Raw genomic sequence first — 72,089 nt, 5'->3', positions numbered from 1 at the left:
CGTTTTGATTATGTAAGCTTATAATTGTTATTTAAACAAAATCCTAGGTGTTTTAAATTAAAAAGAAGGATTACGACTTCATTTACTGAACTGATTTGTGTTCAGCAAACACGTATTCCAGACTCGCACCGTCCGAAGGATGGTGTGGCCAAAAATATTAGCTGAAAATTAACATTAATCATTTATACATTTAAAAATAAGTGAATTATGTAATACACGAGATACTTAAATTTATAATTGGCCAGAATACTTAACATTATATATTCTATCCAATATACTCAACGGACGCTCAATATTATTTTTTTTGTTACACAATTAGGCGCAATATGTTAAAATTACATTTAAAACAACTAAATTGAAAAATATAATTAGTTTAATAAGTCATAAAGTACAGTATTCGCCTTCTTTCATTAACTAGTAATTTTTTTATAAAATTGTATTGATTAAAATTTAATTTATTATTTATAAATTATTGTAAACACCAAGTTTATCGTAAGAAAAAATTATTCAAAAGGGTGATTAAGGGTAAATTTCCAATGTAAAATGGGAACCTATAGTTATTTTTTTATATTAAATGGAGAATAAAATCTTAATTGGTCGATAATCAGTTTTGTAATATTACTTTTAAAGATATCGAACATTTGATGATTTAGAAAATATCAGGAGCGACACTATTTTTACTATAACACACAGATAAGATCTTATATGTTGCGTATCCCGTTTGCCTATAACTATAAATTATTATTTTAATTATTTGCAATAATATAACCAATTACTTATTGACTAGCCTGTTCTTGTTTTTTTCGTCCCAAGCGTTATCTATTGGAGGAGCTTTTCAGTTACTACGACTTTAACAGGTAGCCAAAATAATATTCGTATGAGTAATTGAATAGCGCCATCTTTCTCACCACGCACTCGTGATGATATTGGTATAAGAAGTGCCGGTATATAATAAAAAATAATTACATTATTATTAATAATGTAAATTAGCAGGGTAACTTGGTCAATATTTGTGGTTATTTCACATATAAATATAATAATTTTTGTCTTATACTTTTCTGTTTTACTATGTCTGAAAAATTTGATGGACATATATGAGATATTCGCAATTATTTTATCATTAAAATTTAAGATTATTTGACAAATATTATAATATTTATATTATTTTGTGAGTTTAAAACATTAAATAATACAAGTTTTATACGTGTAATATGTTAACATTATATTTTGATGAAAAATATATTTTAAATATTGATTAAAACAAAATAGACCTTTTAAAAATCAATTGTTTAAAAAACATGTTTTAATAACTCTGTTAAATATTTAAAAAAAAAAATATTTTGATTACTTGTTAAAATCTATTCTATTGTATGGAATTTTGTATTTCAAAACATAAAATACTTTTCATAAATATTAAACAATTTTTTTTCATTTCGCTATTTATATTTATCATACTTAATCACTTGAAAGCCACTACCATAGTACTATTTATATCATGTCTATGGGAACAACTTAATCACCTGTATAAGATGTAGTATTATAATATTTGTCTTTGATAATGTTATGCCGATTAAGAAATGATAGCGATGGGAAACACGTTTGATACTTAATGATAGTCATGAAATTCTTTGGTTTCATCATCACAAATATATTTCTGTGATTTGTTGATGGAATATATTATATTTTAGTTTAAAATTATAGATATTATATAAACTATAAATATTATTTTGGTGGCCACAATTTACCACCTAGTTACTGGATTTAAATATCAAAATTTTGATAAATAATTTGGTTTGAGTTATATTAGATTAGTAATCATATGTAGTCATAAATTAATTGTTTCAATTAATGTCTATATCGTAGACATTTATTTTCAGGACATTATTATAATTTTTAAATAATTAAATTTTTATTGATAATTTAATGAAAGTATACATTTATTTATTTTAAGAAATAAATTATCTAACGCAAATTTCTTTGATTTTTTTATTTTTCATTTAGTTACCTAGCCTAAAATGTCAGTTATATCTGCCACCAACAACCAAAATTTTCATTTTCATTAGTCACATTCATTATGACATCATTAAATACTATATACACGAAAAACTGTCTAATATAACTCATGTTTACTCTTAAAATAAACACTACTACTATAAATTATTTTTGTTATTATTACTCAAACAACAAAAATCAACTTGATGACCTCAAAAATAATTGTATTCAATTGTATCATAAAAAATATTATAGTAAAGTTTTTTTTTATTAATTGCTCATTATTTTTTTTTAACTTTGAAGTTTAATGACTATGTATAAATACTCAGTTATTATTATTGTTTTATTCTTATTTATTTAGTGCTGAATATGAAAAACAATACAAATGATATGAACTGAACTAGAAATTTACAATTTAAAAAATTATGACCAGATAATTGTAGTTTTGTTTATATATAAGACATGTTTTGTATTAAAATTAAGTTAACTTGGAGAGATTATTTATTTAAGGGTTAATTTTACTTGGGAAGATCAAATTACTGGATATTCTATATATTAACACGATAGCGTTACAAGGTTGAGTGCTATAAAAATCTAGTATCACATTTTCATTTAACTATTGAAAACATAATTATCTCAGCTTATGTTTACGTTGATCTTAAAGTGTTTTTATTTATATTATTACGTAGCAGTTAAAAGTGCTGACAATGATTATTAATACTGCTGTGTCTTTAAACGAATTATGCACTGTTGTTCTTGATACATGAATGTAAATTAAAAAAAATATAACTATATCATGTTACAGATTTAACAGCAAAGAAATGTCGGCTTCATCTTACACGAAACATCTTATTAAACCTCGACGCTGGCCAGTAACTATTGAGCCAATGCTGTTCCTATATTTTTTAACGCACGTTTTATCAAGCATAGTAACCACCAATATGATTTATCGGAAAGGTTGTGATCCGTTTGCTACTTCAGAACCAGACTTGCGTAACTACACATGTTTGCGGGTGGATAGTGCTCAACAGGACGTAGCCATTATCAATTCTTGGAAGTTGGGCATTCAAGAATTTATAGCTCTAGTGTTCATCATATTTGCTGGCCCGTGGAGTGATAACCACGGTTGTAGAAGGCGACCATTAATGTTTATACCCGTGGTCGGCCAAATCGTGGGCGACGCTGCGAATTTGCTTTTCGCCGTGTATTGGCAAGAAATATCGCCGGCTGTTACTGGGATAACATATACATTATTGACGGCCGTCTCTGGTTCAACGTCATGCTTTTTCATTGGAATGTATTCTTATCTATCGGATATCACTGATAACACTAATAGGACTATGCGACTAGGATTCGCTGGAGCTATAGTACCGTTTGCTTCGACTTTAGCTCCAATATTATCTGGTTACTTAAATGTGGCAATTGGATTTAAGAATTTATTCATATTGAATGTCATTCTTAACATCATTGGATTGTTTTTAGGCAGCCTTCTGATTTATGAGTCATCAGAAAATAAAAGACAAATCAAGTCGAATTACAAAAATACGTTCAGTCTAAAAGTCGTAATGAAAAGTGTCGGAACTATTTTTACCGAGAGAAAAAGTAACAAAAAACTTGTTCTCATTTTGATGATCATTACATCACCACTAACAATTGCTCCATTTTTGGGTAAGCTGAGCATTATTTTTATGCTAAACGTCTATACTTTAAAATTATTTACGCACAAAATATTTTATATATGGAATAATTGGGTATCATATCGGAGGCTCATTGAGAATTTTTTTTTGAAATTGTTGAAATATTTTTTTTTATTAAACTAAACCTCCATAATTACGCCTCTATATCAAGTATTTGATGGGTTATTTAATCATTTTAAATAGAATGTATGTTTTATACTACAATTAAGTAAAAAGAATGTATATTATATAATATATTATTAGAATCAGGGCTAGAAACCGAAATATCAAAAAATTCGACTCATATTGAATTTTTTAAAAGAATTTAAGGTTCCTAATTGTAGAAATCAAATGTAATATGAAATCGATTTTAAAACCTTTAACCATACCAAAAAATTGACCTTATAAAGTTTCTTCTTCTTTTTTTTCGCCTTTATCCCAACTACTTGGGGTCGACCACCCTAAACTTCCACTTGACTGACACGATCTCTTACATCATATAAGCAACATCATAAACCCAATCCAACCTTTTAAAGTAAAATTTTTAGTTCAATTAAGGCTTTAAAGATGTTCTCATAACAATTTCAGTTTATGTAATCATTTTTTCAACAAATACTTAAAAAAAATATGATTAAGATGAACTGATTTATTAGATGTAAAAAAAACTGCCAAAAACCGAAATTATTTTGATATTGATATTTGTAAAATACATTAATATAGCATTAGCAATCTTTTAAACATGGTATTCAGGGTAGTATTTACTAAGGCAGAAAATTCAACATGAAAAAACTCTGATGACTGAAAAAAAGGTCATTGGAGTAGTATTTTTTAATAATATACAAATCTCGTTATTCAACATTTCTGTAGCTACTGTGCACGAGTACTAAATAATAATTATTTTAAATGTAAAGTACATATACAACTGTAATAATATCGTACTGGGTGGGAGTATATTAGTGTAAATCATAATTTTAAAGTTTACAGTATCTTAAAATACCAATTAAAATGAAAGTATGTTAAACAACTTTTTGAAATTTTGATAATATATTATTAGAAATGTTAGCTACAAATTTATGAAAACAAAAAAAAATTATCGTTTCCTGTTATTGATGGAAAATATAATCTCATTACAATTTTATAGATTCGACATCATACACTATTGCATTTTAAAGGACGTCATTTTTACCGTAAGAAATCATGTATAATTCAAAAATGACAATGCTTATTACACTAATATACTCATAGTACGATATGTGTCTTGTATGATTGTATGGATATAACCATACTACTTTTTAAATATATAATTTTTGAAGGTAATATTGTAAAATTGCATTAAATTTTTATGTTTTGTTACTACTGCAGGTGAAATGTCGTTAATGTATTTGTTTTTATCAAAAAAATTTAATTTCAATGAAGTTTCCTTTAGTTTGTTCTATTCGTATAAGATGAGCATAATTGTACTTGGTAAGGTTTACATTTTAAGTATTCCATTCTTTCACCGAAACATGTATCATTTTTTTATTATAATAATTTTTTTTCGTGACTAAATAGTGGTAATGAAAAAAAAATCTCTTGACTTGTATAATTTTGTAACTGGACGATTCATGTATTGGTACTTTAATTTTAATTTTTAACCTTATTGATTTTAAATATTTATTTGATATATCGTCAGCTTATGTTAACCNAATTTTTAACCTTATTAATTTTAAATATTTATTTGATATATCGTCAGCTTATGTTAACCTTTGTTATATTTTATAACTTTGTTTAAAATTAAACTGAGAANTAACCTTATTGATTTTAAATATTTATTTGATATATCGTCAGCTTATGTTAACCTTTGTTATATTTTATAACTTTGTTTAAAATTAAACTGAGAAATCCCTACTGATACTGGGGCCAGATGGGATGGGGTTGAAGTGGGTTAGATCGTCTCAGTAAAAATTATTTATGTTAAGATATTTTTTTTTCGTTTGGAAGGGGTAATAATATTTTTTATGAACAAAACCCGTAAAAATGAAACCCTAACTACACCACTGTAATGTATGGGGCACCTTAAAGCGCGGGGGCCGGGCCACGTGCCCCGCCCTTGCGCCAGTACTGTCCAGATCCGGATTTAGGGGAGAGCTGAATGGGCTGCAGCCCAGGGGTCCACACAAATTTGTTATACATTGGTATCACAAACATGATAATAATTGTTATTTAATAAGTAAAAAAATATATTTCCTTATTTATGTATAAGGGGCCCCCACAATGCATTCCGCCCAGGGGCCACCACATACCTAAGTCCGCCCCTGGTACTGTCTATCAGTGTAACTAAAAGATACAACGTTTTAATTCTATAATAAAGTCGAGTGTTTCTTGTTTAGGAACGTTAATTTCTTTGGGACTCTTTAGTCGTCTTCTCCGCATGAATGATGCCATGATTGCTGTAATCGCTACGGTTTTTGAAATAGTAGCGTCCACCGCCTTTTTGTTAGTTAATCAAAACTGGCAGTTAATGTATAGTGAGTTTTCAATATAATTAAAAATGTACAAATAAAATATATTAAAAAAAATAAATGTATTAATTTTGTTTTATTAATTGAAATATAAATATACATTTTTTTAGTACCATTGTTGGAACTGTTCAGAGGTGCATCATTAGCTATTACTGGTTCTATTGCGTCGAAATGTGTGGAATCTCACGAATTAGGTATAATTAACAATTGTCTATTAATTATCACAAATTTATGTTTTCGCAAAAAAATTGTTATAATTTTACTATATTATTGTTTCAGCTTCTGTAAACTCGATCAAATATACTAGCGATAGCTTAATTAAAATCATAATACTGCCATTGTATAATATTGTATATCACAACACATTGGATCAGTGGCCAAGTGCCTTCTTTCTTATAAGCATAGTGATGAATGTTCCTTGTCTGTTCCTGTTTTTGTAAGTATTCTGTAGCTTGAAAAGAAAAATAAGTATGTAGAATATAAATTTTTTTTTAATCCGTTTAAAATAATTTTACTGTATTATTATTATTATTCTTCACTCTCAATTAAAAATTGACAATATGATCAGTTGACACATTTCCTAAATAATCATTTTAATTTAATTAAAAAATAAATAAATAACGAGATTTTTGTAAATCAATGTATTCATATTAACAAGATACTTACATTTTCTAGGTGTATTTCATTATTTATTTATTTATACTTTTCAGGTATACATATTTTTTGACCCGAAAAGTAGCAGATCCAGCTCCTAGAGAAGAAGAAATTCGTAAACTGAATGAATTAGAAGACAAGTAAAAAAGTGAACTGAAAATATGTGATCAAATCAATGAAATTTTGAAAATTTTTATTAAAGGGCTATTTTGCCCTTGTTTCCTAGAAATCTCTAATTATTCTATTCTACTTGATTTTTTGTTAAATTTTTTGTAATTTCAAGCTTCTATATGTTTGATTTTTTACACCAATATAGACATTATGAATTTTATTAACATTTAAGTACTATTATAGTTTTCTTTTTTAAAAATAATGTTATTAAATGCTATTTTACAGTAATTTGTTATTTTCGAAAGTTTTAGTTATACATAATTATATATATTTTTTAGTTAAAATATGTTGTTTATATTATAAGCCAAAAATCAACTTAAAAAGTTGCATGTTATAGAAATTAGTACCCTAAAATTAGTTTATTAAATTTTTTTGTCGTCAAAATTAGAAATTAAAATGTGAAAAATTATTATGTTTTAATTATATTTTTAACTGTTTAAAAACTATTAGTATAAGTAACTAATTATTGATTAATAAATTTCTTATCAATAATTGACAATCAGCTTTTATTATTTATAAGGAATTGTAATTTTTTTTAAATAATATCACTATAAAATTTGCATTACTTTTAGTTCAAAACAATTAATTAGTTAGTAAGTTTAATTACTGTTCATCAATTTGGTGTTAAATACATTTTATTAAAATTTTTATTAAATAAATTTACAATTAACGTTTGAATTTTAAAATGAAAGAAATGAACATCTTTTTGATCGATATTCTATTAATAAATTTTCCATTTATTCTAAATTAAAATGTTCGTAAATAATTTTTAAAATTGGTGTAAAATAGCATTTAAACTATGTAAAATTACTGATTATTACCATTTGCATAATTTTAATCATTAAATTTACATTATCATAATCAAATAATTAACAATTTTTTCTAAAAAAGAAAACTGAAATTAGTATTAAAGACCAAAATATTTTTTTACTGAATATTATATTATAATATTAAAATAAGTCTTACTAGTGATTTTAAGTGGACATTTTTATGTAAGCAAATTTCAAGTAATGTTATGTTTTCCTATTAAATATTTTTAAAATTATTTAAGTTAATTACGTAATGTATATAATCAAAAAACTATTGAATTATTATTGTTTATTTTGGTTTGTATAAAATATTACTAGTTTTTGTATTGTAAAATTTTTGTAATTATTTATTTTGTTTTGTATTTTGAAATACATTATACTGTTGTTTTTATCATTTGATAATTCGCTCTTTTATTATTTGAAGATGTTTATTGAAGTGGTTATATCGGAATTTCTACTTTTGTAGCTTTTTAACTAGATCCTGCTATTCAGAATTTTTTAAAAAATTTACTGATTTTACTATTTTGACGAATTCAACGTTATTAGTATTTCGTTTGTGTCTAGTTCTAGTACATTTAGTTATAATTTGATTTTTTTTTTCTTTGAAATCTTAAAAAAAAAAAAACACTTTATGACCTAGATTGTTTTTAAATTAATATATCCAGTAGTCTTATTGTCATGATGTAGTTATATGATTATAAAAACTTTCTATTCAAAATTCATAAAGATATAAACAATTTTTATTAAAAAATAGTTTAGAATTGAGTTAATATTTTAGACTAAGTGTTATTGAAAAAAACATAATAAAATCTATTAACATTCATTCGCGAGATCATTTAATGTATTTGATGTATTTACGGTATTTACGAGGATTAAATTAATTTTTAAAACACGTTTTTGATTTTGTTCATTTACTCACTACATTTCTATTGTAAATTAGTTTGCTTAAAGTACGATATCGACGTTGTAAATATTATTTAATTGATGATTGACAGGTCAAATATTTCTAATATACTGAATGTAAAATGGTAATATAGAATAATTCAGACCATTGATATTTTATGAATTGTGAGCAATTAAGTCATAATTGTTACCTAAATTGGCGCGGATGGGATATCTTCAATGAGATATATTGTGTATAAAGCCTACTGAAACTTAAAAATAGTTTTTTGAAACGTGTTGCTTTTCAAATAACATTGAGACTTTATATATATGTAGTGGTAGAGTATCGCTTATTTTTTAGTTTCTCTGAACTCCGGTAAGATTAAAAAAATATCTTTATAGTACATAAATGATACCTGCACATTTTGAGTCTAATCAGTTATGGTTAGCACGTACCTATTTGAACTTTTGCTTTTGATTTCGATGAAACGTTTGCGTTAGTTTTGCAGGTGACTCAATTAGCAGCGATCTTATATCATTGAGTACTGATTAACAAACATTTATTTTGTAAATGGGTAGATATTAAATTGATTAAAAATTAATTTTTAACCATTTTAAAATTTTATAATTGTCAAATATTTTTTCTTTTTTATAATTCTCAAAGTACAAAAAATAGTATAAAAATTATATATAATTTTATAGCGTATTAAATATACAGAAATGTTTATACTGAATAACTTCATTATTACATATAAAAATTATGTGTGTGTTTTAAACACACTAAAGTATTGAATAAGCTATAAAATTTACAAATCTCATTGTAAGCGAATTTTGTCGGTATTTTCATTATATCTGTTACTTAGTTAAATTTTTTCCTTGTATTTTTACCTTATTATGAAGGTTAAAAGTTCTAAATCTAATTTATAACTTAAAAAATTTTGAGATTCATTAAAATTTATTTAAATGAACAGTGAAAAACTCTTCTAGTCGTTTCATACTTTTTACAATTTGTAATGGATTAAAATGATTTATGTATATACGAAAATTTAGTATTTATATGAATATATTAAAATTGCTATAAAAGAAGTAAATATTTATTAGAGAAAATCTAATATTTCTATTCAAAAAGTAACAAAATGTTGTTTCAAACTAAAAAAACCCAGAATAGTGAGGTCGTAGCATAGTTGGGTCCAGTATAGATTTAATCTGACAGTAATTAAAGTCACTATTAGGGTGGTCCTTAATGTATAGATGCGGAATTTTTTTTTTCAAAATTTGATCGGGCTACCCCCGGAATTTGTTCAAAACTATAAAAAAATAATTTGTGTCAAATTTCATTAATTTTGGTCAACCCTAAGCCGTGCCTCAAGAGAGTTGAAAATTTAATCATGAGGGTAGTTTTTCAATAATTGTAGTTTATCTCAAAATTTATGATTTTTTTACATAAAAGTTTATAAGAAAAAAATCGTAGATATGAATATTTTACATAAAAAAGTTATTACTAAAAAAGTCATAAGTCAAATAGTTACCTCGCAAAAGTTAAAATTTCAACCAAATATATGTTTAAGAGTAAAATTCTGAAATTTTCACAATTTTAATATATACGATGAAGCGTTTGCGTTATAAAAAAAATGCTTGAGAAAAAGTTGTTTTAAATTAAATATTTTATATTTTTTGTAAAAAAAAACAGTTATGAATTTTTTAATTTATAAGTATAAGTTAAACTTAAACTTAAATAATAAGTTTCGTTCTAAAATATTTGTAAAAAGACAAATCGATCAAAAAAATTTAAAGTTTTACTTGTCACAAAATCTTCTATTTTTTTATTTTTTATAAAGTTTGATACTTCATTGAAGTCCAAATATATGCGTTTATTTTTTATGACATAATATTCTTCCCCATCGAAATTTTCAGTATCAATTCTTTTAATGTTAAATGCCATTTTAGTTTTTGTCTCATGTGGAATATGTTTATCGAAAAATGCTAAAGCAATGTTGTCTGAAGTTAAATACCATAAATGGTTAACAAATTTTTTCAAATTATTTTTAGGTAATTCTTCATCTATGGTTTTGTATTGGAAAATATTTTTTAAAAATTCTAAATCTTGTCGAGGCGAAAAAGCAGCAATTGGTGCATTAAACCAAACTTTGATGTACAAATTAACCAAGAAAATGCATATACTCGAGATTGAATTATAATCTTTTTGTGTCAACTTGAATTCTTCACGAAAAATAAATATTTTAAGAGTATAAAGCGCTTTTGACATCCATCGAGCATGGTGAATCGCTCCTGGAGCTCTAAATAATACACCTCTAGGCGGAACTCCATTTAAAAAAATTACTGTTAGCTCAAGAAATTCTCTATAATCTTCTCTAAAGTGGGATAGTTTTAATTGATTTAAACAAAACTCTAAAATATGATCAATAGAATTTTGCAATTTTTCAAAAATAAATCGATCATCGATACCGGACTTGTAATTTTCAGTATTAATTTTTGGCCAAGACTTTTGAAAACGAAGAAATAAGGAGACATTCGGTCCTGAAGTTATATCAAATTTTGTGTCAAATGTACATTTTAAAATATGATGATGACACGGAAAGTACAAAATGTTTTTTTCTAACCATTGTTCTAACAAAGCACACGTACCTCCAATCCTGCCTAAACGATAATTAATATTACTATTTTTATTTTCAATTAAATTTTGAAGGATACAAAATTATAAATAACAGTTAATATAGTTTTAAGTAAAAGTAACAACACGAAAAACGGTGATTTTTTACACAAAAATAATAATTTTCGTTTAACTTCAACTGAATAAAATAAACAATTGTTTTATTTACCTGTGTTAGTGACTGTAGTATTAAAACACATAGCTTTTACGTGGTTTGTTAAACCCCAATCGACCAACGTTTGATATATAGCCTCAGCCTGTGATTTAGAAGTTCCGTTTAACATCTTTAGTACTGCTAATAGTTGGTCATTTCCATTATTTGAAATAATTATAGGTAGTCTATCAACTAATTGTTTACTACATAAATCATTTAATAATTTGCCGTCCCAATGTAAAACTAAGGAATTGAGATTAGTCACAGAAAATTTGTCGCGAATTTCTGTAGCTAAATTCCAACGTATTTTTTCACGATGTCGTTTATTTGATGACCTATTAACTATGATATCATTGACATTATGCCCTAATGATTCAGCCACTGCAATTATAATATGCACTGCGTCTCGGTCGCTTATTTTGCACCTATTTAATGCTGAAGATAACTTTACAGTCATTATGTCTATTGTACCTTTTTGTTTTATGGAGCTTGATATTGGCAAAACATTAGTTTTATTAGACGGAACCGGTGAAAAATTAATATCTTCTAAATTTGATATTTGATCTTTAGTTTTTTTGACATTGCCATCAAACAAATTACTGAAGTCATCATTGTTTACAACTATAAAACAATATCAATTAATCAATATAATGATGTATAAATCGTCGTAGATAATTTATAGATCGTAATATTTTAATCTAACTCACAATCATCAGGCAAACTTTCTTCTGTGTCGTCGCTTGTAGAACAGAATTCCACAGTTTTAGCTAAAATTTAAATAAAAAATGCATATGACTGAACAATACTATACTATTCATTGTTTATTTATAACTCGAAATACTTACTAGTTAATTTGAATTCATCTTCATTAAGTTTTTTTTTTTTCTAATTCTTTTAATTTTTTAAATTGCTTAAATTTTTTTTTTGTTAAGTTACATCAACGCCAATAAGTGATCCTGGACGACCTTTTTGTTTTTGACTTATTAAAAACTGCTTGTCTATATCAATAGTCCTCATGTCTAATGCATCTGCATTAGCAATATCAAATAGCTCATCAAAACATTGTACAAATTTATTTTCTTTATCTACCTTAGTATTTGTACGCCGACTTGAATTTTTGTGCAAATTACGCCATGTATTGTACAATTCCTTTAATTTTGGTAAACAATTACGAACTTCTTTAGTAGGTATTCGAGCTTTTTGCCAGAATATCAATGTTTCATCGATCACTAAACGCGCACTATCACGAACACTCAAATTAACTTCTCGAATATTAAAAAATAATACCGATAAAACTTGTTTATTTGATGGTAATTTACATCCAACGAGTTGATGTGAACTACTACCAATTAAATAAATACTTTTTCGTAAATTTCTTTTAGTCTCCATTAAATAAAAAAGTAATAATTGAGTTTAAAAAATCATAAAATACACAGACTACAGATTATCTCGATGAAACCTCAATGTTAAACTTAACGTTTATTATTGATGTAAAGATATGAACTAAAATGCTGTAGTTTATGATATCGCATGTAATCAACACAGTTAATAATAATAGGTATTTTTAAGTAGGTAATGTCCAATCTGACCATACTATTTCGATAATATTTATACCTTGTAGAAATCAACAAACAAAAATAATCTATTAGTTTGTCAATATAAACGTATGATACTATAATAAAAAACTCTAGAAATGAAATTTTATTTTGTGATCGAATGAGCCGTTTTATGGAAAAAGTACTAAAGACAAATCTTATTGAAAATTTAATTCAAAAAATATTTTATCATAAGATATATTTTCCTATCGTTAATACTTTAGGATATAATCGCAAAAATCTACGCAAAAATAAATACGCCCATTTTTTTCATTTTGTTACCAAATTTCATTAAGTATTGATTATTACTTAATAATAAAGATCTTTAAATTAAATAATATATCTATATATATATATTTAATTTTTTATTACTTTTTAGATTTCTTTTCTACATTAATTATGATGTAGTATAATATAATAAACAAAATATTATTTGTATAATATAAAAATAAAAACATATTTGTTCTTATTAAATATATTTTAGCAAAATGTTATCTTATCGCTATTTATTTAAATAATTACAAATTTCAAATAAGTACAAAAATATATTAAAAAATTAAATTGAATTACATAATTGAAAAAGAACAATTAAAAATATTTATAGCACAAAAAATCTTTAAATAAAAAAAATATATGCACCGTGTAATCATTGAACATCCAATGACAAAAATATTTATTAGATCTTAAATAAAAAAAAAATTCAAAAAAACAATTTTTATGATTAGAACAACATAAAAAATATAATAGAAAAAATAATGTACAAAATGAGTGATAGAAACGAAACTATTCATTAAATTGAAAATTCTTGAACGAAAGTTCACAAAAATTATTACCAACTTGAAAGTTGTTTATAATACAACACTGTTGATTTTTCAACAATTATAAGTCATCCTTAGAGTATAGTTCAATAAAAATTTGTTTAAATTAAATCTATAGTCTCTGCGGCAAAAAATGTAACAGTTATAAGGTAAATTGCTTGGTCATGATTTATCAAAAATAAATGTTTAGATGAGTTAATCAATTGAATCTAGATCTTTTTGATCGTTTTTTTTTTGAAACTTTCTTTGTGGAGCTATTCGTATTTAACTTTTTATTTTTTGTAGAATTATCAGTTGGTGTATCAAAATTATTTATGCCATCAACATTGTTAGATAGTTCTAAATTATTTACTAATTTTTCTAGTTCGATTGTATTAATTGTTTTATTAAATACATAGGAGTCTATAATTTCTTGCGGAATTCTTTTGAGCAACACAAAAGGATCTATAAATACCAAAATTATAAATTAATTTTCTGATAACAATTTTAAACAAAATAAATCATTTTTATATTAAAAAGTAATTATATTATTATAAAATGACAAAATATTTTTTATAAACACCATTGGAACTTTAAAAAAGAATATATAAAAATAAATATTACTATGATAATTTCATAAGAATTCGTATGTTATTTTCAAAACAAAAATGAAAAATATGTTTAAAGTAACGTGGTTTTGCTATTCGCTTAATAGACTTAGTGTAGAAGGGTTTCCGAGGAACTCCTTTAGGGTTTCTTGTTATAAACACAACTAGGAAACAAGAAGGTGCTAAGCCCCTCAATTGACAAAATTACCCCCAACATTTTTTTAATTTACGTATGTTTTGATATGACTTATAACTTATAATACAACAATAATTTTGTTGAAATTTTATTGTCTTCAAAATTAAAAAATAGCCATTATTCAGCCTTATCTTACAAAAAAATTTGTGGGTCGATGATAATATTAGGACAAGTACATATTAAGTTATTATTTCAACGAAATTATTATTTGATCAAAAATAATAAAATATGTCTAACCTAGTTGGACATCCCGTATAATTGTTTGGGGTAAGATGAAAATCCAATTAGCACCCTCCAAAATGTTAGTTAAATGTTAGATTATTTTATGATTTAAGTGTTATATGAATAATTAAGTGACTTAATTAGACTAAATTTAATTACTTGAAACATTAAAACAAAATACAACTCTAAAATACACTAATACAAAATTTAAAAATATATTATTTATATATTTTTAATAATAGTATAAAATGAATGATTGATTAGCTGTTACTATCAAACTATTATATATATTCTAACAATGGAATTTGATTTTTTTTTATAAGAAAAACAAAGGCGACATTTGGGTGGAGACAACTAGGCTTTTTCCCCAGTCTAAATTTTCAATACATATTGAGGCCGTATAGTGTTTTAAATTGCAATATTAACAAGACACAAAATATCAAGAATGTGATGCAGCTGACATACTTTACCCACTCATTCTATGCACATGTGTATATTATTATAAAAAAAATGACACTTACTCATATGATTGACTTTGTCAGATGATATTTCCGCATTAATTGGATTTGATTTGTTTTCATTAGATATCTCGACGTTTGACACGTCAGGAGTTTTATTCTTACGATTTGAATTAAGAGTATAAGAATTATTTACTTTGTCTTCATATTTATTTGTTAGTCTAAATTTTTTACGTGAATCGTTAACGTCGTCGAGATGAGTTCTCTTCTTTGATTGATAAGTCTTAAAAGTTTCAGGCTTTTGAATCCTCGAATCCTCGTCTTCATCAAATGTTAAAAGATCTTTATAAAATTTTATAATTTTACGTTTATTTGGACGTTTGCCAACATAATGAGGATTTGTACGTATGTTGATGTTGATGACAGGAGTTCTATTCTTTTTTCGATACGTCTTGTGGGTTTCAGAATTGTTAATTCTTACATTTTCTTGTTCACCAGAATTATTTACTATTTCGTCTGCATTAGTTTTTTTACTAGACATATAATAGTCTATAATGTCTTGTGGAATTCTTTCGATCAATACAATCGGATCTATAAGTTCAAAAATTATAAATAATTTTTTGATAAATATTTCATGTAAAATATATAAATTGTAAATTAAAAACAAAATATATTAATATAAAATAAATTAAGCTTACTTACAAGAATTGTTAATTCTTACATTTTCTTGTTCGCCAAAATTATTTACTATTTCGTCTGCATTAGTTTTTTTACTGGACATATAATAGTCTATAATGTCTTGTGGAATTCTTTCGATCAATACAATCGGATCTATTGATTCAAAAATTATAAATATTTTATGTAAAATATATAAATTGTATATTAAAATATATTAATATAAAATAAATTAATCTTACTCATATGTTTGACATCTTCGGATGGTATTTCCATATTAATTGAATTTGATTTGTTTTTAGTAGATATCTTAGCGTTTGACTTATTGCGAGTTTGATTGTTACGTTTCAAAATTAACGCATCAGAATTTTTTACTTGTCTTTTATTGACAGTTGTTTGTTTTTTAGTAATTTTCTTAACATGGCCAACATTAAGTGTCTTTTTTGATTGAAACGTCTTGGAAGTTTCAGGCTTTTGAATCGTTGTATCCTCGTCTTCATAAAATGTTAAAAGATCTTTATAAAATTTTATAATTTTACGTTTACTTGGACGTTTGCCAATATAATGAGGATTTAAACGTATGTTGATGTCGATGACAGGAGTTCTATTCTTTTTTCGATACATCTTGTGGGTTTCAGAATTGTTAATTCTTACATTTTCTTGTTCACCAGAATTATTTACTATTTCGTCTGCATTAGTTTTTTTACTAGACATATAATAGTCTATAATGTCTTGTGGAATTCTTTCGATCAATACAATCGGATCTATTGATTCAAAAATTATAAATATTTTATGTAAAATATATAAATTGTATATTAAAATATATTAATATAAAATAAATTAATCTTACTCATATGTTTGACAGCTTCGGATGGTATTTCCACATTAATTGAATTTGATTTGTTTTTAGTAGATATCTTAGCGTTTGACTTATTGCGAGTTTGATTTTTACGTTTCAAAATTAACGCATCAGAATTTTTTACTTGTCTTTTATTGACAGTTGTTTGTTTTTTAGTAATTTTCTTAACATGGCCAACATTAAGTGTCTTTTTTGATTGAAACGTCTTGGAAGTTTCAGGCTTTTGAATCGTTGTATCCTCGTCTTCATAAAATGTTAAAAGATCTTTATAAAATTTTATAATTTTACGTTTATTTGGACGTTTGCCAATATAATGAGGATTTGAACGTATGTTGACGAGAATGGAATTTGATTTTCTATGTCCAGTTTTTAGATGACTTATAATCTTTTTGGTTTTGTTTTTCATGTTTAACTTTTCGTGCAAAGATATAAATTAAATATCTGACTACAAAAAATCAAATATTAAAGAGGTTTTGGGCAACTTTTGTGAGTTTTTCGGGCTTAAGAAAATTTCCGTGTCACACCTAAATCGCCCGTGACTGTTAAAAAATATTAACTTAAACAATATAAATTTGTAGTCATGGAAACAAGAAGAAAAATTTATATAAAAACAAATAAATTGGAATAGACAATCGCTTTTGCATTATGTAAAACGAAAAATACATTGGCCATTAAAACTTTTAGCCAGAAAAATTAAAATTAAAATTATATTTATTGTTGTAAAAGTTTGTAAAATTTCCATTTTCTTCATATAAATTTTTTTTTATTGTTGCATATTATATATTTATAATTGTATTTGAGATATTGAAATACAAAAATGTGTAAATCGACATAAATAAGTTTCAAAAATTTTAAGGTAGACAAATTAGTTATAAACTCACGTGAAATTAACAAAATATAAAAGAATGACATATTTATTATACGAATATTTTTCTTATAAATAATGATTAATTATCAGTCTTATCAGTCATTCTAATTTGATCAGATATTGATTCTTGTTCTAAACCATTTAATTTCTTGTAAAATAAAAATTATATTAGAATTAAAAATTTTTTTTTAAGATAATATGCACTTTATCAGTCATGGAGTATTTTTTATGTTGGTATGGACTGTTAGTATATTATAATAAAAAAAATGTATTTTCTATAATTCGAGTAAAAAGATTTTTATTTTGGCAATTTAACTTTTCTTAACTCTAAATGGTAACTTGATAACTTTATTTTTATCACTAAAATAAACGTTATTTTTGTATAACAATATTTGTTAATCAAGGAATAATACAATTTGTCTGAGTTACATAAAGAAATTATTCTATAAATTTAATTTACATTTATACAAATTAGTAAAATTGATTTCAATTGCAACACTTTTAATAGTTTAACATTATGATACGCTCACTGATGATTAAGTTTGAACGAATGTTTCGATGACTTATGAGTTCAGGCGTTCCATATAGGCAAGCTAACTTTCAAGTCCTCGGCAAGTGACGTAGACGCGCACTGTATTTACCAATCGAGAAAAATTGTGAAACGGTACTAGGGACTCAGGAGGAAAGCAATGAAGGTGGGCAATTTGATTTCCGAGACTCGGTAATTTACAAAAAAAAAAAAGTTGAAAATATAGTACTAGGAATTCAATTTTGTTAAATTTTTAACTTTTGTGAGGTAAATATTTGACTTATGACTTTTTCAGTAATAACTTTTTTATGTAAAATATTCTTATCTACAATTTTTTTCTTATAAACTTTTATAGTTTTGAACAAATTCCGGGGGTAGCCTGTTCAAATTTAAAAAAATGAAAATTAAGGACCACCCTAGTCACTATCATTAGAAACGCTTCGATGCAAATTTGTAGATAGTGTTTAATTCTAAGAAATTGGTAGATAATTACAAAAGCAAAATATTTTTAATTATATATCATATAGTTTTAATAATTAATTCATTTCAAATTATTATTGATTTTTATTTTTAATATGTTAAAAGTAAATATTTTTTATCTACTTTTTTTTGCCCTTTAGAGTGAAAGTTTATAATAAAAAAAAAATGAATTTAATTCCATAATGACATTAGTAAATAAAAAAAATGGTATTATATAGATTAATATGCACTCAGGATATTTTATAATTACTATTTACAGTAAATTTATTAGTAAGGTTCGATTTTTTGCACTTTTATCGTAACATATCAGTTAAATAGAAATCGTAGAAATCATTTCTATTTAACTTTTAGTGTTTAAAAAGATTCTACAATTGAAATATGCAGACCTAAATTAATTTTAATGATTTACTTTAACTAAAAAAACCAATAATAAAAAAAATATTAAAAAAATGTACTCAATTGAGTGTACTATAAATTTTGATTATAATTATAAAAATCCATTATTAAATTCGGGCGAAACTAAAAATAATTTTTTTTAGATTTGTGATTTATATAGCAACATGTTACCAATAAATTTAGAATATTAACAGTCAATAATATTCCAAACATTTGGAATGTTAAAGACTATTAGTAACACACACAAATAGAGTTAAAAATTTAATAAATTAAAAAGTAAAATTATTTACTTTTGCAGTTGAATATTTTTATCACATTAAATCTAATTCAACAATAAATAAATTTTTTTTTATATATTGAGGGTAATATCTTCAACTAAATACGAATTGTAATCATTTGACATATCGTTGAAAAAAGTTGGTTGATTGAGAGTTGGAAAAATAAATCGCAGCAAAAAAGAAACACTAGTAAAATAATATTAGCATGAATAAGAAATTTCTTCTCATGAGGGGAGACTACAGTGATGGGATCCTTGATATTTATTGAAGTTAATAAATCTAAATGAGATAAAAATCAAATGATTTGAAGATTTTTCTAACTTAAAAAAAGAAAAATATTAATTGTCACAGGTGGATTCGAACTTGGTACCCTAACCATGAGAGACACTTGTGTTACTGATTCGGCAATTGTTGTTTGTTTCTTTCGCCGATAAATGTAATCATCAATTCAAACTGATTCAAATTTTAAAGTTATTTTTTCGACTTTAAAAAAGCTAAAAAATTTAAATAAGTTTAACTTCTTATGTCTTATGAACTTTATTCTAAATAATAATATAAGCTTTAATTTAAAATTAAATAAAAGTGTCAATATTTCCGGAATATTTTCAAAAATTATATTGAATAAGCTTAACTTGTGTGCAAAAATTATTTGTTTGAATTCCCCCTGCGGGCCGGTTTAGAGTCAGATTTTCAAAAAAATTATATCAAATGAAAGAAAAATATCTAAGGTTTCAATACAAAAAATATAATTTTAATTTGTTCATTTTTCAAAAAGTTATGGCAGTTTTAAATATTAAAATATTTCATGTTAAACAGTGATTTTTATATAAAAATTATAATTTTCGTTAAATTTGACGGCCTTTTTCCTATAGAAGAAAAGGTGAAAAAGTTTTAAAAGCCCCTGTATAAAGGAAAGTTGTCCAATTTACCTTAAAAGAATGTTAAATAAAAGAAGTATCTATAATGTATTTAGGAAAAAAAAATTGTGTTGATACATACATTATTCAAGAAGTTATAGCAATTATAACTTGAAAATATAAAATCGAAAATCAAATATTTTAACACAATAATAACATGTTTTTTAATTACGGAAGCTATTTGTACAAGTTTTTTATTTTTATTTTATAGTACATGATATATGCTTTAATTTGATATATGGTTAAAAGACGCAGAATTTCCGGAACATTGTAAAAAGTTAAGTTGAAAAAGTTAGTTTTTGTAAAAAATTTGCTATTTTAAATCCCCCCTAGTGAGCAGGTTAATTGTTATATTTTCAAAAAAATAATATCAAATGAAAGAAAAATATCTAAGGTTTCAAAATAAAAAATATTATGTTGATTTCTTAATTTTAGATAAAGTTATGGTAGTTTAAGAAAAATAAGTGAAAAAAAATGACAAAATTTACCGATTTGAAAAATTGTAATTTTTTTGGAAATTTCCCCCATTTACGGGAAACGAGAGAATTTTTTTCGATTTTTAAGGGTAATGTCTTCAATCAGATACGATTTGTGATCTTTGACGTATTGTTCATCAAAATCGGTCAAGTGAGTGCCGAGAAAAAGTGGCAACATACACACACACAAAAAAAAACACATCATTGTAAAATTAATACCTTCTCAGCTTCGCATCGAAGATAATAATTTGAAAAAAACAGGAACATTTTGTTAACTATTTTAGCTACTTTTGTTTGATATTTATTTACATGACGCTGTTTTAAAAATAATGTTTAAAAGAAAGTGAAACATTTCAAGTATTTAGGTTCAGTTGTGCAAAAGAACTGTAGTATTGTCGAAGATGTAAGACACAGTATTAAGTGCGGGTGATTAAAGTAGAGAGAAGCGTCTGGTGTGTCATGCGAAAAGGAATTCCAATGAGGCTGTTAGGTAAGTTCTATAAGACTGTTGTGAGACCAGCTATGGTGTATGGTTTAGAATATGAAGTGGTTGAGAAGAGAATAGAGCAGAGAAAAGTGTAGCAGAGAAGAGAATGCGTAGATGGATGAATGGAGTAGCTAGAGAAGATATGATAAGGAACAAACATATGAAAGGGACGTAGATGTAACGTCAATCATGGATAAGATGAGAGAAAATTGACTTAGATAGTTTGGTCATGTTATGAGAAGATACGAATCGGAAGCTGTAAGAACAGTTATGGAAATGAATGTTGAGGGAAGAAGAGATAGAAGAACAGTATAAAAGAGATGGAGGGATGTATTAAATGCGATATGAGGACGGCTGATGTGTGCGTAGATGATGTGGGAGATCGTGCCAATTGAAAGTTTAGGATAAAGATGGCCGACCCCAAGCAGTTGGGATAAAGGCGAGATAAAAGAAAAGTAAGAAGAAGACTCCTGGAATAAGAAATCTGGGGGTAACTCAGGAAATTTTAACGAATGTCAGCAATACTCTAATGTCTCTTTGGAATACTCCTCATTCAGTATTTTTTTTTAATTTATAATTATAAACCTTAAAAACATTTATAATAAACTATCTATAAACGATATTATATTGTATTTATTTTTATAAGAAAAAACACAAATAAATATATTTATTATACATTCAATTTTGTTACAAAAAGAAATTTAAAGAAATAAGAAAATTTACTTGGGCTTCTTGTAAAATTTTGTAAATAAGTAAAATGGAATGAGTAATTATATCCCTTTAATATTCGTTGTCTTGGCTGTCAGTTGTCAAGTGTTTTTAAAGCTTGAAAATCAGGTGAATTGATAATTCCTTTGAATAAAATTAGTAATTTAAAGTTCACTCCTTTTAACATTTGTTTGAAATATTTAACAATTACTTTATAAGTTAATATACTGAATTTAATAAAATAATCATCGATTTCATTTACTTTTATATCCGTTATGTTATAATTGTGTGCAATTCTCATTAAACTACCTAAATAATTTTGTGAACATTCACTTTGAACAAATTCATCTGACATTGAACAAATATTTAATTTAACACTCCCTGAATTTGAAATTTTTTTAATCAATTTCTCTAGTTCTTTTTTTTTAGCATTTTTTTTTTCTATATTATCGATATAATTTTTTAATATTTCTATAATATTCTGCATGTCCGTATCATCATTCAAATGAAAAAACTCTTTAAAGTCTGTCATTTGTTGAATTGCAATTGAACTAGATTTTTGAATCTGATTACGAATTTTACTATAGGGATTATTTTGAAGTATATTATCAATTATAGTCATGTAATTCCATGTAATATGGCCCATGAGCATTTTTAAAAAGTATATGAAATTTTCGTGAAATTTTATGAAGTTTTCAATTTTTTTCGTTAGACTTCTCGATATTACTTTTACGTCATTAGGTTTTAAACTGCGTTCGTAGCCACCCCAATATTCATTTAGTCTAACATCTTCAAATATAACCATAATAGCATCTAAAAAATTATCATTTTTAAAAACATCATTTAAAAATAAAGTTTTTTCGATAGAATTGATACTCCACAAATTTGGATATTTATTTTTTTTAAAGTAAGGTTTTATATAATGATTCATTAAAACTGTTTCTTGTTCAATGATAGATAAATTTTTCATATCAATTTTTGACAATGATTTCATACATAGATCAGACTTATAGTGATTTTTAAGGATTCCGTTTAAATTGTCATGCAAAATCCTATATATTTGTAGGTTAATCTTTTTTTGAATATCTTTAATTTTTATCATCATGTAAAGTTGTTGTGAATAATGATAAACCATCCATATGATAGGTAAAGAAAACCGATTTTCTTTAATATTGGTTGTTACTTCTAACATTTGCACAATTGTTTCTCTAAACGTCTTCACCAACTGAAAATTATTGTCAATGTTAATTGGATTATTAAAAATTGATTCACATAGATCCATATAGATTCCAGCACGAAAAATAAACTGACATTGAATTTCATTAGTATTTGGTAAACAAAAAATATCTCGTGAAATTTTATGTACAAGACAAGAAATTAATATTAAGAATTTCATTTTTACATACTTTTTCTATCTTATTCTATGAAAATGTTTTGTAAAAAGACTGATTTTATCCTTCTTTTAGATGTTATATATACAACTGTTCCGTGTCTAATACGATATTTTATTTAGCTTACTGTAATATTTTATTTGAACAAAATCCAATTATAATTATCATAGATTACACATGTGTATCAATGTAATTACGTTAGAATAGAAATATTTTATCTATTCTATAGTTATAGCACACGTGTTTTTTTAATGTGTTCAGCTCATAATTTATTAATTAATACAAATGGTTACGCCATTTAAATATTTAAAATCAAGTTTAGTGGAATATTATCAAAAAATAGTTGAATAATTGTTCATTATTATTGAATAATAATGTTTATGAAAAATAAGTATTTTTAGAATTTTATTGTTTCTACATATTTCTTTTAATAAAAATGCATATATTAAGAAAATAACTGTGAAATATACCAGGCGATTATTTAACACAACTACTTAATTTAAATAGTAGTATTAATAGATTTTTTTTTTTCAGTTACGTGATTTCTCAATTTATCAATCGAAATATAAATAAACATAAAATATGCGTCGTATATTTTGTTTATCCCACTTATATTTAATAAGAGTGTCATCTTTAATTTTTCAAATGGCAACTTATATACTTAACTAGATTATTTATTAGATAATAGATAATGTAATTAAGAAAATGACTGGTCATAATAACTTTTGGACCAGTATTTTGGAAGTTATTAACATTTTATAGTGATGGCTGTAGGTGAGACGCTGTTGTTATTATTTTTATCACAAGGCATTTCTCGACTTAATATTTCTTAATTTTTAACTTCTCGTTTAAAAAATTGTTAATAACGTCTGAAATGTTAATTCAAAAGTTGTTTGTTTTTAGAATTTGCATACCTTTTTAATAAAAATAGTAAAATGATAGTAGGTCGGTTAGTTTTTTTACACATATTACGATATAAATTACTTAATAAAAATTCAAATTTAAACTTTAATTCATTAAGATTATAGTTTTTCGCATGAAAAAATTGTACAATTTGTATACAAATTATTTTTAAATTGGAAATAATAATTAAAAAATGTATTTCTTTTCGATAGCTGCCTCAGTTAAAATCAATAAGCAAAAAAATCTACCCATCGATTATAATTAAGGATAAACATTTATTATGTAATTTCACCTCCAAGATTTTTTAAAAAGGCGTTATAAAGATAGCAATTTTTTTAATAATTTATAGTAAACATCTTTATTTTATTTTGCTTATAAATAAGCAAAATTATACCCCTTCTCTTCATTATAAGCGTTGGGTGGGGGTATTACAATTTAGCATCCCCAGAAATTTAGAAAAACTAAATTTAGCTCCCCCAAAAATTTTCTATTGTACGTCTACGCTCTTTATTTTCAAAATATTTATAACGATCAATAGTAGGGATATGCCTACTGGCTATGTTACTGTAAATTGAATACATTTCAACATTTTCAACTTAACTTTTGAAAGTGTTCCGGAAAGTCTGGCACTTTTATATATATATCTTAAATTAAAACTAATGTAATATACTTTATTATGGAAAATAAAATAATTTGAACTTTATTTTGTCTTCACGGTAAAAACAGACATCATAGTTAATAAAAAAAATACAATTTTTGTAAAAAAATTCTTTTTTATATTTTTAACTTTATAATGCTATAACTTTTTGGAAAATGTATGGATCAATGTAATTTTTTTTTATAGATGCATGATGTCTTTACCTATCATTTAGTATATTTTATTTATTTATTTGACTCTTTACCTGCCACGAGGGGAATTCAAAATGATAACTTTTTCAACTCAACTTTTGAATGTGTTCCGGTAATACTAACACTTTCATATATACCTCAAATTAAAGCTAATTTAATATACTTTATTATGGAAAAAAAATTCGGACTCTATTTTGTCTTGAAAGTGAAAATGGCTACCATATGCTATTTTTTTGTGAAAATTCTCGATTTTTTTTTTACATTTTTAACTTTATAATGCTATAACTTATTGAAAAGTGTGTGGATCAAAACAATTTTTTTATGAGAAATAATATTTATATCCCTTTTTTACTCAACATACTTTATCTTAATCAGGATGTAAATAAGGAAATAACAGATCATGTAGCTTTTGGAATAATCCATCAATTTTTTTAAATTAAACACTATCTAATGATTTGCATCGAAACGTTATTTTTGATAGTGATTTTAATCACTGTCAGATATCATTATACTTAATCCAACTATGCCACGTCACCACTGTGCTGTGACCCCCCTGTGCTGGTTTTTTTTTAGCTAATCGTCAATATTTTTAATAAAGCGTTCAATTTTACACTGTTTTCTTTGTGATATTTTTATTTTTTGACTATTCAAATTTCGTACAATAATTTTTATTCAAGTTAATAATTTCAGTTGTGTGCTTAAAAAAACACTTGTTCACTATTTGTATTCCAATTAAACTAAAGTGTGTAATAAACGATGGATATACATAATATTTTTTTTTGGCAACTCGCTTACATAAAGCCATAAAATATATGTAGAATTATTTTTTTCATTGTATGCATACTATTTATGTTATCATTCTGTAATCAAATGATATTTTTTGTTCACCGTTATTGTATTAAGTCAAATTGATTTGATTTATTATCAACTTAAGTTATTTATTCAAAAGAATATAAATAGTAGACAATAATGACAAATGGTAATACAATTTATAAAATATTATCTATATATAAAGTATTATTTTAACGGTAGTAAGTAAATATTTTACAAGTTTCTAATATCTTACTGATTATTCTATTCGAGATTTAGGCATTTCTCAAACTCGTTCACTTTGTCATGATAGACGTGTAGTATAAAATTGTTGTAAGGCTATTAAATTATTTGGATTCGTGAAACACAACATTTAAACATTTATAATTTGATCTTTTTCATAACTATTTTGTGTCTTTCCCTCTTTTATTTGATAATAAGATTTCGCTATGAATAATCAAACAACAGAGCTATTTTTGAACATTTTCAAAAAAAATTCTGCATTTTATAATATATATTTTATTTATATAAGACATATATATCTAATTCCTTGTTCTCCTAATGGTTACTCCTCTATTTTTAATGTTACAGATAAGTTCAAATTACGAATAAGGAGAGGAGAACAGATTATGGGTTTTAAAGCTCAGATTTATTTGTAAATGTAGCATAAATAATGTCACTTGTTAAGAGACCTTATTTTAAGTTGAAACCCCAGCTTTAAAATGTCTAATCTGAATTTGACTCTTATTTTTTTGGTTTGATTCTACTCTAGGATATGATTTTTATTAATTGAAGATGTATAATAAATTATTAATTCTAGCACAATATTTTTTTTCAACCTCAATCTGTTTTTTCTTAAGAAAATTAAGATTGAAACTCAAAAATTTTATATAAAATTGGACACCTGAAATACAACTATATACTACCACACCAGTTTATTCATTCCTATTTCTATTACTTCGAATAATTTCTTCAAATTACCATTTGTATTCAATATTAATTCGAATTATGCTAAACGCTATCATTGATTTTTTATTTTTATTTATGTACATTTTTTCGACAATTAGGTATTGGATATATGTCAATTCATTGTGGCTAAATTCTACACAATCAGTTTATCGTTAATATTTATTGTCAAATTTTATTAAATGAAAATAATCATATAAAACTATAATAATCACATAAATTTAATCATAATGAAAACAGTTGTTGATTTCTGTATCATAATTAAGTGTTTAAGTTACCACCGAATGTATATTCATATCACTGTTGCTACCTTTTTAATTATGTAAACTCTTTTTTACACCAACATCTGATGAACTTGAAACGTGATTTTGTTAGTCAATGTTTTTTATTATTTTCCTTTCGCATATGTAAACTTTTTCACGACGGTACTTAATTAATTCTTGAATTAATAGCTATGTAATATTTCTAAATTCATCCCTTATGCCTTGTAAGGGCGTCAACTTTGTTTTTTCAAATGGGAATACATATATGAATTTAATAAAATGTTTGAAGTTTTATTTGAACAGTAAATGGCATTTAAATTTTGAACAGAACTTTATTCGTTTATTAGATATAAAAATTTAATGTTTTAAATTTTTGAGATAATATACATGTATAATGTACAAGGGATCGCAAATACAGGTAGCTAGTTGTTTTTTATGGTGTCGCATCCGCAGATACGCAGTGAATTATGTTATTATCAAAAGATATGATTAAAGTGTGGTTGTAAGGAACATTGTTGTGAGTTCACATTTATAAATACGCCACTGGCAATACAGAAAACATATCTGTCTATAGTCATAATTAACAATAAACGATCCATATTTGTGATAGTGATATCATAAAAAACCATTTACTTACCCGTATATGAAATCCCTAGTATATTTTATATACAGGGTGTTCAGTAAGTCAGGAAACGGGTATCTATTGTTCTCATTGTTACAAACAATGAGAACAATAGAAACCCGTTTCCTGACTTACTGAACAATCTGTATAGTGTACCATTCCATAGTACGCGACAAATTTAGCGCAATGAGATGACATGAAATACATCAAATAAATCTAACTGACAACTTTCGATTCGATTATTATATATCTGTAATTTTTTTTGTAACCATATTTGTATTTTTAAACTTTATTCAAGTATATATTTATTATTTGTTTCCAGTAAGAAAATATTGAAAATAGAAATTTTATATTTTACAAAATTCCATAATAACCATTTTTGCGTTTTTCTAACAAGAAATGTTGTTGGGTCGATAAAAATTTTAGAATAAGTGCTTATTGGGTTACCAGGTTAATACATTGAGTGGGTATGTAACGTAAGAGAAGTATTCATTATAAATGCACACCAGTACGAGTTGTATCTACCCGGATCTACCTACTCTGCGGACCATAATCAACCTACATTAATTTCATTTATATCTTGTTGAAAAATTCTTTAAAGATTGCTTACATAATTTTTAACACAGTTCATTTTGCGATCTCTTAAAAAATCGCTTATAATTAATGCACGAGAAATGTAAGGCGAGTAAAGTATTATTTCATATACGCACAATCTGTTGATTGATAACTACAATTAATATAGTTTTTTGTTATCGGTGTATTTCTTATAATACATTGTATACATTTATTTTTCAATCTTATATTATGAGCGATAGTAAATTTATTGAGAAAGCATTGAATCCACCAGTTACTATAAAGACGGACTCGTATAAAGACCGTTATTAACCGACAATTATGTCGTTGCTAAGTTTTTTGAAAAGTAAACTCTCAGTAGAGCCGACAGGGTTCCTTTATTTCGTCACGTTAATATTCTCGGGTAGCTTGGGAACAAATCTGCTGTTGTACAAAGCATGTGATCCGACTGGTGGTATCGTTCATCGGATAGGTGCCAAGTGTGACATTGAAACCGAAGCTCAACACATAGTGGCTCCTATAAATGGATGGAAGGGTATAATTCAGCAAGTAATTCCGATGGTAGTGACAATGTTTGCGGGAGCTTGGAGTGATCGACACGGTCAACGAAGGCAACCGTTGATCTTAGGTCCAGTAATTGGATTGATAATTTCTGACATTTTGTCGGCTTTTTGTACAATTCAATGGTCGATCTCTCCGTGGATCACGGCCGTTTTGCAGTCGTTGCCGTTGGCCATCTCGGGAGGATCCCCATTGATGTTCATAGGGATTTTTTCTCATGTCGCCGACACTACAACAATAGAAATACGGACTATAAAGTACGGATTGGTTACATGTACTATATTTTTGGGGGGAATTTTCGGAATGCTAATTTACGGAAACATAGTTCTTATGCTGGGCTTCTTTTACACGTACACCGTTTCCATCGCAATGGGTATAGTCAACATATGTTTAGTGTTAATTTTCGTAAAAGATGCTACCGCGAGCTACACAAAAAAGCCTTTAGTCAAAGACATTATCGATACTGTGAATCCGATGAACATTTTTCGGTCGTGGTACGGCGTGATAAGTAAGACTCGCAGTCGTCATGTCTCTCTGGTCTTATGGTTGGTGGTACTCTTGTGTTCACCATTAGTAAATGTGCCTTTGGAAGGTAATTAATGAAACTACATTTTTTACGTCTATTAAATAACAAATGTTTAAAAACACACATTTTTGTTAAATGATTATTAGGCGAAAATGCAGTTACATATTTATATTTACGGAAAAGGTTTAATTGGAACGAAGTTGATTTTAGTATTTTCAATGCCTACCAAATGTCGATCTTATTAATTGGTAAAATAATTTATACATGTTAATGAAATTGACTATAACGCAGTAATTAAATTATGTAATACTTTTATATCTGTATTTACAAACAACAAATACAATCATAATGAGTTGCTAATGAGCAATTAAAATTTGTGTATTATATTTGAATACGCACTTATTAAATGCATTTATTATTTCAGGTTCTTTGATATCTCTAGGTCTTTTGAGTCATATTTTTAAATGGGACGACGCTCTAATCGGCTTATTGACATCATTTTTTGACTTATTGGCAGCCATTGCTTTCTTTTTTGCTAGTGAACCATGGCAGGTGTATTGCGGTAATTTTTAAATAAATTAAATATAAAAATTGATGAGTCAATTCAAAACTTGGGTGATTCGAAATTGAATTTTTCTTGGCGAAATTTGATTTTAAAATCATAATTTTAAATTTTGTTGCTCTTGTTTCAGTTATTTAATTGGATTTTATCTAATATTTCAAATCAAATTTTAGGACGATGTCAAAAAAAAAATATTGAGAAATAAATGAGAATAACAATCTCAAGAAATAAAATTTCATTTCATCATTATTCTATATAACTTATATTGTACTCGTGTACAGAGTGATTCATTTTTTATAAATCATTCAATATAAGGGTGTCAACTTAATTTTTTCAAGTAGTAACACACATAATCAACTAGCTTATTCAATAGATTATTATTTAATTATTAAGACTATTATGACTAGTCAATAACAACTTTTCAACAGAATTTCGGAAATTATTGATATTTCTATACTTTGGCGGGAGGAAGAGTACGACTGGGAAATAACTAACAACACCCACGTCACACTTTCAGTCATCACTATAAAATATTAATAACTTCCGATATACTTGTTTAAAAATTGTTCTCGACCAGTTTCTTAATTAACTAATATAAAAGCTAGTTAATTATGTATGTTGCAATTTGAAAAAATAATGTTGACATCCTTATTATATATAAGGAGTGGACAAAAAAAAATCATTTATTATTGATCAATTGAGAAAAAAATATACCGAATACAAAATCCTCAATATTATTTTTTGATCAATTAATCATGATAAATAAATTATCCTGTATATTCACCCAGTATAAAATTAAGGGGGTATAAGAGAGTCTAGAGACTCAAGTTCCCTATAATTAAATCTTTGCACCGAATTGAAAACTAAATACTTGCTAAACATTTACAAAAAACTGATATTTCAAGTGAAATATAAGGGAAATAATTTAGAGTTACTTATGGAATGAACTCAGCTATAAATAAATAAACCCAGTTCACATTCCTAAATCCTGACCAGTGTATATTGTGAATACGCAATAAACTTTAGAAAGAAAATAATCTTCTGTCTATAAAATTTTTAACAAATGTTTATATTTATTTACAGTTCCTCTGTTAGAACTTTTTCGAGGCGCTGGTTTAGCAATTACGGGCTCAATAGCTTCAAAATGTGTTCAATCCGACGAATTGGGTAAGTAATATTAATATTATAAAACTAATATTGAGTTATTAATTTTCGTTTTGATATTTAAGTGCCAGGAATATATTAAAGAGGGATTCATGATTAAAAAAAGAGGTTATTTTTTAAATTTAAACAATCTAAAAATTCCCGCAAATCTACTTTGTACCAGACTCCGCAATTTTTACCGCCCGTTTTGAGGGGGTTCAAAAATGTCACGTAATAACAAACCACTTGAGAGATTTGGGAGTTGAAAATGAGGTATGGCCGCCGAGTAGCTTAGTGAGGATAGCCAGAGATCTGAATTTAATACCCAGTTCGCGGGCATATATTTTTTTAGTAGTTGAGTTTCTAGCAACATTTATGCATAGAAAAAATGCAAATCAAAAAAATTAAATTTTAAACCACTAATGCTTCTTATTACCACTACAAGCAAAGTATCAACATTTTTATTAAAAAAAATATATTTTAATGTTTCTTTTATAAATAAATAAAATGTTTTGTTCAAACATTTATAAATATTTGAAAATGCGAATTAATTAAAAATCTAGTAATATAATAAATGGCTAAGGCAGTTCATGGTACCGTTTTAGGTTCAATGAATTCAATAAAATTATTGGTGGAATGTTGTATGCAAGGAATTTTTTTGCCGGTGTATAATAATGTTTACAATGCAACTTTAGAAACAATGCCCAATGCTTTCTTTCTGTTAAGTACATTACTTACAACTCCATTGTTGTTTTTATTTTGGTAAGAAAATCCATAATATTATTTGATATTTGATATAACAGTGTCGTGTTCAGGGTTTTGTCTTGGGGGTGGGGATATTCATAAGAAATTTTTTACTTCTTCCTCAAGAATACACCATTATCATTAATTTATTTTGATAATGATGGGTTCCATTCTCCATATCGCTCCTTCGTGAATACATCCATTAAACATTGTATACAGATATATGTAAACAAATTGTTTTTTCTGTTAACGAATAACTCTCAAAAATAATTTTTATCTTTATTTTTAACTTCTATTTACAACAACATTCTGATGGCTAAACAACATTTTTAGTGTGATATATTTTTTAACACGAAAAACTGCAAAATCTACAAGCAAAGACGAGTCGACCCACAATCAAAATGAGACAAATAATGTTGAAATGAATAACTAGTGACAATGATAAATCTTATGTATGAATATAATTTAAGAACAGTATTGTTTACTTAGTTTTACTATCGTTAAATCAATGGTATAACGTTTGTTCGTTGTGATAAAAAAATATTATGTAGAATAATTAACTATATATACTGTATTTGCAACAAATAAAATAGATTGCATTACTTATAATGTTAATCACCGTTTCCTATTACAAATTGTATGAGAATATCATGTTGTATAATATATAGCCATAACTATAGATTATGTCAATTGTAAAATTCATTTTTCAAAACTACATAGTTTGTATTAACCATCATCTAAAATAAGATATTACTAATGGAGTGAGAATTAATAATTGCACATGAACTTGCAAGGAAGTAATACACATATACAAGTCGATTGGTTTATCATAACACCACTGGATTACTCTCAAAATAAATACTATATTGATTTTTTATTTCTTTTAGTTACATGTAATTCTTGATTTAACAAAAACTAATTACTTTTTAGAATCATCCCTTATGACATAAACGTGTGTCAACTTTATTTTTTTTTAACTAGCTTATAAAATAGGGAATGATCTAATTTAAAAAATGACTGGTCGATACCAACTTTTGGACCAGTATACCTGAAGTTATTAACAATTTTAAGTAATAACTGTAGAACGTGTGCTACTACTTTTATCACTAGCCATACTCATCGTACCGCCAATGTAAAAAATGAGAATAATATTCTCTGGATATTATTCTAAAACCATTATAAAACCATCAAATCATAAATATCATGACACTGCTCTTAAAAATAACGTGCGTATGCCACTTGTATGTGTCTCGTGCGAGTACGTCATAGAAAATGTCATTCATGGTTATGCATACAAATGTGATAATTGTGACAAAAATGTGTGTTTATTTGCTTTACTGAATATAAATAAGGTCCTTCTTGTGTATTAATAGAATTTAAAGAATAATTTGCTCTCGAAATCTTGTCGATTAGACTGTTTATCGCCATGTAAACTTCCATCACCTAATTTTTATTTGTAAGTAGATTGATAAAATTAAGTGGTTCCAATAGGATTTGTCCAATAGATTATACACAATCAAATCTGAACGGTTCAACAATTTTCAGTTTTGAAACATGATGAGAGATTTTGTATTTCATGTTTTAATTAAATCTCGTTATCTGATCAGCGATGAAGACGTTTGATGAAAATGTTCATATTATGAAATTTTCATAGTCCAGATAAGAAAAGCAACAACATCTATTCAATAATAATATATAATTTAATACACAAAGCAAATAACAATAATAAGAAGTATTGATAAAAAACGTATTATCACAATATTGGTGTTTAGTAACCGGTCAGCGATCATTCCATTCAGTCTGTCAGGAACAACCGTCACGCGAACACGGCGAGCTCGAGTTTCATTCAGAATGTCAAAAGTTCTATCGTTTTTAAAAAACAAGGTCTCGGTAGAACCGGTGGGCTTTCTTTTTTTTATAACTATAATATTTTCAAGCAGCCTGAGTACGAACTTGCTGCTGTACAAAGCGTGCGATCCGTCTGGGACGATTAACAATCGAGTGGGCGCTAGATGTGATCGAGAAACCGAAGTTCAACACCTGGTGGCACCCATAAACGGATGGAAGGGTATGGTTAACCAGATCGTTCCGACGGTGCTGACTCTATTTGCGGGGACGTGGAGTGACCTCCATGGCCGCCGTCGTCGACCGCTGATCATGGGACCTATTATAGGCCAAATAATTTCCGACACGGTGTCCGTGTACTGTACGCTACACTGGTCATTGTCGCCGTGGCTGACTGCAGTCTTCCAAGTCATTCCTCAAGCTTTTTCTGGCGGCGCCCCATTGATGTTTATTGGAATTTTCGCGTACGTGGCGGACACTTCGACTGAAGAATGGCGCACAGTGAAGTTCGGTATGGTCACGTGCGTGATATTCGTCGGGGGCATACTGGGCATGCTCATTTACGGGTATGCGGTGGTTTTAATGGGCTTCCAGTATGCATACTTGCTGTCCATTTCGATGGGCATTTCGACATTAATTTTAGCGTCCATGTTTATTAAAGACACGGCAGTGGAATATCACAAACAGCCGTTCATACGAGACATAATGAACACGATGAACCCAATGACTGTCTTTCGCTCGTGCTGGCAAGTGATGAGCAAAGCTCGGGACCGACATGTCACACTAGTCTTGTGGTTGACAATTTTCTTCTGCGCTCCACTTGCGACAGTGCCCCTTGAAGGTTGGTACGATTAATTAAACACCTTTTTTCTCTATCAAACGGGTATGACTTTTATTGTTGTAATTTGTCACTAACATTAACAATATACGCAGCAATACTTGTTAATGACAGTTGAATATTAATAATTTTCTTCTAATAAGTGGAAATATTTTTTGGTTAAAAAAAAACATTTAACAGCTCATCACATTTTATTTTTAAAGTATATTAGTTTTCTCAAAAGGATAATATCAAAAAAAAATTTTTTTTTCTTAACAACAAAAACTAATATTTTACCAATGTGCAATTATTTTGAATCCAGACCTGTATAATTAATGATTTTTAATAATTTGACCTAATAAAAAATTATGATAATAACAATAATTTTAAACCATGTTAGATAAGTTTTCTAACTTGTATAATCAAGTTTACATAGGAACTTGTATATGCAATTGATTACTCGCTGCATACCAATTTAATGTTCGTTTTTAATAATCAGAATAACGTTAAAAATTTTCAAAATTAATCGGTTAAAAACGTATATTAAGACTTTACTGTATTACTGAAATTTTGTAGGATATAAATTCTAATATTTTTAAACGCAACATAAAAATTACAAATTTAACTAATAACTTGTGTTTAAAAGCATAGTGCATGTAAATATGCGCAGGCTAGACAAAATAATTTATTTAATATAGTTTTGCTATACTAATGTAATATCCGTGTTTTTTTTATGTAAAACAATATGTACATATAAATATATAGTATGAAAAACTATAAGAAATTATCCATAGATTCTCATATGCGAGTATGATCACTTTTTTATACTCATTACTTTTAAACACAAGTAGTGTAATTTTGACATAAAGTATCGAATATTCGTACAAAAATATATCATTTTTACTATCAATTTATCCAAATTTTTCATTACATTTTATGCGTTAAAAACTTCCAATAAATTTATGTGAGAATTCGGACATTTTTTTTAAGAGTGTAAATTATTGAAACTTAATGTTTTTTTTTATCATGAAGTGTAGTCATGTATAGTATAGTTACAATATCATTTTTACATAAAACCTCAGATGATCAACTTAGTAAAACATAGTTTACACTACAATGTTTTATTATATACTTTAATAAAATAAAATAGTAGTTGGGATTAAGGCGAGGAAAAAGAAGAAGAATCTAATAAAATAAAACCACATGCCTATCAGTATTTTATTTACACATAGACAGACTTTTCTGAACATAAAATATTATTTAACTTATCTTATATTTTTTTCATTTTAGTTCTTTGTAAAAGTTAATGTTAATTTTCAGGTTTTTTTGGTAATAAAAACAAATAGTTGAACTTTTTATAAAAAAAATCTTGTTTCAAAAAAATATATTTTCTATCAATACACTCTTAAAAAATTCACATTCACGTATTGAAAGTTTTTAACTCATACAATTAAAGGCAAATTTTGGATAAGTAATTAGTAATAAAAATGATATTTATAATGATATATTTCAGTAATATAGCAGAACTTTATTTACTACATTTTTTATATGCGCATAATTACATGCACAATGCAATGAACTTGTGTTTTAAACACAAGTGACTAGTTAAATTTATAGCTTTTATAAAAGATATTACAAAAAACGTATAATTATCTTCATTTATCAAGACGGCTGTAGCATATTTAACAATGAGATAAACAGTCGAGTACAGTATCAAATAATACTCATCATATTAAATTTGTAATACTTAAAAAATATGAATGTCAAATAAAAGTATGTCATTTATAGTGTTTCATAATTGTTTTAATAAAATATATTCAGTTATATATAATCCATTAACATATTTGTTCGAAATACTCTTGACATTGTTTGAACTTTTCAAAGGATTTTAATTATTAATCTATTAAAAATATCAATTTGGGTTATACAAATGATGTCCTAATAATTAGGACATAATTTTTAAGTGTAAAGATTGCTATATTAGTTATTACATAGCAATCATAAAACTTATGACAAACTTTAAATTTTCTTCCACACAATTAATCAAAAACACTTACTTGAAATTTGTTTTAAATTCTTAAAAAGAAGCTACATGGAGTAGTCTACCTAATTCTTATGCAGTTTTTGTACTATAAAATAGAGAATGGACTAGTGTGTGGTAAGGGCTAAATAATTTTTAAGTTATTTTGTAAAATTCACTTTTTATAATATAAATGATTAATCATTTATGCAAGTCGAGATGTGAGTTATATTTAGTTAAACTAAGATCAAAATTAGAAATTTTGAAAAGAAGGTTATCGATCGAAAGCCAAATATTATCTTCAATTTATTCCGTTAATAAGAGCGTGAATTTAAAAAAAAATATTTTTTTTTTAGTTTATATCACTTAAAAGACATTTATCTTTCAAGTGATTGTTGTGATTCAAGTGTTTTTAAATGAAAAAATATCCTTTTTGTTAGTGATAGATTTTCAACATTTTTCAAGAGAGAGTCCTAAAAAATAAAATTTACTTTATGTTATTAATACGTATTGTCTTACCTTACATAATAAATAATGTAAAAATTTGTATTTGGGAGACCCTCAGATCCCCCTTAAATCCGCCGTTATTTGTTGTAAATAAATAACGAACTACATCAGTACTCAAGACTTTTGTTTGAGAGACTAAAAACCTATTTTTTGACTTATTACATATTCTTACTAACATCAAAGTTATACAGGGTATTCAGTAAGTAAGGAAACAGATCAACTGTTATAAACAATGAGAACAATAGAAATCTGTTTACATACTTACTGAACACTCTGTTACTATTAGTGACAATTGGACAATTGGAGGGGTCACGGTCTCTTTGGCTAAATATATTATGAGTATGAGTAAATATTGAATATTTGAAGTAATAAAAAATAGTAATAATCAAATTTTAATAAGCAGTTATTGACGCGTAGTGTATTTTTCAGATCATTTTTTACTTGTAATTATTTATTACTATCTCACAAAGTGTTGTAATTTAATTAACTGTCCTCTATGTGCTAAAAAAATTTTCATTAATTATTTTGAAAACTTAATTTTATGTTATTTAACATAAAGGTCTTGTACGAACTTATGATTAATGAAAAAATGATTTATTGCTCTTATATTTCGTTTAGGTGTAATAAGTTTTTTTTATGTTGCAGGTGAAGTATCAATTACGTACTTGTTCTTTCGAAACAAATTTCACTGGAATGAAGTCGACTTCAGTATATTTAATGCGTTTCAAATGGCTATCATTTTAGGAGGTAATGTTCAATTAAGGAAACTTTATGATTGTATTCCTCGTTTCAATTTACTATTATTTTACTTATTGATCATAGACGATGCTATCTATTGTTTGATTTTTACTTAGGGTGTTTTATCAAAAAATCCGAAACTATAATTTAATTGAATAATGCATTTATTTATAAATAATTTATATTTTATAGGTTCAATATTTTCATTGAGCATTCTTAGTCACAAACTTAAATTGAACGATGCATTAATAGGACTGATAGCGTCAGTTTTTGATCTTATGGCAAGTATAGGTTTCTTTTTAGCAAACGAACAATGGCAGGTACTTTTAGGTAATTATAAAATTCAAAGGAATTTTCAATCGTTTTATTACAAAATATATTTGTCATTAAGAATGTAATACATTATTAAATTCCACAATATTTTACATCTATACATATTATTTTATAAATTTTAAATTTTCCTCTAAAAGTCATAAATTATTTATTTTAAACAGTTCTGTTTAAATAATTATAATTCTAAAAAACCGGTACATATTTACAGGACTTGTGTCAAATGTTTGCTTAACTCGCCACGTTATGCGTTTTTACTTAAAATTATCTTTATTTACCGAGCCCCTTCATTGAATAATATCCAGACTTTAAAACATTAAAAAATAACTGAATATTTAACAATAAATGAGTTACCTAAAATTAATTAGACTTAGGTTCTTTTGCATTGAAGAAAGTATTTATTTTGGTATTAAATCAATTTTCAACCCAAGTCATTTTTTTTTTATAATCTAAAGTTTGGTTTAGGTTAGTTAGTATTCTTATATTTACCAAATATGATCTTATTTAACAAGATATTTAAAACATTTTCTTACAGTGCCACCATTAGAAATGTTTCGTGGAGCTGGATTAGCAATTACTGGATCAATAGCATCAAAATGTGTAGATTCCGATGAACTAGGTAAGTTTGTGAATGTATAGTGTCCACGAAAAAAAATTGCATAAGAACTTATTATTTCTAGTGATGACTCTGTTTTAATACTTAACATTAGTATTATTAAATGATGGAATGTAGATAATGATAGTTAACATAATGTCAAACATTGGAATTTTTAAATTAAAAATATGTATAGTAATAAAATAATATATTTTTTTTAGGTTCGATGAATTCGATTAAGTTGTTAGTAGAAAGTTCAGTGAAAGGAGCTTTTTTGCCTATTTATAACACTGTTTATAATAAAACGTTAGAAACAATGCCTAGTGCATTCTTTCTCATAAGTTCACTGTTGACATTTCCTTTGGTGTTTTTGTTTAGGTAAGAATTGATTTTAATATTTTATTAAAACAAATTGTAAACTATAGATTTAATTATAGCATTCATATTATTCAACGTAAAAATAACTTAAAAAATGATAAAAGATCGAAGTATAGGTTTGAATTTTTGTACACGGTCATTTCCTATTATTTAGTACTACTAGGAAATTATATTTTTCAGTGCTGTGTACTTGTTAACTCGTACTCCTAACTATTCTGCTAGCAGAGAAGAACTTACCAAAACTAATTATCCAAGAACAAATTATATATTGGACGTTAAACCGATCAATGACGGAGATATAGTCGACAAAAAATACTAAAAACATTAATTTATTTTGAAGTTTGTCTAAAAATGTGCGATCATATTGCAAATATCGAAACGACATACTTATTTTGACTATGTATTGTATACTATGTCTTTACTCTTGATGAGATCGAAATTGTCAAGAAGCACATTATATGTTGACTTAAAAATCATTCAAATAGTTTTTTTAATCACAGTAATATTGAAAGTAAAATAGAAAACTTTAAAGTTACCAGTTTAAAAATTAATTATTGGTCTCATTTTATTTCAAGTATACTACTATTTTAATTTTTATTATAATTAAAGTAAATGTCTAATTATTCGCTGAAATGTATAAATAATTTACTATGTAAAGATGTGTAATTTTACCAATACTAGATGTATGTAATTCTCGTTATTTTTATTTTTGCTACCTTTTGGCAAATATTCGTTAGTTGATAACTTTTGTAAATAACAATTTATTTATTGACTATGACATTAACATTAAATTTCATACGTTTTTATGTTTGTAGTACTATTACACAGTAATTAACAGTGTTTGAAAATATAATATAGTTTAATTTGTTGTTTAATAAAAATTATTAATTTATTTTGAATTAATAAATGATCAGTTTTACATCGTTCTATCTCCCGAACTTGGCATGTTACAGAGCCCAATCTCTGTAACATGTTAGGATATCAAAATGATTCTTGGTTAAGCCAATAATGGACGGACCTGGTATTATGACCGGCTTGCACAAGACAATAGCAATGAGAAAATTACAAGAAAAATCTCGTTGACACCCTGGGGATCGAACCCGACTGGGTGGGGTTTTCCAACGCCATGCCAACCACTATTTATTTATTTTTAATTTTATACTTAAAATTTCCATCATTTTATTAGGAAATTAGAAGTGATTCAAAAGTACAGCCCCTTTAAATTGTTCATATGTAAAACATTTTGAAGTTATATAAACTGCTAAATATTTAGTATACAGATGTTCCAAAGATATAAACCACAATTTGTTACACAGTTGTTACAAACATAAGTAACATATATTCCTAAGATACCAAGGTATGCAACTAATAATATACGTATACAAGGTGTAACAAAAGTAAATAACATAAATAGCTAATATACAGGGTGATACAAAGATATGCAACTGATGATTTCAGTATACAGGGTGTAACAAAAGTGTATAACAAAAGTAAATAACATAAATAGCTNTTACGTATACAAGGTGTAACAAAAGTAAATAACATAAATAGCTAATATACAGGGTGATACAAAGATATGCAACTGACGATTTCAGTATACAGGGTGTAACAAAAGTGTATAACAAAAGTAAATAACATAAATAGCTAATATACAGGGTGATGCAGAGATAAGCAACTGATGTTTTGTATACAAGGTGTAACAAAAGTATATAACATAAGTAAATAACACAAATAGCTAATATACAGGGTGATACAAAGATATGCAACTGATGATTTCAGTATACAGGGTGTAACAAAAGTGTATAATATAAATATCTAATATACAGGGTGATACAAAGATATGCAACTGATGTTTTGTATACAGAGTGTAACAAAAGTGTATAATATAAATATCTAATATACAGGGTGATACAAAGATATGCAACTGATGATTTCAGTATACAGAGTGTAACAAAAGTGTATAACATAAGTAAATAACATAAATAGCTAATATACAGAGTGATACAAAGATATGCAACTGATGTTTTGTATACAAGGTGTAACAAAAGTGTATAACATAAGTAAATAACACAAATAGCTAATATACAGAGTGATACAAAGATATGCAACTGATGATTTCAGTATACAGGGTGTAACAAAAGTGTATAACAAAAGTAAATAACATAAATAGCTAATATACAGAGTGATGCAGAGATAAGCAACTGATGTTTTGTATACAAGTTGGAACAAAAGTGTATAATATAAATATCTAATATACAGGGTGATACAAAGATATGCAACTGATGTTTTGTATACAAGGTGTAACAAAAGTGTATAACATAAGTAAATAACATAAATAGCTAATATACAGGGTGATGCAGAGATAAGCAACTGATGTTTAGTATAAAAGGTGTAACAAAAGTATGTAACGTATAGTCTAATGTATAGGTGATCCAAATTTATTTATACATAATTCTACTTTACCAAATATAACAAAAGTATATAACAAAAAATTTTGAATATAATGTTAAAAAGTTTATTGCGAATATTATATTTCATTGAAAAAGTCTTTTATCCAAAATTTTAATTTTGCAACATATTTTTATGTATGAAAACATATAATAATAATAGCTGGATACTACGTTAATGCAGGATTATTGCGATGATGTTTTAATTTATATTAGATGATGAAACATCATGTGTTTTTCTGCTCAATAAGTCTATAACGGAGTCTTGTTAAATCAATTTTATGAAACCCTAATTACATATCAAAAACAAACATTTTTATTGCAAAATACCTTTTGATTGCATGATACTTCTTATATTAAAATTTACTGCTACCGATGGACTTACTACGATTTTCATGATTAATAAATTAGTTAAATTCTTGTAAAGTAAGTAAACATGTAGCTTTTTTTGAGTGGTGGAATTTTAAACTTTTAAATGTTTCTATTCAAAAATAGTCATATGTTTTTTTTTGTGTAGAAAAATAGTGTGTTCATAGCTATTATGATTGTGTATGTTGATCCATACATTTTTTAATAAGTTACAGCATTATAAAGTTTAAAATGTAAAAAATAAAATCGAGAATTTTCACACAAAAATAGCATTTGGTAGCCGTGAAGACAAAATGAAGTCCGACATTTTTTTTTTTAATAATAAAGTACATTACATTATCTTTAATTTAAGATATATATAAAAGTGTCAGACTTTCCTGAACACTTTCAAAAGTTATGTGTAAAAGTAAATTTGTTGTGAAAAAGTTGTCATTTTAAATCCCCTCAGAGGTTAGATAAAGGGTCAGATTTATAAAAAGAATATACCAAATGATAGGTAAAAACATCAAGCATCTATAAAAAAAATTATATTGATTTGTTCATTTTTGAAAAAGTAATGGCAGTTTTAAGATAAAAAAATTGAAAAAATTTCGAAAATTTCGAAAATTAGCGATTTTTAAATTTGTAATTTTTTTGGAGGTTTCCTTCATTTACGGGGAACTAAGGAAATTTTTTCAATTTTTGAGGGTAATGTCTTCAATTGAATACGATTTGTGATCTTTTGACGTATCGTTGAAAGAAATCCGTTCGGTGAGAGCTGAGAAAAAGTAGTAACAGACAAAAAAAAACACATCATAGTAAAACCAATACCTTTTCAGCTTCGCATCGAAGCTAAGAAGGGAATTACTCCATTAATTTAGAATACATCATACTGGCTACACTGTAAATCGAATCGTGCATGTGAAAAAACGGCGGGAATTTAGACTTATCACATTTGTTTATATTACATTACAAAATTTTTTTTTGCATAACATATAGCTAATGGAACGGAATAAGTGAACCAGCCGAAGTTGTTTTACGTGTCAAAGCCAATCTTCAATTTTCGATGAAGTCATCGATGTGATTATTTTCCATATCACATTTTCACTAATTTCAATTTTGACACGACTTGGACATAAACCACCCTAGTGTCTATCTTTTTGAAATTCTACTTCAGTGGACAACGTCCTTAGATTTACCTTCTTTTAACATGCAGGTATTCTTACATTATTTAATAAAAAGTATTATTATAGTTGCAAATCTAATAACTCGATTGTCTATGAGTTCTATTAGAAAATAAATTAACAAACTTCTTATTTATTACGATTATAAATCTATAGAAAACATTTTTTTACAGAGCACTATAAAAAATAGATTATTTGTAAAAGAGAGCCCATCTCGAAATGAGAGTGTTAGTACTAAATATGATAAATTAGAGCAGATTGGGGAAGGTACATATGGAGTTGTTTACAAAGCATTAGATAGAGAGACAGGGAAATATGTTGCTCTTAAGAAAGTTAGAATGGAATCGTAAGTTTAAGAGTATTTCCTTATTGTTTCAAATATTACAAAAAATAACTTTTATTTTTCAAAATAGAAAAGTTCCTTAAAAATAATTGTAAAATGCATACTTCAAATATTAGTTCTAATTGTACTTTTTGTAGGAGTACAGAAGGTGTTCCTTCTACAGCAATGAGAGAAATTTCATTATTAAAAGAAATGACACATGCTAATGTTGTTAAACTTCATGATGTTATTTTATCAGATAAAAAACTATTTTTAGTTTTTGAATACATGGATTATGATCTTAAAAAAGTTTTGGAGTTACGTAAAAAAGAGTATGGATTTGGTTTGCCCGAAACTCAAATTAAAGTAAATTTTATTTATTTTTATGTTTATCCATATATTTTTAATTAACAGTAAAACATAAAGTTATTAAAATTATGAAGTCTAACTATAAATAAAATTTTTTATTTTAGAGTTACTTGTATCAAATGTTAAGTGCATTATCATATTGTCATATTCACCGCATTGTTCATCGAGATTTAAAACCACAAAATCTCTTAGTAAATAAAAATGGAGATATAAAATTAGCAGATTTTGGATTAGCAAGAGCGTTTTCATTTCCATTAAGAAATTATACACATGAAGTTATTACTTTATGGTATAGGGCGCCAGAAATATTGTTAGGAGCCAAAATTTATACTATGGCTGTTGATCTTTGGAGTCTTGGTTGCATTTTCACTGAAATGGTATGATGAATTAAAACCCTAATTTTATTAATTATTCTTCTTTTTATATTAGTATTAGTAAAAAATGATTGGAGTTGACCATTTATCTGTATTGTACAAACACATAATAGTTATATTTATTGTTTGAGAATTTTTTTAATTGTGAAGTAATATCTCGCTTTGTTTCAAAAAATAATACGAGAAAAATTTCCTGACGTGTTATGAAATGTAATATAAAAATTTAATTAATTTTATTGTGATTGGGAAAAGTCATGATATATTTAATGTTATAAACAAATATCAATTAACAAAATACATTAAAAATTAAAAAAAAATTTTTTATTATACTGCACTGTTGGGGTTTTAATCATTGGTTAATTACAATATTCACTATTCAATTGAATCCTATATTAAATTTATTATATATAATCAGTTACTTTTTCTAAATAAACTCTTTGTGTTGGTGTCATCTTTCATAAAAAAATGTTTATTAAATGGAAACTATGAATAGAATGAATGTAATCATTTTTATTTGTATAAACAATTAATATTTAAATACATTTTCCATTTAATAAAATTTTAACATTTTGAATAAAAAAAATGTATTATTTAATATGAAAAGTGATAAAAGTGTTATATTTTTCAGTCAATATATTTCTATTATTTTATTTATAGTTTACTTTAAAGCCATTGTTTCCGGGTGATTCAGAGATAGATCAACTATTCAGAATTTTTCGTACTTTGGGTACTCCAACTGATGAGACTTGGCCAGGTGTACAAAAATTACAAGATTTTAAACCCATGTTTCCCCTTTGGGAAGCACGTGATATAACGGATTTCCTACCAGAGCTTGCAGACAAAAAACAACAAAATGTCTTTTATGTAAGGATATTAAATAAATTTTTTATATTAAAATGTTCTAAAAAAATGAAATAATAACTTTTTACAAAATTAAACTGTGTATAAAATATAGTTAAAAATTACATTATATTTTAAAACATTTAATAAAAACAATAAATTTTTATTTGCTTTTTTAGGCATTATGCACTTACAATCCAGCAAATAGAATGTCAGCTGAAAAAATTATGGAAATGGAATATTTTGACAACCTAAGACAAACATCTCTTCCAGAAACACCCTAAGAAATTCATCATAATTTTAATATTTTTTTAACAGTGAGTTATGAATATTTGGTTTATATTGGAACGTTCATAAAAATCAAGTTATGTCAAGACTAGTTAAAATATTGAATTTTTAAAATTGTAAATAATTAATAGTTACTATTGACCAAATGTTTAAAGGTATTGTGTTGACTTAAGTTTTGACTAAAAAATGTATATAAAAAATTAATCCACATTTATTCAAAGCTTAAACATATATATTAACGTGTTCATCAATTATTTTCTTTAAATTATTATTTTTACTTAAATTTGTTCTATTACAATTTGTATTGATTTTTTCTCTCTTTTTTTTTTTTTTTGTATTATTTTTGTTAAGAGTATTAAAATACATTCCACGATCAATTATGGTTTTTTCATTTCTATAGGGGTGGTGAATTTTTTTCAACAAATCAACCATCTATTTAAATACAGATTTCATTTTCTGATGTTTTCTTATTGAAAAAATATTTGTTTAATTTTTCCTCAAATGAATAGTACCATTTAATGATTATTATTTTAGTTATTTTTTAAAATTATTAACAGTTGTATTTTTCATCTTCATGTAAAAATATTTCATTAAATAATTAATTAGTTTTATTTCTCATTTAAATTTTATTCATTTATAAGTCTGATGCTTTTTGTCTAAAAAAAATTGTTTGTACAACCATTAAATCATAAGGTTATCGTGCATTATTTGCTGAAACTACTTCCTCAGGTATAACTATATTATTATTTGAAGATTGAAATCCTTGACTAGCTGATCGTTTTAAAATTTCTTTTGGAGCATTTACAGTTTTGAAATTCTTATTTTCTTCATTTGTTGGTGTTACAACAATCCTCACATGACTTTTCGGTCGGTCTTCTGACCTGTAAACTCTCATGCTAGAACTTCTCCGTAACTATGAATATTTGATAGTATAAATGAATGATTAAAACTTATTATAAAATTATATTTCAAAACTAGCTAAATTATATAAAAAATTTACTTTTATATTATATTATTAAGTAGATAAATACATATACTGGCAAGTGTTTACAGTTGTGCAAATATATGAATTATTACATATAAATCAGCATATCAGCTTTGATAACACCACAAAAATATGTTAACACTACTTAGTATCTAGTTATATAAGTTTCAATTTCAAATGTATTTATGTATATAAACTTCTAAGTTATAAGTAGTGACATATTTGAAGTGATAGATGATTGATGATGATATGAGCACATTATATTTCTTGCTCATTCAAATTACCAGCTTGTGATGATCTTGAGCTCTGTAAATAATCAGCAAAGCAGTGCATTTATACAACTAATGTAGTGAATAAACTATAATTTTATACAAATTTACAATATATATATATTATTGATTTAACCATTGTGCTGGAATAACAAATAGACTAAAGTAAAAGCACAAAATGTCATTAATCTCAAACATTCAAGTTAATCCCTCCGAATGGTTTAGTATGAATGTATTTTTTTTGAAAATAGTGAGCATCATTAAAAAATTAACTAAGAGTATAACAGAATGTTAAAACCAGCCGAATCACTCTCATGTCACATCTAATATTATAAAATTATAAACTACTATTGCCGATTAGTCAATCCGTCACTTGGGCAGGTTTATTTATGTACAAAAAATCACATGTTAAAGCTTAAATTAATGATGATGATTATTTAAAAAATGTTTATAAAATTATTTCATTATTACCTGAGATTTTGTTGGTGTTCCGGTAGCCGCTTGTTTTATGTAACTTTTGTCGTCAAATATTTTGATTTCGCCTCCACCCGGTTTGTGCTTGACATTTTCTAATGAACCAACTTTACTTTGAGCTTTTATTTCAATTTTTTGATCTTCAATCTATTATACAAGAATATTTTTAATATTACTATGTTAATTCATTATTATTTTATGTTATTATTAAGTTTTACAATAAAAATTTACATATTAAAAAAATGTTTTATTTATTTATTACGCATTTTGATACCATACTTTCATTAATACTGTATAATATTAATGATATTTAAGGAATATTGCTTAAATAACATTACACATTAAATTTAAATAGTACTTTGTTATTAATTATATGGAGAGTTGTTTATAATGAGAGAGGATGGGAGCTGTAAGAAAAGTTATGGAAGTCAATGTTAAAGGAAGAAGAGGTAGAGGAAGACAAAAAAGAGATGGAGGGATGTGATTGAATACGATATGAGGACGGCTGATGTGAGCGTAGATGATGTGGGAAATTGAGGAAAAACAAGAAAAAGATTCACGAAAAACATAAGCTTCAAAGTCATATTTAAAAACAGTAAAATAACATAATTTTTCTATCATATATAATGATAGTAAATAATATTTGACATAAAAACAGCAGTCAAGATAGAAAATGGTCTTTTTTAAAAAAAGCAATTAAAAAACTTTAAATAGCTAATTCATATTTTTTGTTACTAACCCGTTAGAAAATATTCACGTTGTCAGAATACGTTTTTCTTTAATTTCAAAGAGAACAAACAAAATATTTCAATGAAAAACAATTATAGGCGTAATCAAATTTTTTTGAGGAGACTTAGTTTAATTTTCTCCCTCCAAAAAATAATTTTTTTAAATTTCTGGGAAGGCTAAATTGTAAACTGGAACAACTAAGCTCTCCTAGCCCTTCACTTTACGCAATAGTCAGAGTGAAGTGGGTTTTTTGAGTAAAATATTTTGACCATTTGAAGATAGGAATAACTAATACATAGGTACTCGAAATTGTGGCTTTTTGATCTCCTAATTTAGGCTTGAGTGTGTTCAAGCCCATGTTAAGACATCGGAGTCCAAAATTTAGGTAAGGCTTCTACATCATAAGTGTTGTTTAAGTTTTGTATTTTAAATTATGCTATAACCGAATACATTAATTTTTATCTGAATGAAAAATATTCAGTATTTAAAAAAAATTAACAATGTGATGCATGTGTATATAAACAAAATTCCAAACAGTGATTCATAGTTCTATACAGTGGTTCATGTTCAAGTAAATTAAGATACAGAGTCGTCCCGAAAAAAGATGTTATCGCTGTTCTATACCTTTAAGGTCTATTTTGCTTTTTCGATAAGTAATATTATTATATTTGATAACTATGAGGAAAAAAGGTATTTTCGGGATGACCCTGAAATTGCTAAGTATTAAATAAACAGTGTAACTACTTCAACAACTTTTGCACAATTTCATGGAAAGTTTCAATGGTAAAATAGTTTGGATTATAAACCAAATACTATAACTTGAATGTTTTTTTTTTAAACTGTACTGTTCTATTAAAAAAACATCCATTTTACTCACGTCACTAGATTCCTTTTCAGTTAAATTTGTTGAATGTTTCTAAAATGTTACCATTGTAAAAAAAAAATCAAATATTTATGATTTAAAAAANTAAAATGTTACCATTGTAAAAAAAAAATCAAATATTTATGATTTAAAAAACAAAATTTTATATTATTTAAATAATATATAGATATAATGATTTATCCAAAAAAAAGATGGAAATGAAAAAATTAGATATTAAGATTAACTTAATACTATTAAAGTCTAGAAAGAGTAATCCTAGAGAATAACCTTAGATAACATCGTATCTTTTAAAATTATGAACACACCATTGTTTTAGGTTATCTAAAGACATCCTAAAACTAAATGTTATGTAGAAATAAAAACAGAACCAAACGAAACTATTTGTAAGCCCTATATAGTGCTAACAAATATTTTTTTTATTTCTATAGATAATGCAGATAATTAAAAAACTTGTATTATCCTTTTTTCAAATTCCCCCTTCAAAATTCAGATATTAAACAATTTTTCTGACAATATTACTTTAATTTGGATTATGGCCAAAAAAGTATTCAAATACAATTTCGTAGACCTGAAATACTAGCAGATGCGTATCTAAAACTTTTCCATGTGGAGTATAAAAAAATAATTTTTTGTCCATTAGGTAACTTAATTGACTTTTTTGGCCTGATAAACCCTGAAATATGTTTTTAAATATTTTTGAAAAAATGTAATGTATGCTGTACTACATAAACTATTTATGAATTTAAATAAATATCATAAAATAAATTAAACATATTTATAAAAAGTTTATTTACAAAAAATCTAGTCATGAAATAAAATAAAATGAATATTACCTTTACAGAGCCTCCTCCAGGCGTGTGTTTGATGTTGTCTTTGGACCCAATTTTTGGTTTTGCTTTATCTTTAAAATCTAACTTCACTGTTTCAATTTTTTTGTCTCCTCCGCCAGGTTTATGAGTCTTGTTTTCAAGTGATCCAACTTTTGGTTTAGCATTCCATTGTAACTTAACACTTTGAATCTAGAAATTAATTTATTGTAAAGTAAAGAAAATTTAAATATAAAAAAATTATTTTAATTTATGTTTTAGAGAATTAGATTTTGAATATGAAATTTATGAACAAAATATGATTTAATTAAAATCAAGTAGAAATTATAGTTTGTTTTATGGTATAAACATTGAAATATGTATTGAAAAAAGGACAGAATAAAACGCATTTCGTGACAATAATTAGATATCAATGGGTATGTAACTATTTTTCGTGAAAATTATTTTCGTTTGAATGAGCTCCTGTAATTGATCTCAAAAATACAAACAGTATTGTTATTTAAATCAGTAACAAAGAGTAGATATTTTTGGTATTTGAATCTCTTTAATACGATAAAATAAACACTTGAAAATTTAGATTTTCACTACTTTAGAGTGCTACAGAAAATTATTATACATTAATGATATCTTTTTACACCAACATTTTTCTTAAAATCTTATGTAAAAACGGTAGCACAGTTGGGTCGAGGCACAGTGTGGACCAGGCATAGATGGGACAAGTATAGATGATATCTGACAGTGATTAAAATAACTATCATAAGAAACGCTTCGATGCAAATCTGTAGATAGTATTTCATTTAGGGAAATTGGTGGATTATTCCAAAAGCAACATCAACTCTTATTTCTTTAATTATATCCTGATCAGACACGTAGACATGGGTGGGCCGGCCCCCCTTAGATTTAATGTGGCCCAGGGCCGGCCCCCCCCAAATTTAAAATTCAATTATTTTTACGAAGTATCAAAAACGTGCTAGTCCTTATATACATTGAAATTGTTATTAATTTGTGATTACTATTGAGTAATACAGTTATTATTATGGCTGTATTTTCATTTTTATATTCATAGAAAACGTTATTTGAAAAAGATAACGTTCTAGACGTAATAATAAATGGAATAGCAGTTTCTCCAAACGTGGTTGTAGGTAAATTTTTTTTAACTCTGGTCCAACAAATTATAACAAACTACCAAGTATCTGCATTGATTAAAATCTAGTTGATTACAAAATTCGATAGAGTATACTCTATGAAAATTTTTTTGATAAATCTTATCTTTAATTTGTTTTATTTTTTATAATTTTGTAGGTACAATAGGTAATTTATTTGTTTTTGTTAATTTGCTNTTTGTAGGTACAATAGGTAATTTATTTGTTTTTGTTAATTTGCTATTTGCGTGCTCTAAATAATAGTAATAAAAATATGACTAAAAAAAGGCAGGAATTGTTTTTAATTTTAAATAAAATAAATTTTATTGTTTATAATTTATATTTATTTTAAAAATTTTTATAACTTTTTTGTTATTAGTATTTAGGTATAAATTATTTTTTCTTAATAGCTTAAAAGTTGAAAAATTAAATCAGCTTATATTCACATCATTATTTTATTAGCTTCGATGCAAAGCTGAGGAGGTATTGGTTTTACTATGATGTGTTTTTTTTTGTGTCTGTCACCACTTTTTCTCAGTCTCACCGAACCGATTTCTTTCAATGATACGTCAAAAGATCACAAATCGTATCCAGTCGAAGACATTACCCTCAAAAATTGAAAAAATTTTCCTCGTTCCCCGTCAATGGGGGAAACCCCCCAAAAAATTACAAATTTAAAAATTGATAATTTTCGAAATTTTTAAAATTTTTTTTACTTAAAATTGCCATAACTTTTTTATATAGATGCATGATATCGTTACTTTTCATTTGATATATTTTTTTTATAAATCTGACCCTTTACCTGCCCACGGGGGGGATTTAAAATGACAACTTTTTCACAAAAAATTAACTTTTTTCACTTAAATTTTTAAAATGTTCCGGAAAGTCTGACACTTTTATCTATATCGTAAATTAAAGCTAATGTAATGTACTTTTTTATTTAAAAGAATTTCGGACTTTATTTTGTTTTCACAGTGAAAATGGCTAACAAATGATATTTTTTTGAAAAAATTCTTGATTTTGTATTTTACATTTTTAACTTTATTATGCTAGAACTTTTTGAAAAATGTATGCATTTTTTAAAAAGTTATAGCATCATAATGTTAAAAAATGTAAAATATAATATCAAGAGTTTTTTCAAAAAAATAGCATATTTTTGCATACGGTAGTCATTTTCACCATAAAGACAAGTCCAGAGGTCAAATTTTTTTTTTTCAAATTAAAGTATATTACATTAGCTTTAATTTAAGATATATATAAAAGTGTCAGTCTTTCCGGAACATTTTCAAAAGTTAATTTTTTGTAAAAAAGTTACCATTTTGAATCCCCTCCTGTGGGTTGTTAAAGGGTCAAATATTCACAAAAATATATAAAATGATAAGTAAATATCTAAGGTATCTATAAAAAAAAAAATTATATTGATTCGGTCATTTTTAAAAAAGTTATGGCAATTTTAAGTAAAAAAAAATGAAAAAATATCGAAAATTAGCGATTTTTAAATTTGTAATTTTTTGGGGGATTTCCCCCGTTTACGGGGAACGAGGGAATTTTTTTCAATTTTTGAGGGTAATGTCTTCAACTAGATACAATTTGTGATCTTTTGACATATTTTTCATCAAAATCGGTTCAGTGAGAGCTGAGATTGAGCGTATACAGACACAAAAAAAAAAACATATTATAGTAAAATTAATACCTTCTCAGCTTCGCATCGAAGCTAAAAATAAGTACTTTGATTTTTTTTTTACTATTTATATTAAGTTATTAAATTTGTCCAAACATCAAAGACATATCTGTAATTATAAAATATTAAGTTATTGGGTCATTCTGTAGGAATTATATTAAGAATTTTAAATTAAAACAAAATGGATATGTATTATTTATAAGTAATTGATGCTTTATAAAATAAACTCGACTTTACTTTAATATATAAAAATAACACTTTTATAAGTATTCTATACTTTTAGCAATACTGCACAGTAATAAAAATATATTACTTTCTTATCTCCTCCACCAGGAACGTAAGCGTCATTTTTTGCTTGAATTCTTGTTCCAGCTTTCCATTCAAGTTTTCTGCTTTCGATTTTTACTTGTCCTCCACCAGGTTTGTAGCTAGTGTTTTGAAGCGAACCAATTTTTGACTGTACCACCTTAAGATTAGGAGACGGGGCAGATCCAACTTGAATTTTATTCATAGACAACTCTTAATAATTAATAAAATTATCAATTTAATATTTAAGTTATAGTAATTATTTGTAATTAAAATAGAATGATAAATGTTGAAAAAAAAACACTATAATAGCGTTTCTTTTTAACTATGATTAAAAAAATTAAATATTTTACTATGATTTGTAAAATCAATTAATATTCATTAAGAAAATTCAAAGGTTTGAAATGACAAATTCACTTATTCAACTATAATAAAATAATAATTTGCATACTTTTTTGACCAATTGACGTAACACTGTCTGGAGTTTTTGGAGTAATTGCTCTGGTGGGTGTCTTCAGTTCAGACTTTTCTTTTTTCGGAATTTTACTGGGTGATTTACAGGCATCCCCATCAGTTCTCTAATAAAAAAAATACACATTATAGACTAATAATGTATAATACATTTTTTTTTTTGTAATTTAATTCAATTTTATTTTCTTATTTAAAATTATGTTTAAATACTTACTTTGGAGTTTGATGAATCTTTAAGGGGTTCATGATCTGTAAAAAATAAAACATAAATTAATACATTAATATAATTAATGTTGTTGATTGGCTATTGTGTTGTGTGTGAAAGGTTTGTTGTAATTGGTATATTTAAAATTTAATTGTAAAAATTATCAAAACCCCGGTAAAAATGTGCAAATTTCAATTGCTTGAATAGCAATATATTATGTTTCACATGTGATCAATTTCTACCATTTAGTTAATATGCCTATAAGTTCTACCTTGCATCTAATCTGGATTTTAGTGCTTAGAGACACAAAAGTACCTTTAATTATTTTTAAAGTATCTGGTCGTAGATTTTTACTCATATGATCTTCTAGTTTATCTTTATCTTTCACTTGATTTTTGGACTGACTATCACTAGTCGGTTCCTTATATTTCATATAGTTTTGATCATTTATTCTTCCACTCTCAATTACTCTATTATATTGTTTTCGTTCATCCAATCTTTGTTCACCGATTCCTCGACTATCAATTGTCGATTTTCTATCATCAAATTTATTACGCTCGTCTGATCTTTCAGTTGTCAATAAAGGCCTACTTATACTCGAAGCATATTTATCATCCAATTTATCAATTTCTTTAACTGTTTTTAAATATGTTGCTTCGAAATTTGATTTTCTTAAATCTTTACTTATGACATCTCTATTTGGATTATAAGACTCAATCGGCCTTTCTAAAGAAAATTTACGTTCAGGTGCATACGACTTTAAATCTAAATTTCTGGACAATCTGTCTTGTGGAGATGATCCAATACTGTCAACTCTCGAAAGTATTGGTTCAGGTCTCCTAAAATCTGTTCTTTTATTGTCTAAATCTTGTTCTGACGGTCTTCTGTAATCAGAAAGTTTACTGTCATCTAAATCGGGTCTTCTATATTCTGATCTTTTTATATCTAAATCTTGCACTGACGGTCTCCGATAACCCGAACGTTTATTTTCTTCTACTTCAGGCCTTCTATAATCAGACCGTCTAAGTTCTTCTGGTTCTGACGGTTTTCTATAATAATCAGTTCGTTTTACTATGTCTGTTTTGGATTCTGTAAACTTATCGCTCTCAACTGAATCGTTTCTACGCATTATATCAACTCTGGGTTGCTCCAATACGCTATCTCTCCTCCGATAGTCTCTTTGGGGACCATTTTGTAAATTTGGACGATGATCATCTTGTCTGTTATAGTTAACAGACTGAAAATTTTGTGGTTCAGGCCTTTCATTGTAGCGCTCTTGGACATCAATTATAGCTTGTCTATTTGATTGTTCTTGAGGTGGCTTAAAAAAAGGTGGTTCCTGGACTGGTTTTTGCCACTGTCTCGTAGATTGGTCAACTTCTGCTTGAACCAACAATTTTGCCGAAGAATCACGGCGATTTAATATAGGCACGGGCCCCGGTGGATTACTGGTAGTTATCACATGATCATTATCGTCGTCAACAACTTTCTGTTTATCATTTTCAGGTAGTCTGTGTGGAGGTTTATCATCTATTCGAGACAATGTTGGACGACGGTCTATTGGTGGTGGCGGTGGAGGTTGTTTATATTGTTCCTGAGTATGTGGCGGTAGAGATTTTTGTTGTTGTTGTTGTATATGTTGTTGTTGCTGCTGCTGTTGTATTTGTTGTTGTTGCTGCTGTTGCTGTAGTTGTTGTTGTGGCTGCATATTATAAAATGGTGGTCGTTGCTGAGGTAGAAGTGGACCACCACGAGAACCGTCCGATGGTAATACTTGTCTTACAGCGTTCCACCGATTTATTGGTCTAATATCACCAGGGGGTCTTTGTGGTCCAGAAGGAGGTCGTTGAGAGTTAGGTGGAGTGAACCGATTTTGAGCCAAAGGTGGTGGAAATGGTTGTGCAGGATAAGGACCTTGTTTCTGCGGTGGATAATACTCTGGACGAGTTCTTGGATTAAAATCTGGCGGACGTTGCTGTGATTGGTTAGGGGGTAATGTGGTTGTCTAAAGAAAACATATTCTCATTATAAAAAGTGCGACAGTCACGAAGACATTTTGATAGTGCGTTTATACGAAAGAAAAATGCAGAAGTATTAAAATTATTTAATGATTTGACTTGATATTTACGAAAACGTCTTACCATATTTAATTGCATTCTTGTTGTAAAACTACCACCCGGCTCTACAATACTATTTCGACGGTTATTATCCATAATAGTAAGAGTATGATTTGACGTTTAATTATATTTAATTATTTAAATAATTTATATATTAGTTATTATTAATGCGTGTAAGTATATAAATTTTATTTATAAGACAGTATTTAAAACGTTAGTTATTATTATTTATTTATTCTGATCCTTGGATTCATACCTATAATTATAACAATATACAAAATAACATCGAATAACATATAACTTCAATATGCGATAAACCATTCTAAACACATTACATCAAATTATTGTTATTAACATTCATGTTGAAGTCATGATTTTCAGTGGCCATTTTTTTTACTATTGCCTTGGTGTAACACTCATGAATTAAAGACTAGTATAAGGCTAACTTTTTTACAAGTATTAAGCTCCGATACACAATTTAATATTAATATAAAAATGAAATAAGGCCAAATCGATAATAGCAGTATGTTGTTTATATTTAATAGAAGTATTCGTTAGTAATAGGGCGGGTAAATGGGTAGCTACATCGACGGAAACATTTTACCGAACCTATTTTATGACAATCATCGATTTCCGGAATAATAAACTACATTACTTGGCATCACAATGAGGTGAAGAGGAGTGGAGTTGTAAAATGACTTGAAGAATTAATTTGTATCAAGTGTCTGTAAACCTTTTATTTAGTTAAACATTTCAATAAATTTTAAACTTAAAATTCATAATAAATCATTTATAAAATATTATTAGACGTCATAATAACAAGATATTGATAAAACTGTCAAAGTTGTGTAAACTTATGAGAATTTTTAGCAAGAAAAATAGAATAAATAATTTTCGTATATAGAAAAATAAAATTATTTAGCTAATATTTTTACGAGTATCTAAAATTATACATTTTTATTTTCATAATCTAAACGATTTCAAAATTTAATAGCATTTATGAAAATCACAATTGTTCAAACTTATAAGAATCAGCTTTCTGGAAAAATTGATGGCTATATCATCGCTCGTACGTCCTTGTTGGCGTATTACTGTCGTATACAATTATTCAGATGATTGATTAACAATAAAAATAAATACATTCATATGTGCATACCTTTCCAGTATAAATCTGTAGTTCCTTACGAAGATCACAGTCAGTATATGTCAAACAGCCGTAAATCCTCGTGCTTTACTGAGCCAACTACTATTTCTGTCGTACTACTGCCTAATACTACTACACTACTACGCTGCTAATATGAGACGGCGTGATCAGAATTTGCGTGCTTATACACGCGCTAATAAAACACTATTTTGTGTAGACATGACACGAACTATCGTTCACACAGGTGGGAGGAGGTAAGTTTCCAATGGTTATAAGGGGTGGAAAATGGTGACGCGGTCATGGGAAATATTATTCCACTCTATCGCTATTTTTTCGTCAATAATAACTGTACGGCATCGAACACAGTAACTAATCTCAACGTTTTCTAAACATATTAGATTAATGCTGATTTTTGACAGTTGAATTTGAAAAACGTGAAACAAAAAACAAATGAGCTTCACTTAAAAATTGTTGTTAATAGGCTAATGAAGAGACTTAATATAGCGTTTTATAGTAAATCCTTCAAATCTCTATTTTTGTAATTATAAGTACAAGAATAAAATCAGTACACATTTTCACTAAAACGAGTGGATATGAAGAGGTTAAATATTTGTAATGTATAGATAATTCCAAGTTTCTTTTTTCAAAATTTGTGGAAAAATTAAATTATTTGATAAAAAAAAAAAAAAAAATAATGATGAACAATTGAAAGTTGATCTCAAGGATAGTTTTATTCTTAAGTAAATTGACACTTTTATAAAGAAAAAGGTACATTTTTAATAGAGTGAATTAAGTCATTGTTATATTCAATATTTCTTGTGTACTATTCGTTAGTGTGATTTTGTTAATATAACACAAAAACGACTATTGGTAATTTTTAGTTTCTAATATATTTTATTGATTATTTTACTTAGTTATGAGCACACCGACAAAAAATTCGTGACTAAGAAATATAAATGTACAACTAAATACATGATTAGTTAAACCATCTTAAATACCGTGTCCCTAAATTGAGTATAATTATGGTTAACTCCATCTGTTATTTTGTCATGTATTCTTTAAAATAATTATTTAAAATAAACTGTTTTTATTTCTCTGTTATTATTGCAGAAGATTCGCTTAAGTAAATGAAAACCAAATAATAAACAGTGAAAACATTTTGAACGCTGCTAAAATTCTTTTAGGCTGTAGCAATGTAAGTAGGTTAAAACTTTAAAAACTGATACGCATTCTAGTTAAACTGTCAGACAGGATTGTATTTATATATTTTTTTAATAAAAAAAAGTATAAATATAAAGTGAAGACGCTGTCTAGGTAATAAAATATTGACATGCAATCCTGTAATAATGGCGTAATCTCCATGTTTAGCAAATATCCGCCGCTCTCCATTACCTTCGTGTACAACTATTGTTATTAGCCTTTAAAGCCAAACCAAACACACTGGGTATATTAATAATAACAACATTAAATTGAGTTTCACAACATTCATTTTAACGACATTATGCGGTGAAATGAATTTTCATTCCTTCGACTCTGTTTTCGACAAAAAATAGAAATGAAAAATATATAACAAAAAAAGTTTTCTAAACAATAACAAACAAGAGAGGTAAATAAAAAATACACGAGCGTATAAAGTTCATGTATATCTATCAAATAGTTTGTTTTTTCATAATTTATTAGTACTCATTTAAATCAATTATCAACTTACAATAAACATTGTAAACTTAAATGTTTAAGTAAAATGATTCACAGTAAACCTAAAGTATTTACTTTAAAATATACCCTTATGGTAATAATTATTATAATAAAAAATAACATAAATAATTTGTTATTTTATGGACTTTTAGTTTCTCCACATTGCCAGGTATGGTGGGCTGATATGAATCACCCCTCCGCTAATCTGAAAATTATAGGAAATTTACCTTCCTCTTAATGAATAAATCTTGAATATTGTTGTGAGGAGACCAATAGAAATTATATGCCAGGTGCCTCCCAAACATGAGCAAAGCCGACAACTCTGTGCACACGAAATGAATGCACATTATAATGATTCGTATTACATGATCAGTCATACACGTTTTGAATTAATATTGTCAGTCTATAAAACTGCTCAACATATACGTGACAATATGAAGTGTGATATTATAGCACATTAAATTATTATAATTCAGATATGTCATGATTAGCTAAAGACACTTTAGTCATATGTTAATGTTAAATTGTATTTAATTTTACATGTGATATATTTAATGTGTTCGTGAAATGTGTTAGTCTTATAAAAAGACTAAAAATTTTAAGAATTGTTAAGTATAAAAATAACATATTATTTTATAATTATATTATTCTCACCATTTGACCAAGTACAAGGTCTGTTCAGGTTTCCATTTGAAGCCACTGGTGATATCACTCTCTCAAATTGTAATGTCGACACTTGTTCTTGTATATGTTGTGCATAACTCTTTTCAGGAATGGAATTCTCTAAAAAAAAAAACGAAAGGAAAATTAATTACTTCACCTTTGCATTTATGTCTTATTTTAACTGTTTGTAAGCACTTCATTATATTTTATTTTCTTAAAATAAATAACACAGTAACAGAGCTAGAAACATCTAATATAATTTATTTTCTTAATTGGGATATTGTAACTCTAATTAAATATGTTGTAACGTTATAATTGTACGATAGTCAATAAGAAACTAATGATAGATTTTTTGTATTAGAAAATACAGTATAGGTTTCTTTTTGTTTTATTATGTCTACAGTGAAATACCAGTTTTATTCTCTTTTTTTTTTTTTGCGTCGTATCTGTACGCACTCAGTAAATACAAATCCGAAAATATTTCAAATTTTATCAAATAAAATAAATTTGAATGAGACCAACTTTTGAAAAAAAAATGTTTATAGCTTTTTAAAAAAATAAATATATATTCTATTCTTCTATGTATTACAAGGTTTTATTTTTCTTTTGCAAATTTCATTAGACGTTTGTATAATAAAACTTGCAAAATAAAAATACAACACTTTTATAAGTACTTTTACAACTTCATAATTTGCCTTCAAAAAAAATTATAATAAACCAACACCGATAGGAATACACAGTATACTACGCGTTTCAGACAAATAGTTAAAAAGTTAAATACTAATTGGTTTGTGGCACGTTATTTAATGTCTAATAACCAAACAGGATACGACTAGTTAACTGGATACCAAAGTATTGTTTGTCTTTGTTTAATGCATACCGTTTTAAGTATACGTGCTACATTGCCATCAAATGAAAACACACTAGTTAAGTTCATAGCACCATACATACGGATTGTTTAACTTGTTGAAAGCTCACTTTGTTGTTATTTGAAAAAAGTGAAACTGCCATGCAATCGCAGAAAAAAATGTGACTCGACTAAAGCGATGGCACCAAACTACTAGCACTTTCAAAGAGAAGTTATTCAAACGCGTTTTTATACAAACACTTGATTCCAATAAAGTGTTTTAATATGATTACAATAAAGAAATAGTCGATTAATGAATAATAATAACAAAGTTAATTGTTTCGTATAAAAACTACATTTTTCTATTATCGAGTAATGAACATAATATTGTAATATAATGTTATAATGTAAAACAAACAGCATCTCGAAATAAAAACAAATTATGTAATAGAGAGTCTAATCATTTATTTAACTGCTATCAAAATACAAATAACAACAAGGTACATTCTTAATTTGAACTCGGAAATAAAATATCAATTTTTTTAATTGCGCGTAGAATGAATGCGTCCAAAACATGTACTTGACATTAATCATTTATTAAGTGTTTTGTTAATTAAAAGTATTTTATAAATATTACTTAAACGACAATTGGTTATTTGTTAACATATTATATTAAGATGTGTACTATTAACATAATTCGATTTGTTTATTATTTCTGCACAATAAATGATTAGGAAAAATCGTAACTATTCATGAACCTTTGCGTTCGTCATATCTCTATAGATAACTGATGAACTTTCTACACATTTGAAACAAACACAGTTAATGTTACCCACATGAATTCCAAATAAAAAATACATTTTAATCGGTGAATTTCTGAACAGCTGTTAATTAGCGTACATAAATATAGATAGATGCTTTTTCCTTGAAAGTGTTCATAAAGTCGTTTGCAAAATTGCCCGTACGTATTGCGGTAAAACTGCTTTCAACAATAACCGAAATACTATTGAAGACCTTGAAACGACACTAGAAAATTGATGAAATTTACTATACTTGTACTCGTCAAATTTTTTACACCGAGTAGTGAAAATATTTATTTAGATTCAACTCGGCCAAGTAGTTGTTTTTATGACAACACCTATGTGTACTTTAGTTATTTATAAATATAGGTCACGATAACATGACTGCGGTTGAGTTTTCAATAAAAAAAATTCGAGAATTACCATTTTTAAATTGGGGACAGTTAGAGGTATACAAAAAATGTGTTTAATTATCTTAAAATTCAATAATTTTCTAAAACAAATGACTGCATACGTTCCGACGCGTGTAATGTAATTACATGGGCACCAAGAACGTTTGAATAATAAATATGGTGGCCAAAAGAAAAACTGTCGCTTACTGAAAAGGTCAACTCTCAGGCAATCGATACTTAAAAACTAGAATAACAGGTGATCACAAACATATTATTGCGTACGACTAACAAACATTGTCTATGATTAACAAGCGACATTTGTTTTAGCACACGCGCGAACACATTGTGTTTGAATGATTTTCATAATAATGAAACTTTGTTTTTGGCAACCGCGTCATAGTGAACTTTACCTTGTTCAACGACTAGAGATTCGGCCGTTGTTTCGGCCATGACTTGCTGCCGTTTTCGTCGCTGAACTGGCCCGGCCGACGTCCGAAGGTGACAGCGAACGAAGCCACAGTCGACAATCCTTATGATGCAGCTGTGTTGTTTGCGCGGAAGGGTCGTAATGAAAAAATAAATAAAATCTTTGGCAAACGACCGAATGCGGCGACAGTAATAGAACAACACCAACTCGACGGTCGAAATTAGACTTCGATACTTGTTGTTTTTCGCAATTAATATTTTTGTTTTCGCTCGAACAGCGGTTGATCGATGCGCCGTCGCACGCAGAATCGCCTAGCCAGCCGTGTTGGTCGCAAGAGCAATGTGCGTAGTGCCGCGCACGCTCTGCCATCTCGACGCCAAACGCCTCCTATCATCCCGCTCAGCTGACCCAACCGCCTACGATCAATTTCACAACGCAGCTTCGCGACAACCATTCCTGTGTTGATGTGTTTAGGGTTGTTGTTGTTCGTCTTTATTGTTATGCAACTGCCAATAATTTGGTTCTATTCGATTGCCATGAAAAACGCGTTTCAGTTAAATCAGCGACGGTGACTTGATTGCTACGGAAACTTTAAATATAAGTCGGAGATACCATAAAAAAATGATACGAATCCGCATAATTTTTATACATTTTCAGTGATAAATCATAAGCCCCGTACACTTGGTGAACAATATAATAACAACTTTTAGTACATGAAATTTATTACTTACCATATTACTATTTAGAGGTATTGTGCGTTTGTAAATTTAGGAACACTCATTTTGTTTCGTGTTCATGCAACTTTTCGTGCTCAGTGTATGTCGAAACGATGACATGCCTCATGTTCGTTTTGAACCAATGCCTGTTGGAATAATTATTTCTTTCGCATCTTACATTAAAAATATCGCACTCCCCACGAAACACTCACAATTTATAAGCTTGAAAATAATTTATTTATAATTAAAAATTTATATTGAAGTGTCGTACTTATAATAAATGATAACAATAATTCAATAAAATCAATTGAAACGTTGCATTTATTATGGCAGTTTTCCGTTGTTGGTGCAACTCGTTTACAACTCAACCGAAGTTCAAAATACGATCCACTTCAATACGTCTAAGCAGATTTTATTTTTTACTATAACATAAATCGGTTAAACCAATAAGAGCAATATAATTCCAAGACCAGATTGAGGAATCGTCATGATGTGGATTAATATTTATACAAATGAATCGTTTGAAATTTTAATTATAAAATTAAATTTAACAAATAATCAGACATTATATCTATTGAACTAATATTAATCCATTTTATGTTATCTCTATCTTTTTTCAATTTCTAGCATACATTCCATATGAAATTTATGCAAAAAATAACTATAAAAAATTAAGTAATAATAATATTTATTTTAATCTATAATTAAAAAAGTATATATATCAATTTTACGAGGAAAACATTTTGTAATTACAAAATTAAGTTTCAGTAGATGATATTACAATAAATATGTTTTCTTTATTTTGCTATCAAAATTGTATATAGATGGAGTTATTTGAATTACCCCAAGTCCTATTTTTAAGTTTCACTTAATGTAAAAAAGAAAGTAAAATTAATTAACTTAATTTTTTAATATTTAATAAATCCCTATTTCATTCATATCAAAAACATTTGTAGCACAACAAAATTTAAATATTTGATTAATATCTTCTAGGATCCTGGCATTATTAAATAACGATAATTGTTAGCTCTCTCCCTGCCTAGCAAAAATAAATAGCGAAAACATCATATCTCCAAACTATCTTTAAAAGGGATATTAATCGCTAAAAAAAAAACTCATAGAGCATCCTCTACCATTATCCGAAATAATTCAGGTATACTTCAGGAGAACTGTAGCTGCCCATTGCATTTTTTTACCCCGTGATTATCTCAAGGTAATATTTATCATGATTATTAATTTAATAACATCTTTCTTTTGTTTTACCGATCAACTATTTTTTTTTTTTGTTAATTATTTTATTGAAATAAATAAATGGAAAAAAATGTTTGCTGTTTAAAAAAATCCCACCAACTCTTAAATAATAAAGTTTGAAGAAAATTTTAGTTTTCAATGGGATTTGAATACAAGAATCATGCAAATATTAAATCTTATAAAATAATTACTTGGCCTGTTAATAAGGCTAATAAAAAAGAATTACTTGGACTGATAATAAATCAGAGTAAAAACATTTCTCTAATATAGAAACGGATTTTTTTTGTGATTTTGACTTACTTGTTATTTTTTAATTATTTTTATTATATTTGTTTCGAATTATTCGAGTTATTCATGAAATATTTGATTAATTATGTTTTCAATAATAGAACTTGCATTAATTGGATTGATACAAGTCTGCAAAGCGATTACTATAAACACAATTATTATAAGCTTTAATTGTTTAATTCATGTTCATAGTATAGAACTACTGTGATAATTAATATAGAAATAGTAGTTTTTTTATCATTTATTTGCAATAAAATAACGTATCTGCGGATGTTCATTTTCACGGGGATGTGATACTCCTCACGCTCCCCTATCGTGATGATCCTGTTGAAACCAAATCTATTTATACACATTTGCACTGATTATGTATAATGTTATGAAGTGTATGATAAGATAATATACGGGCATGTTAGATAATTGCATAACCACGATGCCGTGTTAAAAGGATGGCATATTTCGACCAAAATAACCAACACATATCAGCTGTTTATACGGCGTGTCTATAAATTGACGTCGTCTAGTGCCTTGAGCGTGAACGCTGTTAAGTAAGGTTTTGAGAGCTCTGGAGACAGCTATTTATAAACATAAGGCCAATTGCAAAACAAAATCATAAAATAAATAACATTTCGATATATTATCTGTTGTTCCTATACATAATAAAATCATATATTATATAATTGTGGAGCTTAAATTTTTACAAATATTGCAAATTGCGCTTTTTATAAAACAATTAAATATTAATGCGATAATGAAGACGACCGTATTCTGTCAAATTATTTGTTGAATGGGTTTTCGTCATCTGGTACGGGCTTATCGCATACTCGAGCTAAAAATGCTGCAACACGCAAAAATAATAATTTAATCATAGAATAGTTTGCAGACAGTAATGACTCATGGCACGATACGTGATGAAACCGACTTATTGTCAAATATTAAACGTTATACTGAACATTTCAAATAAATTTCTGACGTATAATCGTATTAATTAATGCAACAATAATTTTAGAATAACTTATCATTTTAATTGAACAGAGGTATGTTATTTCGATATCACTGGGTAAACATATAATGTATTAGTAGAGGTAATTATACATTACAACAAAGTAGGTAATATATTTTTAACACAGGATATCAGAAACTAAATATTGTTAGTAATGTATTATATCTAATAGCTAAGGCATATCGAAGTAGTAATTTTAGGGAAATAACATGTGTAAGCAAATAATAGGCGTGTTACTTTTGTATAAGCATCGATGTATTATATAATTTGATGATATGATTTTGTAATCAACACTTACAATTACCAAATAGATATTTACAGAGTATTAAAATATCATCATAAACAAATGTATAAATGATAAAAAAAAACAATTACGTTGACAAAATAAATATTTAATAGGCAGCGTTTTGCAAATTATGTTTTTTGTTGAAAGCATTTAGCGATAAAATTATAACTTTAAAATCTATCAGAAATGAAATGTTTTACACTTACGAAAATGATGGTAGGTAATCAACTTAATATTGTGTGGTATATTTTTAAAGGTTATGTTTATATTTATTTAACACGGTTAAAATGGAATTCATTTCATGTCTCTCAGGCGGATCATCACTTTTTTTACGAACGCTGAAAAATAACATTGCCGAGGAAAGGTGTCATAACAGGTTTTAAAAACATACAACAGGGTGTAAAATGGTACAGGGGGTAAACAAAATGATTAAAAAATGTACTCACGAACGTAAGGGATCATACCGTCGTCGTCTTCTGGGTCCATGCAGTCCTTGACGACTACATCGAGTTCTTGATCTGTTAATTTTTCTCCTAAAAACAAATAATTAAATTTAATACTCTCTGTGGACAATTAAACTTTCATCAATTAATTATATTAACTGATTTGCGTTGAATAATATTATGGTACTCACCTAAAGACAGAAGAATGTGGGTCAATTCTCCGCCCATCATGTGACCATCTTCAGCTTTGTCGTACAATTTCAAACATTCAATAAAATCTTCATACACACCTTGATCTTTGTCCTTTGACACTTGTGAATAAATGGGATAGAATTCATCAACCATGATTTTCTTTTCGCCTAGTGATACATACATTTTATTACTTCTAAGATTACCTAATTAAAATTATTCTATCGCCCAAGATTTAATTACTTACCCTTCTTCTTGGTGCCTCCCATCTTTTCTATGGTGGCCAAAGTCGGGTTCAATTCTAAGGCACGGAGAAGGTCTCCAATGTAGTATGCATCGACTCCTTCGTTTGTACTGTCGTAGATAGACCACACAAAGTTGACGCCTGAAAATTTGCAAACGTTTTTCTCTCACACATATTCCAGTTATTATGGCAAAAAATAAATAAAAGTAAATGATAGAATTTAAATTAAATTACTTACGGTCTACTTCACTTTTGGATAAATCGGCCTATAAAAAAATTTTCATTAGATTTCAAAAAATGATAAATCGTTAAATTTGAGTGAAACAATTTCAAATTTACAATAAGAAAGAATAAATAATTTTATTTAACGCTTACCATTTTTACAAGGTGTGCAGTTTTATCCCTAGTGTATCCTCAACGAAAGTGCAAACAGAATTAGACTAGCAAGATTCAATCTCGTCGTTCTGGCAAATGACCCACTACTGCCCAGCAGCATTCTTTGGCACTATTTATAAACTATTTATTTTCAAACCACGTCCGCCTATATCATATTGCACCTCGACTGTACTTTTAAGGGAAATAAAGAAAATTATCTCACTGACTAACAATAAACCTGCATATAAATTAATAACTTAACTTTAAAGATTTCAAAAACAGAAAAACAATAATTTTAAGATTTATTGATCAATTATTTTACGAATGGTGGCTAAATAGTAGTACAAAAATTATATTTTTTATAGGTACGATTAAGACTGCATAAATCATGAATTACCTTGTTCAAAAATTATTTAGTACTACATAAAAAGTCTAAGAATAAATAATTAAGGAATAGAAATTTTTAAAAACTTGACAAATTATTTTGCTTTTTTGTTTATAAATTACATTTTTTTAATCATAATCATTAAAATATTATTAATCTACTTATTACTTTAATATTAAGTCTTTAAGTAAATTTTCGGCTAAATATTATACCAATTAAAATTTTATTAACCACGATCAGAACACTTCCATAAACTTTTACACAGTTAATTATTATCTAGGAAGAACTTAAAAATGTTATTAGTGCAAAGGTTATAATATTTATAACCTTTATAATAGGTTATAATTAGTTATAAAGGTTCAAGTAAAAAATAAAACAAATAGTAATTTATGTTTTGTTATAATTTTTTCGTATTTCATATTATATAATTTAGTATTTTGATGTTAAAACAACACAGCTATGATAATAATGCCTTGTTATTATCACCTCAATATTTTTTTATTTTATACAGTGAAATAAATAAATTTATAAAAATTATAATTGAATTTTAAATGTTTAAAATTTTTTTTTTTTGAAAATTCCATGAAATTGAATCCTAATATCAGTACGTCAAAGCATGGGTCACTATTTAAGAGTAAAATTATTCATTCAAATGTAGACATTCATTTTACTAATTTTATATACCTAATTTTAATATATGATTTAATCATTTTGAGTACAATAGTTTTACAACAAATATTCAATTTTAAAAATTGTATTTAATGAATCATTTAAAACTCATAAAAAACCTTTCTTTACCCTAATATAGATGATATTATAACGTTTAAATAAAAGTTCAGTAACACTGATGGATGATCATATTAAAAATAAAACAGTATTTCAGCTAAAATTCTTAATTTTAGTGATAATTAGAAGAAGTTAACACATTAATTTAAAAAAAAAAATTGAATTAAAGTAAAATTGTCATTTATAAGCATTTATATTTATAAATATTTATAGAAATATACAATTTTTACCTAATATCACACATGTTTGAAAATACAACTCAATTCCACACACATTTTATAAAAGTATTAGTAATTTAAACTTATTATAATTTATTATAAAATGTTTAAATTAATATTATATATATATTAATTTTTTAAAGACTATAAGAATTTAAATCAATTAAATGATTTTATAAAACTGCAAAAATTGATAATATTCAATATTATTATACGTAATAGATAAAAAAATATATAACAAATTATTATTAAATATTCTTTTCTCACTCTCAAAAAAAAAATCTGTATAAAATTTTAACAACATTTCATAAATTCCATTTATATTTAAAACTCGTAAACATTGCATAATACTTGAAAAAAGAAAACTACTTTTTTACAAGTTATTACAACATTGTTACTTTAGGATAATAAATTAAATGAAAGTACTTAATTTTAAAGAACATATCTTTATAACTTTAGTTTATTGTAAATAACAAAAATAAAAAATAACAATATTAGTACACAATAGCTACATTTAAGCTTCATTTAAAAAAAGTAGAATAACAAAAAAAAAAAAATTATATGATAATTATAATAATAATAAATAAATGATTAACAAAATATAAGAAAATTTGTACTATTATATTTTAAAAAGGACTTCATTTATAATGGAATGGATCTAATAAGACTTCAATAACCACTTTATAAAATAAAAATTATTATTTTAAATTAATACTTCATAATTGGTTCACCAGCAGTCTTTCTTTTATATATATATATATATATATATATAAAATATTAAGTATAAAACTATAATCGCGGCATATTTGTAAAAATTATAATATAAAACAAACCAACTTAACATTATGTTTTACAAATAGTTTTAATGAAGCACCTTAATAAATGAGCTTCTTTTTTTAATTTTTAACTTAATACTAAATTTTTTTTATTAAAACATAGCTTATTTGAAAAGTCATTTAATGACACTAAAAATATATAATTTATGTACATAGAAATAATATGTATAATTAATGAAATATTTTAATCAATTCCAATAATTTTTAAATGTGTAAACAAATAAAAATATAATCAAATAATAAAATTTGAAATAATTAAATTTAGATAAAATTTTAATTTAAAAATTACAGAAGGTGTTAATAATTATTTTAATGTGTTTTGTTAAAAAAATGTAATTTTTGATAAAATATTTCAAAACTTATGTATTAAAAATTATCTTTTAAATTTTACAACATTTATTTATTTCATATAACAATATATACTTTTAAATCTAAAATTATTATTTCATTTTTTAAATCTATCAGGTACGCGTGAAGTATTGTTATCTTAAGAAACTGTTAAAACCATCAAATCTTTTTAGTTTTTAATTTTAATAAAGAATGAAACATATTTTTAGAAGTTAGTACAAATAAATACACATTAACATGACAGTAAAATACAATTAACAAATATATACCAAAAAAGTAATATATTTATATATATATATATATATATATATAATTATAATAATTTGTACTTTTAAATTTAATTAATATTTAAAATATTAGTATTTTTTATGTAAATAAAATACTAAATAGAAGTATATAAACATAAGTACATTAATCATTAAAAATTACTTGGGTATGAAATATAAATTTAATTAATTTCATGGAATGTGAGAATAAGAAATCATTTAAAAAATATATTATTTATACATTTTTTAATTATAAATTTAACAGCAATAACAATGTAATTGACTTTTATGTAATTAATATTAGGACTATAAAAGAACTATTCAATTCTAAGCGCCATTTGAGATCCATTATTATCTCTATTAGAAAAGGTTCAGTTAATAGTCTTTTTGTATTAATATTAAAATATAAAATAAGAATAGGAACTACTTTTAAATTGATGTAAGTTTGAAACATACAAACATAAAATATTTATCTTACATAACGTATAAACAAACATTTTAAAATCCAACAAAAATTGAAGGTCTTTAAAAATAATAATACATAACTACAATTAACTTGTTTCTCATAACTTAAAACAGAAGACATAAATAAATCTACCGGTACATAGGATTTTCTTTATAATCTAACTTATAGTATTAATAAAAAATAGTTATTCCATTTAATCATTATTTTTATTTTGGCAAAAATGTTGATGAGTAATAAACTTAACAACAAACACCAAAAACACTACAATACAATAAACAAACAACTTAAAATGGCAAAAATAAACATAACGCACAATTATAATTTATTGTAATTTTAATAGGCATAAAATATTTATAAATGTTATTTGTACTATAGTTCTGAGTTTTGGAAACATGTAATAGATTTCAATAACATCAGATAGTTAAAAATTCATTATTTTTAAATGAAACACTTATAAATATATCAACAATATTTAAAAACGCTTTTAAGAATCTCACTTTATTATGTGATGATAGAAAAAAATATTTCATAACCATAAAATAGAATTTTGTTAAAATTTAAAATCTTTATAAAGTCTAATATAAAATAAATTTTTGAAAAAATGAATCCCATATAAATAAATAGCATAGGCCAAAAAGTTAATTTATAATAACAATTCCTTTTAAATTCTCATTTAAGGTTATTAATTTAATATAAATGTCATTGACAACTAAGTTACATCATATTAAAAAAATTCATATTATATCATAACTTTATAGTCACTTGTTCAAAAAAAATATCACTAGTTATACTGAAATAATATGACAATACTATAAACTTTTGGTAATGTCTTTACATACACCTTAACTTTGACCAACTGAAATAGTTGAATGAAGATGAAATCAATCTCAGGAACCCTCAAATAAGTAGTAACTTGATGTTATAATTTTGGCACAAATATACATATTTATGATAAAATCATCTGACAGCAGATATTTTATTAATCTCAACATGTTCATGAAATCCATCATCAATAACACTATAATCTCCTCCTTTTTGGCTTTTCACTAACTGATCACTACAACCAGATTCTTCTGTTCCAGCACCTCCTTCTGCTGACTCACTTAACAAGCTATCTACATCATAATTGTCTGCATTTACCAAACACTATACAAAAAGTAAAAAAAGAATTTGTATTATTTATTTCATTTTTTAGAATATTATTAAATAATCTTACTTGAGGATTTTCAATAATATGCATATTTAATAAATTATGCTCCCTCAAGCTATTTTGTTCTAAAAGAGGCATTGCCATACTTGAATTATTGTTTTGAAAACAACCTCTACTATCTATAAATCTAGTAATATAATGAATATCATTTAATGGAACACTTTCTTCACTTTGTACATGTTCAATTGTAATTGGAAGCATATGCTGTGAACAATATGCTGCATCACTGGCAATTGAATTTTGTTGTATTTCTCGTAGCCTTTCAGCTTTGATACATTGTCGTTTAAGTACAATACTTGTGGTACAAATAATAATGCAACATACACCAATAACACAGCCAATAACTATTCCTAGTAACTGTTCATCTTCAACATAAATTGATGGCTGTTCAATTGTATGGTTAGATTTAAAAGATAATTCTTTTAGGGGTGTTAATGGCTCAATAGAAAAAATTCCACTTTGAGGCCCAAAACCAGCATCTGTAGCAGCTCGCAGCATGAAAAAATATCTTGTGTTGTTGTTTAGTCCATATAACTATAAAATGAGGTAATAATAAATCTAGGAATTATCTTTTATGTATATAAATAAATAATAACTCACGTCTAGATGATTTTTACTGCGAGATACATTTAGCTGTTGCCAAGATGTTGGTGGTACATTGAGTTCAGATGTATAAGATACATAATAAGCCATAATTATGCCATTTGGTTTAATGGGTTCTAGCCAACTTATTCGAACAGTGCTAGCATTAAGCCATTGAGAAGTTATATGTTCGACAATGCCAGGCACTAAAACAAATTTGATAAATTACTCATGAATAACTCAGAGTTCAACAATAAAAAATAAATAAAAGTAGAGAGTGTATGTTAATATAAATTTATGTAAAATAAAAACAATGAATACTAGATAGCAGAAAATTTAAATGTTTCAAATAATTATATTCTATTTTTAAAGTATAATATTTATAAAATTATTTTTCATTTAAGCTACGTCACAAAGCTGAAAAGGTATCAGCTATACCACAATGTGTTTATTTTTTTGTCTGTCTATAAAAGTTTTCAATTCTAACTGGACAAATTTTGTTGATATATGCCCTGATTTTAATCTAGTGGAATCTATCAGTGCCAAAAATTGAAAATACTTCTCAAATTTAAGAATTAAAAAAAAAATCTCAAAATCTAGGATGTCTACTATCCTAAATTCAAAATGTACTAGATTTTTTATTAACAATTGTGTATTTTTAAAAATAATAACTTACCTCCTTGAAGAGTTCGTACTTGTACTTTTTGGCTGTATTCACTTTTTCTATTACTTTTATCTTGGGTAGAAATTTTAAATTCGTATATTGAAT

At 26.3% G+C, this 72,089-nt stretch overlaps 8 protein-coding genes across 15 annotated transcripts in view; 4 read left to right on the top strand and 4 right to left on the bottom strand.

Moving 5' to 3' along the window:
* Nucleotides 1–7,268, top strand: part of LOC126904675 (tetracycline resistance protein, class A-like) — a 14,208-nt gene extending 6,940 nt beyond the window's left edge. For both annotated transcript variants that reach the window (XM_050683892.1, XM_050683893.1), the window contains 6 exons: nucleotides 2,798–3,660; nucleotides 5,031–5,132; nucleotides 6,038–6,175; nucleotides 6,280–6,363; nucleotides 6,449–6,605; nucleotides 6,880–7,268. In XM_050683892.1, the coding sequence (XP_050539849.1) occupies nucleotides 2,814–3,660; nucleotides 5,031–5,132; nucleotides 6,038–6,175; nucleotides 6,280–6,363; nucleotides 6,449–6,605; nucleotides 6,880–6,967 (1,416 nt within the window). In that variant the 5' untranslated portion in view covers nucleotides 2,798–2,813 and the 3' untranslated portion in view covers nucleotides 6,968–7,268. The remainder of the gene's footprint in view (nucleotides 1–2,797; nucleotides 3,661–5,030; nucleotides 5,133–6,037; nucleotides 6,176–6,279; nucleotides 6,364–6,448; nucleotides 6,606–6,879) is intronic.
* Nucleotides 7,269–9,465: 2,197 nt separating this feature from the next.
* On the bottom strand, nucleotides 9,466–13,123 carry LOC126904967 (uncharacterized). Its single transcript, XM_050684371.1, has 6 exons — nucleotides 12,600–13,123; nucleotides 12,356–12,538; nucleotides 12,218–12,277; nucleotides 11,526–12,131; nucleotides 10,486–11,343; nucleotides 9,466–9,482 (listed from the first exon to the last, which is right to left on the bottom strand). Exons 4-6 carry the CDS (start codon nucleotides 11,965–11,967, stop codon nucleotides 9,466–9,468), a joined length of 1,317 nt encoding a protein of 438 aa, XP_050540328.1. The 5' UTR covers nucleotides 11,968–12,131; nucleotides 12,218–12,277; nucleotides 12,356–12,538; nucleotides 12,600–13,123.
* Nucleotides 13,124–28,693: 15,570 nt separating this feature from the next.
* Nucleotides 28,694–32,656, top strand: LOC126904676 (hippocampus abundant transcript-like protein 1). The gene is made up of 6 exons (XM_050683894.1): nucleotides 28,694–29,589; nucleotides 29,670–29,771; nucleotides 29,948–30,085; nucleotides 31,169–31,252; nucleotides 31,834–31,990; nucleotides 32,306–32,656. The coding sequence occupies exons 1-6, from the start codon at nucleotides 28,758–28,760 to the stop codon at nucleotides 32,403–32,405; spliced, it is 1,413 nt and encodes a 470-aa protein (XP_050539851.1). The 5' UTR covers nucleotides 28,694–28,757; the 3' UTR covers nucleotides 32,406–32,656.
* An 860-nt stretch (nucleotides 32,657–33,516) lies between these two features.
* Nucleotides 33,517–39,869, top strand: LOC126904674 (uncharacterized). Its single transcript, XM_050683891.1, has 6 exons — nucleotides 33,517–34,658; nucleotides 37,807–37,908; nucleotides 38,092–38,229; nucleotides 38,765–38,848; nucleotides 39,046–39,202; nucleotides 39,383–39,869. The coding sequence occupies exons 1-6, from the start codon at nucleotides 33,824–33,826 to the stop codon at nucleotides 39,519–39,521; spliced, it is 1,455 nt and encodes a 484-aa protein (XP_050539848.1). The 5' UTR covers nucleotides 33,517–33,823; the 3' UTR covers nucleotides 39,522–39,869.
* A 3,199-nt stretch (nucleotides 39,870–43,068) lies between these two features.
* On the top strand, nucleotides 43,069–45,434 carry LOC126904679 (uncharacterized). Its single transcript, XM_050683904.1, has 6 exons — nucleotides 43,069–43,213; nucleotides 43,355–43,527; nucleotides 43,662–43,869; nucleotides 43,977–44,249; nucleotides 44,904–45,110; nucleotides 45,266–45,434. The coding sequence occupies exons 1-6, from the start codon at nucleotides 43,208–43,210 to the stop codon at nucleotides 45,368–45,370; spliced, it is 972 nt and encodes a 323-aa protein (XP_050539861.1). The 5' UTR covers nucleotides 43,069–43,207; the 3' UTR covers nucleotides 45,371–45,434.
* Nucleotides 45,197–62,713, bottom strand: LOC126904669 (microtubule-associated protein 2). Of its 5 annotated transcripts, none has more exons than XM_050683880.1 (10): nucleotides 62,163–62,713; nucleotides 58,957–59,085; nucleotides 53,662–55,351; nucleotides 53,356–53,390; nucleotides 53,122–53,248; nucleotides 52,678–52,883; nucleotides 49,548–49,733; nucleotides 48,709–48,747; nucleotides 47,100–47,249; nucleotides 45,197–46,287 (listed from the first exon to the last, which is right to left on the bottom strand). In XM_050683880.1, the coding sequence occupies exons 2-10, from the start codon at nucleotides 58,957–58,959 to the stop codon at nucleotides 46,069–46,071; spliced, it is 2,655 nt and encodes an 884-aa protein (XP_050539837.1). In that variant the 5' UTR covers nucleotides 58,960–59,085; nucleotides 62,163–62,713; the 3' UTR covers nucleotides 45,197–46,068. The 5 variants fall into 5 exon arrangements, with proteins under 5 accessions (XP_050539837.1, XP_050539838.1, XP_050539835.1 ...); XM_050683881.1 differs by lacking the exon at nucleotides 62,163–62,713 and adding an exon at nucleotides 59,846–60,084; XM_050683878.1 differs by lacking the exons at nucleotides 58,957–59,085; nucleotides 62,163–62,713 and adding exons at nucleotides 55,488–55,719; nucleotides 56,620–57,112.
* Nucleotides 62,714–64,296: 1,583 nt separating this feature from the next.
* LOC126904680 (myosin light chain alkali) lies at nucleotides 64,297–66,359 on the bottom strand. 2 transcript variants are annotated; one of them, XR_007703794.1, is made up of 7 exons: nucleotides 66,224–66,359; nucleotides 66,087–66,114; nucleotides 65,852–65,989; nucleotides 65,607–65,774; nucleotides 65,419–65,505; nucleotides 65,179–65,310; nucleotides 64,297–64,521 (listed from the first exon to the last, which is right to left on the bottom strand). XR_007703794.1 is itself a non-coding variant. In XM_050683905.1 (6 exons), the coding sequence occupies exons 1-6, from the start codon at nucleotides 66,224–66,226 to the stop codon at nucleotides 64,460–64,462; spliced, it is 486 nt and encodes a 161-aa protein (XP_050539862.1). In that variant the 5' UTR covers nucleotides 66,227–66,359; the 3' UTR covers nucleotides 64,297–64,459. The 2 variants fall into 2 exon arrangements, 1 of the variants encoding a protein (XP_050539862.1); XM_050683905.1 differs by lacking the exon at nucleotides 65,179–65,310.
* Nucleotides 66,360–70,279: 3,920 nt separating this feature from the next.
* The window catches only part of LOC126903947 (protogenin B-like), a 30,091-nt gene continuing 28,281 nt past the window's right edge, over nucleotides 70,280–72,089 (bottom strand). For both annotated transcript variants that reach the window (XM_050682535.1, XM_050682536.1), the window contains 4 exons: nucleotides 71,997–72,089; nucleotides 71,339–71,526; nucleotides 70,745–71,272; nucleotides 70,280–70,674 (listed from right to left, as the gene is read on the bottom strand). The exon at nucleotides 71,997–72,089 is cut by the window's right edge and continues 38 nt beyond it. In XM_050682535.1, the coding sequence (XP_050538492.1) occupies nucleotides 70,486–70,674; nucleotides 70,745–71,272; nucleotides 71,339–71,526; nucleotides 71,997–72,089 (998 nt within the window). In that variant the 3' untranslated portion in view covers nucleotides 70,280–70,485. The remainder of the gene's footprint in view (nucleotides 70,675–70,744; nucleotides 71,273–71,338; nucleotides 71,527–71,996) is intronic.

The sequence above is a fragment of the Daktulosphaira vitifoliae genome, unplaced genomic scaffold (assembly GCF_025091365.1).
Source record: "Daktulosphaira vitifoliae isolate Bord-2020 unplaced genomic scaffold, ASM2509136v1 Scaffold_4, whole genome shotgun sequence".
In the NCBI taxonomy this organism is placed as follows: Eukaryota; Metazoa; Arthropoda; class Insecta; order Hemiptera; family Phylloxeridae; genus Daktulosphaira; species Daktulosphaira vitifoliae.
This window is presented reverse-complemented; position numbering and strand designations above follow the sequence as displayed.

What these genes read in the sequence shown, in the direction of transcription:
- LOC126904676 (XM_050683894.1), top strand. Translation starts at nt 28,758, where the DNA reads ATGTCGTTGCTAAGTTTTTTGAAAAGTAAACTCTCAGTAGAGCCGACA. An exon ending in AATGTCGATCTTATTAATTG is followed by an intron (nt 29,772 to 29,947) that starts GTAAAATAATTT and finishes TTATTATTTCAG; the next exon opens with GTTCTTTGATATCTCTAGGT. An exon ending in CCATTGTTGTTTTTATTTTG is followed by an intron (nt 31,991 to 32,305) that starts GTAAGAAAATCC and finishes CAACATTTTTAG; the next exon opens with TGTGATATATTTTTTAACAC.
- LOC126904967 (XM_050684371.1), bottom strand. Translation starts at nt 11,967, where the DNA reads ATGACTGTAAAGTTATCTTCAGCATTAAATAGGTGCAAAATAAGCGAC. An exon ending in TACTACAGTCACTAACACAG is followed by an intron (nt 11,344 to 11,525) that starts GTAAATAAAACA and finishes ATTATCGTTTAG; the next exon opens with GCAGGATTGGAGGTACGTGT.
- LOC126904680 (XM_050683905.1), bottom strand. An exon ending in ATCCAAAAGTGAAGTAGACC is followed by an intron (nt 65,990 to 66,086) that starts GTAAGTAATTTA and finishes GCAAATTTTCAG; the next exon opens with GCGTCAACTTTGTGTGGTCT. An exon ending in GGGAGGCACCAAGAAGAAGG is followed by an intron (nt 65,775 to 65,851) that starts GTAAGTAATTAA and finishes ATGTATCACTAG; the next exon opens with GCGAAAAGAAAATCATGGTT.
- LOC126904674 (XM_050683891.1), top strand. Translation starts at nt 33,824, where the DNA reads ATGTCAAAAGTTCTATCGTTTTTAAAAAACAAGGTCTCGGTAGAACCG. An exon ending in TGCGACAGTGCCCCTTGAAG is followed by an intron (nt 34,659 to 37,806) that starts GTTGGTACGATT and finishes TTTATGTTGCAG; the next exon opens with GTGAAGTATCAATTACGTAC. An exon ending in TGTAGATTCCGATGAACTAG is followed by an intron (nt 38,849 to 39,045) that starts GTAAGTTTGTGA and finishes TATTTTTTTTAG; the next exon opens with GTTCGATGAATTCGATTAAG.
- LOC126904669 (XM_050683878.1), bottom strand. Translation starts at nt 55,559, where the DNA reads ATGGATAATAACCGTCGAAATAGTATTGTAGAGCCGGGTGGTAGTTTT. An exon ending in CAAGAATGCAATTAAATATG is followed by an intron (nt 55,352 to 55,487) that starts GTAAGACGTTTT and finishes TGTTTTCTTTAG; the next exon opens with ACAACCACATTACCCCCTAA. An exon ending in CTGAAAAGGAATCTAGTGAC is followed by an intron (nt 47,250 to 48,708) that starts GTGAGTAAAATG and finishes CTTGTATAATAG; the next exon opens with ATTGAAGATCAAAAAATTGA.
- LOC126904679 (XM_050683904.1), top strand. An exon ending in TGCCCGAAACTCAAATTAAA is followed by an intron (nt 43,870 to 43,976) that starts GTAAATTTTATT and finishes TTTTTATTTTAG; the next exon opens with AGTTACTTGTATCAAATGTT. An exon ending in AACAACAAAATGTCTTTTAT is followed by an intron (nt 45,111 to 45,265) that starts GTAAGGATATTA and finishes TTGCTTTTTTAG; the next exon opens with GCATTATGCACTTACAATCC.